The 72,089-nt window shown below is 45.9% G+C and overlaps 1 protein-coding gene across 2 annotated transcripts; it reads right to left on the reverse strand.

Annotated features, from left to right (window-relative positions):
• Window positions 1–11,620: 11,620 nt before the first annotated feature.
• LOC122928560 (solute carrier organic anion transporter family member 1A2-like) lies at window positions 11,621–34,334 on the reverse strand. 2 transcript variants are annotated; one of them, XM_044281527.1, is made up of 15 exons: window positions 34,244–34,334; window positions 33,088–33,178; window positions 32,317–32,458; window positions 26,265–26,397; window positions 25,699–25,805; window positions 20,616–20,765; window positions 18,164–18,262; window positions 17,668–17,895; window positions 16,896–17,060; window positions 16,632–16,827; window positions 15,810–15,972; window positions 15,562–15,731; window positions 15,205–15,269; window positions 12,582–12,699; window positions 11,621–12,084 (listed from the first exon to the last, which is right to left on the reverse strand). In XM_044281527.1, exons 2-15 carry the CDS (start codon window positions 33,172–33,174, stop codon window positions 11,973–11,975), a joined length of 1,935 nt encoding a protein of 644 aa, XP_044137462.1. In that variant the 5' UTR covers window positions 33,175–33,178; window positions 34,244–34,334; the 3' UTR covers window positions 11,621–11,972. The 2 variants fall into 2 exon arrangements, with proteins under 2 accessions (XP_044137462.1, XP_044137463.1); XM_044281528.1 differs by lacking the exon at window positions 34,244–34,334 and adding an exon at window positions 34,096–34,232.
• Window positions 34,335–72,089: the final 37,755 nt, after the last annotated feature.

Consider the following 72,089-nt stretch of genomic DNA (forward strand, 5'->3'; position numbering starts at 1 on the left):
GTGTTCGTCTGGATGTCCGGTACCATGAAAGGTGCCAAGAGAGACTTAGAACCCGCAAGTTTCCTAGGCCAGCTTACCGTTTGGCCCCTAACTTCCAAGCACCACCTCAGCCAGAACCTGAAACCTCTGTTGAACCCCAGACACCTGTGGAACCCATGGAGGTGAGCCGTCTTCACCTAACTGAGTCAGAGAAACAAAGGAGGCGTTCATTGGGCCTGTGCCTGTACTGCGGACTTAAAGGACATTTTGTATCTGTCTGCCCCTCCCGTCCAGTAAAAGGCAGGGTCTAACCAGTGTTGGAGGAGCTGGCTTAGACCTTACAGGTAAATCCTCCAAGACCAAGATTACTGTTCCGGCTACTATCCATTTATCTTCTAAGCTTGTTTTCTGTGAGGCTTTTGTGGATTCCGGAGCGGCGGGTATATTCTTGGACTACACTTTTGCAAGAAAGAACAACATCCCGTTTGTTCCTAAATCTAGACCCCTGAACATTACCACCCTGAATGGACAGCCCTTGGGAGATGGTATTGTGAAATTCGAGACTACGACAATCACCCTGCAGGTAGGCCTCCTCCACAAAGAGGAAGTTGTCTTGTCTCTTATTGATTCTCCGCTTCTGCCTATCATCCTTGGTTACCCATGGTTACAACTTCACAACCCCTCTTTTGATTGGGAAAATGGAGAACTAACCTCCTGGGGATCGTCCTGTCGCCTTCGCTGTTTGTCTCAACCCAAAAGACTTTCTGCTTGCATGTTGGCTCCTGTGACTATCCCACCTACCTTGCCTCGTGAATACCATGACTTTGCAGACGTATTTTGCAAACAAAAGGCAGAGGTGTTACCCCCACATCGTCCTTTTGACTGTACAATTAAATTGATTCCCGGAGCACCTCTTCCCAAAGGAAAGACCTACCCCCTGTCTCTGCCCGAACAAAACTCTATGGAGGAATACGTAAGAGACAACTTGGAAAGAGGTTTTATCCGACCCTCTTCTTCTCCAGTAGGAGCAGGTTTCTTCTTCGTTGAAAAGAAAGATGGGGGCCTTCGACCATGCATAGACTATCGGGGGTTAAATCAAATCACCGTAAAGGACTCCTACCCTTTGCCACTCATTCTTGAACTATTTGATCTACTTAAGGGGGCTGTTATATTCTCCAAGCTAGACCTACGAGGGGCTTATAACCTGATTCGAATTAATGAGGGGGACGAGTGGAAGACAGCATTCAACACTCGTAATGGACACTTTGAATATTTGGTCATGCCATTTGGCTTGTGTAACGCACCTGCTGTCTTTCAACGTTTCATGAATGAAATTTTTCATGATTTCAGCAACCGTTTTGTGATCATCTACTTGGACGACATTTTAATCTTTTCCAAGACTCTTCTAGAGCACATCTCGCATGTGAAACAGGTATTACAACGGCTTAGAGAAAACCATCTTTATGCAAAAATCGAGAAGTGCAGTTTCCATCAAAGCTGTATTCCTTTCCTTGGGTACATCATAAGTGCTGACGGTTTCCAAATGGACCCTCAAAAACTTTCCGCTGTCTTGCAATGGCCCCAACCGACCACTTTAAGAGGACTCCAAAGCTTTTTAGGATTTGCAAATTACTACAGACGCTTTATTAAGAGTTTTGCCTCCATTGCGGCACCCCTTACTGCCATGACCAAGAAGGGTACAAATTGCAAGGCGTGGTCTTCAGAAGCAAAATCAGCTTTCCAGCGATTAAAGGACATGTTCAGTAAAGCTCCAATTCTTCTGCATCCAAATCCTGACCTCCAGTACACTGTTGAGGTTGATGCCTCTGAGGTTGGAGCAGGTGCCGTACTCTCCCAGAGACAGCCAAAGTCTGGTAGAATCCATCCAGTAGCTTTTTTCTCTAGAAAGTTTTCTCCGGCAGAGATGAATTATGATGTTGGGAATCGAGAACTACTGGCCATCAAATTGGCATTGTCTGAATGGCGACATCTTCTGGAAGGGGCTTCCAAACCTTTTACTATCCTCACTGACCATAAAAACCTACTGTATCTTCAGACTGCTAGACGTCTGAACTCACGTCAGGCTCGATGGGCTCTGTTTTTCTCCCGTTTTAATTTTGTCCTTTCTTACGTTCCAGGACATAGAAACAAAAAAGCCGATGCTCTTTCCAGACAGTTCGCTTCCTCTGAAGAAGATCAACCAGCCGAGCAGTATATAATCCCACCTCACAAAATTGTCGCACAGATCTCTACGGCCCTTTCCCAACAACTACAAGAAACCCAGAATCGTGTTCCCCAGGGCTTGAAGATACCACCAGGTCGCCTGTACGTAGCCCCTAGTCTCAGAAAACCTATACTCCTCTGGGCACATGATGGCGTGTTATCCGGTCATCCTGGTGTCACCATCACTCTTAAGACCTTGCAGCGTCATGTCTGGTGGCCTCGTATGAAAAAGGATGTTACTGACTATGTGGCTGCCTGCCCAACTTGTGCTGCTAATAAAGTACCCCGCACATTACCTGCTGGACTGTTACATCCACTTCCGGCACCTCGCCAGCCTTGGACCCATTTGACCATGGACTTCATTGTAGACTTACCCAAGTCCGAGGGCATGACTGCTATATGGGTCACAGTGGATCGCTTTTCCAAAATGTCTCATTTTGTGCCGATTCCGGGATTACCTACAGCGAAAGCACTGTCCACTCTTTTCCTTTCCCATATTGTAAGACATCATGGCATACCTACCAATATCATCTCAGACCGCGGATCCCAGTTCGTTTCCCGATTCTGGAGAGCGTTCTGCAAGAAACTGGGAGTAACACTCTCGCTCTCTACCTCACATCACCCTCAAACTGATGGTCAAACCGAACGCATGAACCAGACCCTAGAAACCTACCTTCGACATTATGTCAATGCCTTACACTCCAACTGGTCTGAGTATTTGCCTTTAGCTGAGTTCGCCCTAAATTCCCGTTGGCACAGTGCTCTTCATACCACACCATTCTACGCAGCCCTAGGCTATCACCCTCAGACTTTTCCCCTACTCCAGCCTTCTTCTGGTGTACCAGCAGCAGATCAGCGGGTGAAAAATATTCTACTACATTGGAAGAAGATTTGTTTATTACTACGGAAGTCAGCAGGCAAGTACAGGTTTTTTTCCAACAGACGAAGACGCCATATACCTCCATATGTGGTGGGGGACAGAGTTTGGCTATCAACCAAGTATGTGAGACTGAAACAACCTTCTACCAAATTGGGCCCTCGATTCATCGGTCCTTACAGGATCATTGCTCGAGTTGGACCAGTTTCCTATCGCTTAAGATTACCTTCTTCTCTCCGGATACATCCCGTCTTCCACGTTTCACTCCTCAAAAAAGCTATTTTCAACCGCTACTCCAGATCACAACAACTACCTCCTCCTGTTCTTGTTGATGGACAAAATGAGTTTGAAGTCTCCAAGATTCTTGATTCCAGAAGACAGGGCCGTGGCCTTCGGTATCTGGTTCATTGGAAGGGGTATCCTGTCACAGACCGCTCCTGGGTTCCAGCCAAAGATCTGCATGCACCTTCTCTTATACGAGACTTCCATACCTCGTTTGCCACTAAGCCCCGCTAGGCCCCCGGAGGGGTCCATTGGGGAGGGGGCCCTGTCATGACCCAGGTTGTATTCGAACCGGGATCTTCCTGGTCTCTTAAACCATAGCCTTACCTGTTGTGCTACAGAAGAGATCTAGACTTTGGGAATGTCCTTACTGTGTTCAACTCATACTCTCTAGCTCCACCTGCTGCCAGCTGTGGACAATTCTCAATCTGGACAGCCTTTAAATAGGAAGTGAGGTCATCACTCAGTGCCCGTTTATTTGGATTTCTTCCCTGGGTGTTTTGACTTCAGTGATCTTCCTTGTATTGAACTCCTGCCTGATATCCCGACTATTCTACAGCCTGCTGATTTTGTACCTTGCCGCCAGATCGTGAATGACCTTAGCCTGCCTGACTCTTCTCTGGATTTTGATTCTGAACTATTCGCCTGACGACGCTTTGCCTGGATCTCAAGCACACTATTTCCACTTCGGACACTACCTTTTACAGGTACCTTACAGGGTTACAGTTTATGAAACCCCAAAGTCATAATTTTGAGGTACCCTTTGCCCAGGGGGTATGGATCAATTAGCTGACTAGAGTGTGACACTTTGAGCCTAGAATATTGAACCTTTTCACAAAATTCTAATTTTAAGCTGCATTAATGCAATTCCTTTTAATTTGCATTACTGAAATAAATGGACTTTTGCATGATATTCTAATTTTTCAAGTTTCGCCTGTACCTATCATCCATGATGTTTCTTTGTACCTTCTTACAGTATATATGTAAGCATCCATGTGGTAAAAGGTTGTAAGGGAGCGTTCCTGTGTATGGTGAATGTGTGTTTAAGAGCGTCCATGTTTGTCTGGAGAGGTCCCACACTTCACATACAGCTTGGGGCCCATGGTACCCTTAATCCACCCCTGAAAGCCATCATCCCCAGTGTAGGGGTGGCAGTAGTAGGGATGGTAAATTACAGAAGAGTCAGAAGACAGGAGTCTATGATTCTCTAATTGTGAAGATCTTCTAATTCTCGTGACATTGCTGAGATAAATCCTCAATGACAGATGGAACTTCTCTGCTCTTCTTTAAATAGCATCTGGCGCAATGCTCTGTCCAAGCGCATTATATGGACATTACCGTCACGCAGGTCCTCTGAGGTCCATTACTGGATGTAACATTATATTAGCTGCACCCCACCCCCATGAGATTTACCAGTGCTAACTGATGTTGGGGTAGGAATGCAAGAATATTCAACTACTGGTTAGATTCCCAGCAGCGCAGAGTATTACAGGAGAAAAGTGTATGGATCTTCTGGGCGGTCACAGACTCAGTTACTTAGTGGAAGGAGCAGGGTCCCCAGCAGCGCAGAGTATTTAACCAGAGCAGTGTACTGATATTGTGAGAGCGGTGTCATACAGACTACTCAACCACTATGAGGCGCGGGAGGTGGCGGGGCCCCGCTCTGAGCTGCCAGTCTGTCGGACAGCTGCCACTACGGGTAACTAAGTGCATAACTGTATAAATCCCTATGCACTTAGTTCCCCCTAGTGGGGGGCACGACAGACAGATTTTAAATATATTATGTGAAAAAAAGCAGTGATTTAGAGCTCTATGGTGGAGAATGAGCGCTATATTTTTGAAGCCCCCTTTCCACTTTTTCAACAGATATAGTGGGTAAGGCTAAGGACGACCCATCGATGCTGCACTAGCAGCCAATGATTACAGTGCAGTTACACCTTCTCTGAATGGAGTCACCTGCACATCACCCGTCCTCTAAGTAGTGGTAGGGGGGGGGGGGGGAGGGAGTATAGCGGAGGTTGAGAGTGGTAGTGGCTCTGGCTGCAACTATTATTTATGTAAATCACAGTGGAAGTCCTCACACCAATGCTTCTTAGGGCTGGGACAGTAACAGGAGGGCAAATCCTGATTTTGAGGCTCCTGCCTGATAGTTGTTAGGGTGCCCTTGGTATTATGGGCCCAGTACAGTGCAAGGCAGGAGGTACAGGTGCTGTGGACGACGATGGAGTCAGTAACCAGGTTAGTTATAGAAAATGGGCAAGTCTCTCTTTACTAAAGTGCAGAACAGGGGTTGTAGTACATCCAAACAATTCACTGTGCAAATCTTTCCTGATGGCAAAGTATGGATATAGGCAACGATGGGAATTGTAGTACTCCTTTCCTCTATCTTTTTCCCCTCTCTCTCTGCAGAATTGAAGGCTGGCAAAAACGTTCTTGCCAACTCATCTGTAATTTCTGTAATCTGGAGTACTGTAAATTAAAGATGGCCTTTCTTGATACAAATATTCTCAGATAGTGATTCTCTGGGACTTAGGCCTAGTCTTCTGAAAAGTGAGCACATGTAGCTCCTCACTTTTACAGCTTACACTAGACTGACCCTAAACTAGGGGTGGACCTAGGTTCATCTTCTAGCCTCCTACAGAGTAGTGCGAGGAATGTTAACCCTTACTTATCCATGCAAAACTATACAGGTAATACAATACATTAAAACATTAAATAAAAAGAAACAATAGTGAAAGTAATCTCTTCTGGGGTACTGCAGACGTCCAGCATCATTAATCTTCCCCTGTCTCCTTCACTCCAGGGTCTCAGATTTACAATACTTTGGAAGCCATACATCAAAGGAAATCAGAAAGGATATCAAACAGTATGATGAGCGGAGCCTGTGGACCCACCTTGCTTGTGGGTTTGACTGCTGTGATTCCTATAGTTATGCCACTGCAAGAAACAGAGCCCAGCAGCACAGAGTATTTGCAGGCAATGGTGTCTAAGCCAAATGTTACATGATGGTTAGGGCCCCATGGAGATACATTGTGTGTGATTTCCACCCTCATGTGATGATAAAAGATGGTTGCACTATATCCGACAATGTCTTTTTATGGAGGCAAAGATATATGGATGAGAATTCGTGGTATCAGTCATTGGGATTATACTGGTTTAATGTAGGACTATAGGAGAATATCCCTATAGGTTCCTGCCTGCTGACAGCCTCCTCTGTCTGCAGCCGCTTCTTACCTTCATTCTTTATATCATTCTCCACATTGTCGTTTCTTCTTGTGTTGCAATGTGGTCATTATCTGTGACATTAATCTGTGTCTCCTGTAATGAATTGCTTCTTACCCCCCAGTCTAGAAGATTTCAGGAGCCGCGATGATATTGGTCTGAGGTGACGCATTTTCACCTCATAATTCAAGCAATGCAGCAGGCAATATCTACAATGAAATCTAAATCAATCATCACAGCAAATTCAAATAAGATCTGGAATCTCATTGTCCATGACCCCCATCATCTGCTGGGGCCAGGGAGTAGACCAGTGGGTGTTGTAGTAGAAGCCTAGAGCCACATTCCAGCAGAAACACATAAAAAGATATGATGTTCTCTCATAAAATGTGTTATTTTCCTGAATAATACTTCCTGCAGATCCGAGGCCTGAAGTCTCTTGTGTTGTATTCAGTCATATGTCCTGCTCCCTCTTGGCCTGTATGAATGTCAGTCTTCACTGCAGTCTAGTATTTTATTCATGAACAGTCCCATATAGAGGAGGGTGCAGAGCAAGGAAATGTGAGATAAGATGAATTCATGATATACAATATAACCCCTTTGATTATCACCAGTAATGCCCCATGGTGTTTTTATATAGATGTCGGATCAGTCGGGGGAATTTATCACACATCACGCCCTGCACTCCAGAATTCTGCCTTCAAAAAGTCGCAAGATAGGGATTTTTTTTTTTTATCCCACTCCAGTTTCTAAAAGCAGATGGAAAAGTGGACATATTTAGATTTATGCCTGGGACTTCCAAATCCCTGGTTACATGATAAAAGTATGTTGCCAGCCGTCACCACTAGAGGGAGCTCATTGCATACTGTTAGGGTTGAGAATGGAACGTACAGTCTTCTAAAATAAATCCTGGAGGTGCGTAACCAGCATTCTCAGAACCACCCCCTAGGGGTGCACATAGCTTTTCTTCTGCCCAGAGTGAATGATTAAATGGCGCCCCCCTGCCCCTGAATCATAGGATCAACGTATGTTTAGAGGAAAGAGGTACATTTATCAAGATGCGCTGGCGTGAGAGGTGCCTAATTAATCCAGCAGCACATGCCTCTTAATAAATTAGAAGCATCTCTGGCCTTAGTTACCCCAGAAAGTGAAATCCATGCCATTTTATGTCCACTCATGCTAAGCCCTGCCACTTTCTAAATTGTACGAGAAGCATAAAAAGTGACAATTATGGTGCAAATATAGCATGTACTATAATTTGCGAATTAACACCAGTTTTGTGTCATTATTACTCGGGGCACTATAGGGGGCATTATTATTACTGGGGGCACTACAGGGACCTTATTGCTACAGGGGACACTGTAGGGAGGCTTTATAAATACTGGAGGCACTATTGGGGGTTATTTTTACTGGAGCCACTCTGGGGGTTGAGGGCATCCTGTTCGCTTCAATTATTTTGTACAGAACTATTATTATTTTTTTTTTCAGGGGACAGTGGCACTATTATTTGTGCAGTGTAGTATTTGAGGGTTTTGGGGAGCACAATGGACCCAGTACTGGGTCTGGCAGCACTATGCGAAATAGTGTAGAGAAGGTTGGTAGGATTGAAAATTAGGGGCAGTTCAGACTATTGTTTTTTGCTGGTATTTTGATGCTTATTATGTATTATTTCAATGGGAGTCAGCAGTTTATTTCTTTTTTACCCTTGTAAAAGAGAATTAGCGTGTAAAAGAGAAGCAGCATACCCCATCTTGGGAAAATCAGCGCAAATTCTGCCCCATTGTAAATAAAGGGAAGCATAAAAATACACATTAAAAAACGCACCTAATTTTGAGGCAGAAAAATCTGCTTGGATTCAGTGCGGATTTTTACATGTGTATTTTAGAATTCAGCCGTGTGAACTGACCCAATTGTTTGCTGGGGCAGTATTTTGTGCTGCACTATGATATTGCAGATGCTGTCTTCTTGTGTTGATCCCACCTACTTGAACATGTAGTGTCCCACTAGGTAAATGTGGGCACTAAACAAGGGTCAATTGGGCCAAGTTGTTCCCCACCTTTTGTGGAACAAGGTCATTGTATTTTATATGGTGTTTTTATGTGTATTTCCTGTTATCTCCTGTACCAGGCCTGTTAGGGGTAGTTCCTCCTCCTAGACAGTAGAGGGAGCTAGGGAACCCCCTAGTATATATTGTCCGGTACAGTTCAGGAGAAGTTAGTGAAGGAGTGTTTTAGTTAGAAGCCAGTGGACACTTTAGCTAGAGTTTAGCTGAAGTGCAGCTTCTAACATGCAGCTAGATAGTCCAGGGTTCTAGTTGCATCCAGGGGAAGAAGTTGCCTCCTGAAGTTCCTTTAAAAGTACAGTGCAGAGCCAAGTTTATTCCAGCCAAACAGAGAGCTGAAGGGCAGAAGTATATTCTACAGCAAGGAGACATATACCAGAGGAAGATTTCCCTACCCAAGGATAAAGCCAGCAATAGGGCATACGGCCTTGGAGAAAGCCAGACAGGACATTAGGAAAATACAGCCTGATCTGTAAGTGTTATTCCCTCTGAGTATCTTGCCAGGACCTTGCCTGCTGTTTATATAAAGCCTACCTGTTACAACCTTTTACATGTGGAACTAACTAAAGACTGTAAATAGTTGAACTGTTCAGTAAAAGGAAGTTCTGGTTCACTGCAACTTGCGCTCCTCAATTATTACTACAATAAATCGGTGTGCCACCGTTACCGGCACTGGCGTCACGAACTAAAAGGGATCTTGCCACAGGCACACTAAACCTGCAACACCCAGGGCACCTCACCTACCACCCGGCCTGGTCCCTTTATACAGAGAGTGCCCCAGAGGATCCATGCGCCAGCCTCTCCATCACTGCTGTACGCCTGCCCAGGGTATATAAAAACTGAGTACCAATAGCAACCCTCGGTCTGTTAACTGCCCCTGTGACCTCACCATCGCTCACCCTGCAGGCTGTGTACTGCAAACAGACCCCACCTTCTGTAAATTTGGAAACACATACAACATGGGGCCATTTTTATGGGTTTTTTTTTCAAGGCCTTCACACCACAATAATACATGTAAACATGGGGACTGCCGCTAGCAGGGGCCACTAGACGAAAGAGACACAACTCGCCTCATGGACAGTGCGTCGCTGCAACCACTCCAACAGATTTAACCCCAAGAATACATACAAGGGACCACACAGAACACTTTCCTATTCACTACTTTTTGCCACCTGTTGACTGATTTTTGCATGACCTCCTCATGTGACCTTGGGAAGTCATACGTCTTGGAAGCCCGTTCAATATAGCCCTTATCATACTGTTTTAGCATGCAGTGAACCCCGCCTAGTGGTGGCTGCAGATGCCTGGCTTTTATCACGTAATTCTACATATATAATTAACTATTTGGGATTATGGGTGCATTCAGGTGACCATATTTCAGCAGCGTTCAGGTGTCCGCCTGCTGAGCGGAGCGGAGGCTGAACGCTGCCAGACTGATGCATTCTGAGCGGATCCGCGTCCACTCAGAATGCATTAGTGCTGGACGGAAGCATTCGGGTCCGCTTGTGAGCCCCTTCAAACGGAGCTCACAAGCGGACACCCGAACGCTAGTGTGAAAGTAGCCTTAGTCGTCTGAATGTAGCCTAACCAGCGCAGCATGTTTGGATCTATGTCAGTTAATATCTTATTATGCAGTATATTGTTACTATTGAGGGATGATGGTGACATCTAGTGGTGACTTGTAGAAATTACACTGGCTCAGTTTTGGTGAACTGAAAGAGCAGTGAGACTATGGAACTCTCTGCCTGAGGAGGTGGTGATGGCGAGTACAATAAAAGAGTTCAAGAGGGGCCTGGATGTATTTCTGGAGGGTAATTTACAGATCCAGGGAGTTATTCAGATTATTAGGTTATTTTTTTGCCTTTCTCTGGCTGAACTGAATAGACAGATGTCTTTTTCCAGCCCTATAAACTACAGGGTGGGCCATTTATATGGATACACCTTAATAAAATAGGAATGGTTGGTGATATTAACTTCCTGTTTGTGGCACATTAGTATATGTGAGGGGGGAAACTTTTCAAGATGAGTGGTGACCCTGGGGGCCATTTTGAATCCAACTTTTGTTTTTTCAATAGTTTGACACATCAAACTTATTGGGAATTTCACAATAAAAACAATGGTGTGCTTGGTTTTAACATAACTTTATTCTTTCATGAGTTATTTACAAGTTTCTGACCACTTATAAAATGTGTTCAATGTGCTGCCCATTGTGTTGGATTGTCAATGCAACCCTCTTCTCCCACTCTTCACACACTGATGATGTGTTTCTCTCTATATGCACTGAAGCTGGCACGTTCCCTGAGTTTCTCCAGCAAGATGGTGCACCACCACATTATGGGTGTCAGGTCCGAGCATTCCTAGATGAACAGTTTCCTGGAAAGTGGATTGGTCGTCGTGGGCCAGTTGAATGCCCCCCAAGGTCTCCCGATCTGACCCCCTTAGACTTTTATCTTTGGGGTCATCTGAAGGCAATTGTCTATGCTGTGAAGATACGAGATGTGCAGCACCTGAAACTACGGATACTAGAAGCCTGTGCTAGCATTTCTCCTGCGGTGTTGCTATCAGTGTGTGAAGAGTGGGAGAAGAGGGTTGCATTGACAATCCAACAAAATGGGCAGCACATTGAACACATTTTATAAGTGGTCAGAAACTTGTAAATAACTCATGAAAGAATAAAGTTACGTTAAAACCAAGCACACCATTGTTTTTCTTGTGAAATTCCCAATAAGTTTGATGTGGTCACATGACCCTCTTCCTATTGAAAAAACAAAAGTTGGATTCAAAATGGCCGACTTCAAAATGTCCACCATGGTCACCACCCATCTTGAAAAGTTTCCCCCCTCACATATACTAATGTGCCACAAACAGGAAGTTAATATCACCAACCATTCCCATTTTATTAAGGTGTATCCATATAAATGGCCCACCCTGTATGTTACTAGGCTCCTAATGTGAGAAGGAAGATACATTGCTGCTGATAACGATGTTGATGACGCCACCAATTGACAATTTATTTGTAGACAAGTCTGAAGGTTGATGTAACTGTGACAGTTGTGGTGGAGGTGTCCTGTCATTGTGTGTTACGTCCTGCTGTTACCCCACACATCTGTCCAACTTCTTTTCATCCCCCCAATATTGGGACTGTGGTCCCCTATCCAGCATCATAACATACTAGTAGAGTCCTCTATCTTCCACATCTTCTGTGACATTCCAGGCTCCAGCAAATTCATTCTCCTGTAGAAATGTATGAAGCAACCATGTGACCTTTGATGAGGACGCAGGGATGGTCTGCGCATCTGTCCTTGTCTATGTACAATGTATCAGGAGTCTCTATTTCCCATCCTGTGTCCGGGTGGACGTGCGTCTGAGGGCGAGGAGGATGAAAATGCAGGGGATGTACGACACAAAGCGCAATACTGTAGGGATCCCTATAAAGAGGTTTCTGAAAGATGGAGGAACACACGTCATCTTTAAGAATTGTAAAAATGGGCTTTAAATTGGAACCCACATCCTCCAGTCACAGCCAGAGCTGCCATCACAATTCTACTGTGATGTGACTGGAGTATGGGGCATGGTGTAACAGCAGAATTATGACTGCAGTTCTGGATGTGACTGGAGGAAGACATGCAGACATAGCAGAATTGTTTGTGCAGCTCTGGATGTGACTGGAGTATAAAGGCTCCCATACACATTCTGTAGTTGCTGGCCAGACACATTAGACTGTTGGCCGAACCCGCTGCTCTCAGTAAGTCTGGATGACAATACACTGTCTGGCTAATACCTGATACAACAGCAGCGATTGTACCTTTGGATATGACTGGAGTGTAGGACATGATATAAGTAAAGATAGAGATGAGCACAATTATATGGAGGTGTATCTTGTTACATCCGACGTGGAGCGGGGATGTCACTGGAGGAGTTGTCACGTTTTGTCATTACCTGTAGGCATCGGTGTCGTACATGCGGCAGGCCCCCGGCTCCTTACAGCTAGTGGTCCCCCACTTTATACAGGTTGTGTCAATTGCTGCTCCATAATAAATGGGGGAGGGAATTCCTCCTGTAATTTAAAAGACTGCCCCAGTTATGGCGACCAAGACATTAGACAGAAGTAGGTTGATGCCTGAACTAATGATTGTCTGATGAAAGATTTACAGACACGCCATATACACGTTAGACCATATTGGATTTACACATATGCCATATACACGTTAGACCATATTGGATTTACACACACGCCATACAAACGTTAGACCATATTGGATTTACAGACACGCCATACACACGTTAGACCATATTGGATTTACAAACACGCCATACACACGTTAGACCATATTGGATTTACACACACGTTAGACCATATTGGATTTACACACATGCCATACACACGTTAGACCATATTGGATTTACACACACACGCCATACACACGTTAGACCATATTGGATTTACAGACACGTCATACACACGTTAGACCATATTGGATTTACAGACACGTCATACACACGTTAGACCATATTAGATTTGGTGACTATTCGCTACTTATTCTGCTGGATCTCTCTGCAGTGTTAAGGACACTGCTCTCTCTTGGTTCTCTTCCTATCTCTCTGGCCGCTCCTTTGGTGTATCATTCATTGGCTCTTCTTCTCCTCTTCCTCTTGATGTCGGTGTTTCTCAGGGCTCAGTACTAGGTCCTCTACTCTTCTCCCTCTATACAGCCCCCATCGGACAGACTATCAGTAGATTTGGCTTTCGATACCATCTCTATGCTGACGACACCCAACTATACACCCAACTATACACTTCATCCCCTGACATCACCCCTGCTTTACTGCTAAACATCAGTAATTGTCTGGCAGCTGTCTCTAACATCATGTCCTCTCTGTATCTAAAACTGAACCTCCCAAAAACAGAACTTCTTGTCTTTCCCCCATCTACTAACTAACCTAAACTTGATATTTCAATTTTGGTCTGCAGCACTATCATAACTCCTGTGCTACATAACTCCCGCTGTCTTGGGGCCACATTTGACTCTGATCTTTCCTTTGTTCCCCATATTCAATGACTTACACGCTCTTGTCGTTTGCACCTCAAGAATATCGCCAGAATCCGCCCTTTTCTTACGGTGGAAACAGCCAAAAACTCTTGTTGTTGCCTTGATTCATTCTCGTCTTGACTACAGCAGCGCATTACTAATCGGTCTCCCTCTCACTAAACTCTCCCCCCTTCAGTCTGTTCTAAATACTGCAGCCAGGCTCATCTATCCATCCAACCGCTACACTGATGCTACTAGTCTGTGCCAGTCACTTCACTGGATGTAATACTACCACTTTACAAAGCGCTGGTGCGGCCTCATCTGGAATACACAGTCCAGTTCTGGGCACCAGTACATAAAAAAAGAATGCACTGCAGCTGGAAAAAGTACAGAGGAGAGCGACTAAACTGATAAGGGGAATGGAGGGTCTTAGTTATGAAGAAAGATTAAAAGAATTGAATTTATTTAGTCTTGAGAAGAGACATCTGAGGGGGGACACTGATTAACCTGTACAAGTATAATGGGCCATACAAAAAATACGGTGAAAAGCTGTTCCATGTAAAATGTGTTCAAAAGACAAGGGGACAGTGCCTCCGACTGGAGAAGAAAAAGTTCAGTCTCCAGAAGCGTCAAAGCTTCTTTACTGTAAGAACTGTGAAACTGTGGAATAGACTTCCTCAGGACATGGTCACAGCAGGAACAGTGGACAGTTTCAAAAAGGGTTTAGACGAATTCTTAAAAGTAAAAAACATAAATGCTTATGAAAACGTGTAGAAATCTGAGTCTCACTTCCTTCTGGGATTCACTTCCCCACCTATCCCTTGGTTGAACTTGATGGACGTTTGTCTTTTTTCAACCGTATTAACTATGTAACTGGTTGCCCATCCACCACAGAATACAGTTCAAACTTCTGACCCTTATCCACAAAGCTCTCCACAGTGCTGCACCTCCATATAGCTCCTCCCTTATCTCCATCTACCACGATACTCGTGCTCTCCGTTCTGTTAGCGACCTAAGATTAATAACCTCCATAATTCGTACCTCTCACTCCTGTCTTCAAGACTTTTCCCGAGCTGCACCTACTCTCTGGAATACTCTGCCCTGGAATACTAGGTCAATCCACAACTTCTCCACCTTCAAACGTGCCTTTAAAAACACATCTTTTCAGGCAGGCTTATCAAGCTACCTATTTTTTTCCAGACTAAACCTCCCCCACCAACTCCGCTGGCCTAAACTCTATCCTCTAGTAGTCCCAAACCCAAAGCAGATCGGCCGGCACCACTCCTGTCTGTTCGATAATGGCTCAAATCCTACTTATCACAATCAACTACCTCATGTGTCACCCCAATTCCTCATAGATTGTAAGCCATACACACGTTAGACCATATTGGATTGTTACTGCTGTTAGGCCATATATGTTCAGAGACACTGGGAGAAGGTTGAGTGATCTCATTTTTGAGAGATGTGTACGGGTACCTTTAATAAGATGTCTCCAGCCAAGAAGCCAGGAGAGAATGCGATAAGACACTTACCAAGCGCTCGAGCTGCCAGGAGATGGAGACCGAGACCAAAAGACTTTTCTTCTGGGGTCAGACTCCTAGAAGATGAAGACACTGAACATCAGTAACAAACCACTAAAAAGTGTCAGTAATGTCACATGTAACAGGGGTTCAGTACAGAGCGTGCCCACCCACACTGAGGACCCCCCCAAATCATGAGACCTGGAGACAAGTGGATGGAAAAGCTAAGACACAACCAGTGTGACTGAGAGGCTTTCACCCAGCTTTCCCGCACTCCTGAGTGACAGATAAGGTGCTGTAGGTTGCATGGTCTGTGTTAGAGCGCTCCTTTTCCTGAAGCAGGAAAAAAGTTCCATCTGGAATTTTCACCTGATGAGCACCATGTATCCAGGCATGGCCCCCAGGGAGTAGATGAAGCAGCAGACAAGATTAAGGATCATGAAATAGAGCAGCATGGTGTCGCACGCCTCCTCCCGTGGACACTGTCCCAGTGTGGCGGAGCCATTGACGGACTGGATGCAGCTGCAGTTGTGGAAAAGCTTGAAAGGAAAGAGAACAGCATTAGGGCAGAAACGGACAAGATTAGGCAATGGTGGACACCTTGCTGGAGATCTTACCACATCCTGCCCACTCCCTGTAGATGATGAGCATCCAGCCAGGCAGGCGGACAGGTAGCCCACCCCATTATCCCCACACACGGGGTCCCACACATCACTGGTGCAACCGCAGTTCACGTTACACCCAGATGTTAGGTTCTCCAGGTAAGAAACTTTCTCAACCCTGGAAATGTAGAGAAATCCCACATTAGCCCACAGCTTGAACTGAGAGCCCGCTGTCACAAGATTCATCAGTGGCACGTTGTGTGATAGATTTGGCACATCTTACTTGAAGTTAGACTTTTCATCTTTTTAAGGCCACATTCACATCACAAGTAACCTGATCTGGCAGGCTGTCCCGGGGGACAGGACAATGACTTATGGGGGACAGGACAATGACTTATGGATACTTGGGGGACAGGACAACTTGTGGTACAGGGTAATGACACACTGTCACTTGGGACAGGACAGTGACCCGCTCACACTTGGGGGACAGAATAATGACACACTGACACTTGGGGGGGACAGGGCAGTAATACACTGACACTTGGGGGACAGGGCAGTGACACACTGAAACATGAGGGACAGAGTAATGACACACACACTTGGGGGACAGAATAATGACACACTGACACTTGGGGGACAGGGCAGTGACACACTGACACTTGGGGGAAAGAGTAATGACACACTGACACTTGGGGGACAGAGTAATGACACACTGACACTTGGGGACAGTACAGTGACATGCTTGCACTTAAGGGACAGGACGATGACACACTGATACTTGAGGGACAGAATAGAGTTATTAAGGTGCCTCAGGCTTTCTTGCCACTGGTCGCTCACCCATCGTAGGTCACAGTCAGCCCGGCCATCGACGCGTTCTTGCACAATAGGATAAATGCCAGCAGGTACAGCAGATATTCTGTGATCGATGTGCCAAGACCCAGCTTTGCCGCCATGAATGTTGACGTTTTGAATTTTTTCATGCCAAATCCCCCCAAGAAGTAGCCAACTCCAATGACGGGGATACTGTACACTCCTGCCAAGAGATGGGGTGTGATGTCACTCATTATCCGCTAGATTAACCCTATTCTAATTTCCACATACCTATGAGAAAGATGGCTTCCGATGCAGATTTTCCATACTGCTGCTCCAGGTATTTGGGCATGAACGACATGAACCCCACAAATCCACTGAACTGAATGACCGTCACCAGCAAAAACAGCATGTAGACCTTATTCTTCAGAAGATTCTTAAGGAATATGAGGAATCCTGTGAGATGAAGAGAGAAGTGTCACAGAGGATATGTCAGCTCAGGTTTATAGGGTCAAACCTACCCCAAACATCCCTCCTAAAGGACCTCTCCTCCATTATCCCTAGTTCTGAAGATCTGGTCATTTGTGAGGAACGCCTCAATGGTGGTCTCTGGGCAGGGTTCTATGTGGACATAGTATGGCAATAGATGGGCAGTGTTTTCTTTATGCAGTAAAGTGCAGCACTATGTGAGCAATATATGGCAAAATACGAAGTTGTGTGTGTGCTGTTTGACCATACTGTGGGGGCACAATATAGCGTTATTTCAGCCCTGTCTGGGGTCTGCGTGGCCAATGTGTTCACTATTTATGTAGTCACTGGATGGCACCATGATGTTCTACTTTTCACTCATAGATTATAAACATTACCAGGGCACACTATGCCAAATTTTACCCCGCTCTTTCCTCACCAAGAACCTAATAGTTGCTTAACTAAAGCAGAAGCAGGATTGTGACTGCAGCTGTGGATGTGACTGGAGTACAGGATGTGATACAAAACCAGAATTGTGTCTGCAGCTCTGGGAAAAAAAGACATGCATTCTGACTACATTGCAGAATATTTGCACCTTGCGCTGTGATTTCTTTTGCCTTGTCACCCTCTGTTCTTTCATCCGTAATTTGGGGCTGAAGCGTCTCCCTCAGTTCAGACTGATCCTTCTGTCCCTCCTTGGGCAAAGTTTTTGGGATGAAGCAGAAAGGGACAGCAGCAAGGAGATTCAAGACCCCACTGACCAGGAATCCCAACCACCAGGCCCCCACCCAGCGGGTGTCTGTTGGACTTATGAAAACCTCATCTGCAAGAAAGAAAACAGATGACATTAGCTTTTCTCACACCTCCATGATGGGAGGGGGTGTATTGCGATGGTGCATACAGGGGTCCCAAGAACAAAAATCACAATGGGTCACACCCTGCCCCACCCTGAACAGGAGGAATTGGTGCAACCGTCATGTGTGGTTAATATCAGCCCCTATGAGAGCTGCGCCCTTATAAAATCTAGATTTTAGGATTACTGGCCCTTTAAGATTGTAACAAAAAAATAAGAAATAAGAAAAGTTAATTACCAAGATTTATGAAACCGATGTCCACAAAGAGCTGTGCACAGAAGGAAGCCATGAGAGAGCCGAGGAGCGGTCCCACAATGGACAGGGTCTGTACGATGCCTGCAGGAGACAAGAAGCCCAGTAACTGGCGCCATAAGACAACTGCCACCATCATCTTCACCACCGTAATCTTCCACATAATTATCATCACCCTCCACATCATCCTTAAGGCTCATGCACACAAACACATTTTCCTTCCGTGTCTTTTCCGTTTTTTTTTTTTTTGTGGACCATATGCGGAACCATTCATTTCAATGGATAGGCAAAAAAACAGAAGTTACTCCGTGTGCATTCCGTTTCCGTATGTCCGTATTTCCGTTCCACAAAAAAAATAGAACATGTCCTATTATTGTCCGCATTACGGAAAAGGATAGGACTGTTCTATTAGGGGCCAGCTGTTCTGTTCCGCAAAATACAGAATGCACTACGGACGTCATCCATATTTTTGTCGGATCCGTTTTTTGCGAACCGCAAAATACATACGGTCGTGTGAATGAGGCCTTAGTAAGGAAGATGATGACTGATTATGATAACGATGATAAGGATTCCTTACCATTGATATTATGATCAGTCATCATCTTTCCCACTGTCATCTTCACTACCACCATCATCATTATCTTCATTATTATCACACTCTGCATCATCACCACCATCATCTTCATCGCCACAATCCTCTCCACCTCAGTGGTGACGGCCAGGTCACTGGAACCCTCATTTGTTACATCCTAACTATTGTCACTCTGTATCATTTTCTCATTTTATTAGCTGCTAAAACGTCTCAATGGGGCAATGTACGTTTTTCACAAGTTTCTGGGATTATCACACTTAAAGCCGATAATCCTCTAGGAAAAGACAAGTCACCTTAAAAATCATCAAAGACGATGGGAGCCAAGCACAGAGCGTCCACCACTCACACTGACACAGCGACAGGGAAGTAACTTACTACTTCACTCTCTTACGCCTCTCCGGACACGTCTGGTTTAGTAACTACTTGCATTCCTTGTGTAATAATAATTCTAGAGCCTCTATTCTTATGACTCTATGGTGTGCTGTTGCTCTATTATTCCTATTAGAAGTGTATGAATTAATTGCAGGCAGTCTGCAACGAAGGTACATCTGGGTGTTACCAGTTGGGTGTGTGTTCTGGCATGATCTGCCACTATCCAATCAGTGCTGCCAGTGTCAGACTGTGCAGGGACACCACTCCTTAAAGGAACTCCTGAAAATGCCTTTGCCCTGCGCGATTTAGATCAGGGCAAAGGAGAGCATCGGAGCATGAACTGCTCCGATGCTCAAGTCAGGGGGGCTGCCTGGGTGAAAATGGAGGTATGCTCTGAACCCGGACAACCCCTTTAACTGGTAATAAGTTAACCATCTGTACCTTTATTGCAAGCTTATTCATAGCTTCTAGCAGGAATAATATAGGGATGGCACAACATAGAGTCATAAGAATAGATTCTTTAGAATTGGTATTACGTGAAGAATGCAAGTAGTTACTAAAACAGGCATGTCAAGAGCGGGGACAGGTCCTCTTTAACGGGGAATGCAACCTTCTTGCCTGGAGTTACTTATAATTGGGGATTCTAGGGAAATTTCATTTTAGATCCACAATGTGTTAAAAGTAAAAAATATTAATAAACCATAGTCACCCTCAACGATCCCCCACCAGTGCAGTTCCTGCTGCTCTTCACTTCCTGGTCCTGGCTCAACCTGCTGGAAGTGCCAGGAAAAGCCTGCTCAACCAATCACTGGCCACAGCAGTCACCCGTCTCAGGCAGTGATTGGCTGAGGGGGCCTTCTTGGCATTTCTGGCATGTTGAGCTGGGACCAGGAAGTGAAGAATAGCAGGGACCGGACCGGTGTCAGAGCGGCAGTGCTGGGGGGATCGGTGAGGGTTACTATGTTTTCTTTTGAATCCTTTGTGGCTCTTTATAAAAATATTTTTACAGAATATGCCGCAGAATCATCAATTGTGTGTGTTATAGGCTGGGGTCCCCTTTAATAGCTGCTGTGACATCCGGTTATGTTCTATGATGTGACCGCTTCTGGTTTCCCTCGAGCTCTGAGTCCAGTTTTCCCGGCTATTCCCTGTGGGTCCAGCGTCTGCTGTTATTAGGAGAGTGATGGAGCATTACGGCAGTATAGTCTAAGAAAGAATACAACTCCCCGAATATGGGAGTCTGCCGTGCAGGGCATTATTGGGTGACAGTCTGCACAATGCTGACTGTTTCCAAGTGGTAACCAGCAGCTCTGGATGTGACTGGAGTATAAGACGTGATGCCTGTATGAGCAGAATTGTGACTGAGGCTCTAGATGGGAGTAGAGTATAAGACATGTTGTGACTCAGATTTAACCCCCTGATAAATGTTTTACACCGATTTTTCTGGGATTTCCTTTGTTACTTATCATTTACCAATATAAAATGGAGAATTCTCTTCTTTGGCGAAGTCATCCACATACGACAGTCCGAGAGGTTCGATAGGAGTTTCTCCCATCCCTTGCAGGATATTTCCAATGAGAACGAAAATCCACATCAGAGACTCGGAGGATCCTGCTTGGCACACTGGTCACAGACAAAGGTGGTTATGCATCCGATACAGGCGGGAGCGTGAGCGTGACCCTACATATAACACTGCAGGAGAAGCTTTGCTTCCTTACCCCAGTCTGATCGTACCATTCCCCCTGCCCATGTGGCACATACACCCAATGTCTAGGAGAGGCTCTAGTCACTGCTACAAGTACAGCCACTTATACTGAATAGCATATCACTAAGGCCTCTTTCACACGGGCGTCATTTTTTTGGCCCGGCTAAGAGCCGGGTGCGTTGCGGGAAAATGCGCGATTTTTTCTGCGCAAGTGCAAAACATTGTCATGCGTTGCACTCGCGTGAGAAAAATCGCGCATGTTTGGTACCCAAACCCGAACTTCTTCATAGAAGTTCGGGCTTGGGATTGATGTTCTGAAGATTGTATTATTTTCCCTTATAACATGGTTATAAGGGAAAATAATAGCATTCTGAATACAGAATGCATAGTAAACCAGCGCTAGAGGGGTTAAAATAAAATAAAAAAATAATTTAACTCACCTTAGTCCACTTGCTCGCGAAGCCGGCATCTCCTTGTGTCTCCGCTGCTGATGAACAGGACCTGGGATGAACTGCTCCATTAAATACCGGTTAAGGACCTTCGATGACGTCACTCCGGTCATCACATGGTACGTCACATGATCTTTTACCATGGTGATTCACCATGGTAAAAGATCATGTGATGACCGGAGTGACGTCATCGAAGGTCCTTAAGCTCTATTTAATGGAGCAGCTCATCCCAGGTCCTGTTCATCAGCAGCGGAGACACAAGGAGATGCCGGCTTCGCGAACAAGTGGACTAAGGTGAGTTAAATTATTTTTTATTTTATTTTATTTTAACCCCTCTAGCGCTGGTTTACTATGCATTCTGTATTCAGAATGCTATTATTTTCCCTTATAACCATGTTATAAGGGAAAATAATAATGATCGGGTCTCCATCCCGATGGTCTCCTAGCAACCATGCGTGCAAATCGCATGGCATCCGTACTTGCTTGCGGATGCCATCCGATTTTCACACACCCCATTCACTTCTATGGGGCCTGCGTCACGTCAAAATCTGACATTATAGAGCATGCTGCGATTTGCACTGAACGTACAAGTGATGCGTTAAAAACAACGCTCATGTGCACAGCCCCATAGAAATGAATGGGTCAGGATTCAGTGCGGGTGCCATACGTTCGCCGCACGGATCGCACCCGCACGGAAAAGTCGCCCGTGTGAAAGGGGCCTAAGAGTACTTTCACACTTGCGGCAGAGGATTCTGGCAGGCAGCTCCGGGCAAACAGATGGCATTTGTCAGACGGATCCGGATGCAGATCCGTCGGACAAATGCATTGAAAATCCCGGATCCGTCTCTCCGGTGTCATCTGGAAAAACGGATCCGGTATGAATTTCTTTTGCATTTTTAAAGGTCTGCGCATGCGCAGACCGGAAATCCGAATCAGTTTTGCTGGAACACTTAATGGTCCGGTATTAACATACTTCAATGTAAATTAATGCCGGATCCGGCATTCCAGCAAGTGTTCAGTATTTTTGGCCGCAGAGAAAACTGCATCATGCTGCGGTATTTTCTCCGTCCAAAAAACGTAAGAGGGACTGAACTGATGCATCCTGAACGGAATGCTCTCTATTCAGAATGCATTAGGTTAAAACTGATACTTTTTTTCAGGTATTGAGCCCCTAGGATGGGACTAGAGGTTGGAAATTACTGCTTTCAATATTAAAGGCTATTTGTGCATGCTGAGGGTTATGGTTATGCGACAGATTGAGAGCCATAGACTGGAAAATACCAAACAGCAATTAAACACACAATCTATTCAGCAAATATGATGTAACAGCAGAATTGTGCATGCAGCTCTTGCTGTGACTGCAGGGTAAACCATGATAAAGACAGCAGAATTGTGACCAGAATACTGAATGTGGCTCTGGATGTGACTGGAGTATAAGGCATGATGTAAAGCAGAACTGTGAGTGTGGCTCTGGATGTGACTGGAGTATAAGGCATGATGTAAAGCAGAACTGTGAGTGTGGCTCTGGATGTATGCACACCCAATCCCACCCAGTCCCCTCAATTCCCCACATAGCAGACATGCATTTTCTAAACACACAAAATATCTGATGGAATAAAAACATTTTTTTTTTCTCAAAGTGGTATAAGGTGCCCCCCCCCCATGTATTGTGTGGCCACTGCAAATCATTTCCTGGGTGACACAAAGGCTATGGGCAGCTTGGCAGTTTTTTTAGCATTGCAGTTTTTTTCATTTTAGGCTAAAAATATCCATTTTTTAAATTGGCCTTTATTAGAAACTTTCACAGTTTTTGTTCTACAGCCCTCATTTTAGTGTATCTGCTGACTGGCCTGCATTCTGTTGTACCTTGAATCCGTCAGAAGGCTAGGACTGGCCCATCAGGGAGCCTGTGGATCCCCCTGGTAGGCCCTAGATTTCACTGACTTGTAAATACTTCTGAGGGGCCCAGCTGCTGCCAGTGTATGTACATAAACAACTGCCAGCTGGTTGGGTGCCGCACTGCTGATGTACTTGCTGGGGCCGTCATTAGTGTTGACAAGGCAGGTTTGTGTGGGACTTGGGGAGGGGGAAAGAGAACAAGTGGCAGATATGATATCTCGCCACTTGCATCCAGTATGGCTGCAGAGCGGGCCCATCCTTTTCCACTGTGGGGCCCAGCTCCTCCACCTGACTTGTGTCTGTGAACGCTGACGCTGCACACAGTGACAGGAGACATCCCTTCTGACCCTCATACTCTGGTCTGTATGAGATAAGAAGGCCGAGGGCCAGTCCCCAAACTAAAATAGCTATTTACTGTGAAAAAATAAGCCCCCTTCCCAGAAAGTTATACATTCTTCTTGTCTTCCCCAACAGAAATTACTACTCCCAGAATGCCCTGTCAGATGCAGACTTTCAGGACCTGCTAGGCATTGTACTTTTCCTTACTTCCAAACAACACTCACCTGCCTGCAGTCGTGCCACTGCTCTGTTCCTGACTGCTTGAAAACACTCACCTGTCTGTAGTCCTGCCGCTGCTCTGTTCCTGACTGCTTGAAAACAACTCACCTGTCTGCAGTCCTGCCATTGCTCTGTTCCTGACTGCTTGAAAACACTCACCTGTCTGCAGTCCTGCCATTGCTCTGTTCCTAACTGCTTGAAAACACTCACCTGTCTGTAGTCCTGCCGCTGCTCTGTTCCTGACTGCTTGAAAACACTCACCTGTCTGCAGTCTTGCCGCTGCTCTGTTCCTGACTGCTTGAAAACAACACTCACCTGTCTGTAGTCCTGCCGCAGCTCTGTTCCTGACTGCTTCAAAACACTCACCTGTCTGCAGTCCTGCCGTTGCTCTGTTGCTGACTGCTTCATAACACTCACCTGTCTGTAGTCCTGCCACTGCTCTGTTCCTGACTGCTTCAAAACACTCACCTGTCTGCAGTCCTGCCATTGCTCTGTTCCTGACTGCTTCAAAACAACACTCACCTGTCTGCAGTCCTGCCACTGCTCTGTTCCTGACTGCTTCAAAACACTCACCTGTCTGCAGTCCTGCCGCTGCTCTGTTCCTGACTGCTTCAAAACAACACTCACCTGTCTGTAGTCCTGCCACTGCTCTGTTCCTGACTGCTTCAAAACACTCACCTGTCTGCAGTCCTGCCACTGCTCTGTTCCTGACTGCTTCAAAACACTCACCTGTCTGCAGTCCTGCCATTGCTCTGTTCCTGACTGCTTCAAAACACTCACTTGTCTGCAGTCCTGCCATTGCTCTGTTCCTGACTGCTTCAAAACACTCACTTGTCTGCAGTCCTGCCATTGCTATGTTCCTGACTGCTTCAAAACACTCACCTGTCTGCAGTCCTGCCACTGCTCTGTTCCTGACTGCTTCAAAACACTCACCTGTCTGCAGTCCTGCCGCTGCTCTGTTCCTGACTGCTTCAAAACACTCACCTGTCTGCAGTCCTGCCACTGCTCTGTTCCTGACTGCTTGAAAACAACACTCACCTGTCTGCAGTCCTGCCACTGCTCTGTTCCTGACTGCTTCAAAACACTCACCTGTCTGCAGTCCTGCCATTGCTCTGTTCCTGATTGCTTCAAAACACTCACTTGTCTGCAGTCCTGCCACTGCTCTGTTCCTGACTGCTTCAAAACACTCACCTGTCTGCAGTCCTGCCATTGCTCTGTTCCTGATTGCTTCAAAACACTCACCTGTCTGCAGTCCTGCCGCTGCTCTGTTCCTGACTGCTTGAAAACACTCACCTGTCTGCAGTCCTGCCGCTGCTCTGTTCCTGACTGCTTGAAAACACTCACCTGTCTGCAGTCCTGCCACTGCTCTGTTCCTGACTGCTTGAAAACACTCACCTGTCTGCAGTCCTGCCACTGCTCTGTTCCAGACTGTTTCAAAACACTCACCTGTCTGCAGTCCTGCCTCTGCTTTGTTCCTGACTGCTTAAAAACAACACTCACCTGTCTTCAGTCCTGCCGCTGCTCTGTTCCTGACCGCTTCATGTGTATGAGGCTCGAAAATGAACAAGTAATATTTCAATGTCTGGTAGCCATAGGGGGAGCCCCCAGAATCAGTTTTACTGGTGGGTCCCAGGCCCCCCAATCCAACCTTATTTTTGAACTCCTGACAGCTAATAGACACCCGATGAAAGGCACATTCTTATCGAACTGATAAGGGTTTAGCTATAATGTGTGTTTATGAGCTGCCAGGAGTTCAGAGATAAGGGCCACATTCTGAGTCTTCGGAGCAGATCTGAAGAGCTTGCCAGTCTGCAGATGCACAGAAACTGGACAGGAAAAGCTGACCCAAAATGAGCAAAATACAATAATTAAAAATGCTATTGAAGTTGTTCATAGCCTTCAATTGAAATGTGCACAAAAAGTCATATAAGAGAAAATAACGCACCTTCAGGAATGTCAGGGGCAGCTGCTTGACTTTGATTCGCCAGGCACAGGTGTACATGAGATGTAGAGTTATCTGATGAGTACGAGTCCAGTCCCTCATACTGATACCTAGGAGTAATCATCATGTCGTTATAAGCCTGCGTCTTCACAGTATGATATATTTTTCTGATTCGGAGCTCCGTATCCCCTGGCCAGAGAGCATTACCCACTTCCACCAGTAGGGGTAGTTCAGGAGCATACTGCATACTGTCTATACATAGGACAATAGGGACAAACGCCCCTGAGCGCCCCATAGTGTTGGCTGCGGGCAGCAGAAAGTTAGCATGTATCTGTATTCTATGCAGGATTTGGTGCTCTTAAGGTACAAGTATACCGAAAAAATATGGAAAACAGGCAGAGTTGCCCATAACAACCAATCAGAGTCCACCTTTCATTTTTCTCCTTTGGTGACTGTTGATCTACTAGTGATCTGATAGGTTGCTCTTAGCCTCTCCTCCACTTTTAATTCAGTGGGCAATCCCACGATGGAGCCGCTATGTTTTATCCAGTCAGCATTCGTGTTCGTACCGTCTCATTATGAAATGCGGCGTTGCGGTCAGGCAGCTTCCCAGGAACATGATCAGACATCCGATAGATATCAATTTAGGACGATGCAGCTTCGCCCCAAAGTAACTGACGACGGTAATGACCAATAAGTTACCTATAATAAGAGAGATGAGGGATCAGAAATGAAGGCTAGGGCTACGTGGCGACATTTGTAACAGAAAAGTTGCCCAACTTTTTTTTTTTTTATGATATTCAATGATGTCGCTCTGCGACATGCTGCGACTTTGACACCACAGTCGCAAAAAATCCATCCAAGTTGACTATCACTATAAAAAAAATGTCACACGACATTGGTGTCGCGTGACACATGTCGCAATGTCGTTGTAGCCTTATTGTCGTGCAAAATATGTCACCGTGTAGCCCTAGCCTAAAGGCTCAATCTTATCACAACGGGACCGGAGTCTTTGAAATGGTTACATGAGGGACGTAAATTAAGCCACATTTCCTCAGCGATGAGATCCTATCAGCAATATTGTAAACATACTCCTAACATCCTTAAAGGGGTCCTCCAGGATTTTTTATACTGATGGCCTATCCTTAGAATAGATCATCAATATCAAATGGGTGGGGGTCTGACTCCTGGCACCCCTGACGATCAGTTGTTCTGTATTAGTTCTGGAACTACACAGCGCCATCCATTGTGTAGTGGATGAAACTAGTTACTGCAGCGATGCTCTCATTCACTTTAATGGGAGCAGCACTGCAGTAACCAACTACACCCTGAAAATGGACAGGGGTCATTCCAGCGCCTATTTCAAACACCAGAGCTGCTATTGATGTCTTCAGTCTAGGCCTCAATATCTAAATCCCAGACAACCACTAGAAAAGGCAGCTCCACTCTTATGTTATATGGACAGAAATGTAGAAACATTTGGGGTCATTTATCAAACTGGTGTAAAGTAGAGGGGGGCAACCCCGTGGCGTTTATGCAAAAATGGTTAATTGAAACGCTTGGATCCGATGGAGATACTCCCGCACTATGTGTGGAGAGAGCCCATAGAATCCCCGCAAAAAAGACGCCGCCGGGTGGCCCCCCCCGAGCCATCCTAATTAGGATACTCTCCTCTAGGGATAGAGACTGGGTGCTTCGATGTAAGAGAGATCTAGCTGACACTACACCCGACGGATATTCGATACAGATATACCCTGACTTTTCCAGGGATACCCAAAGTAAGCGTAGGGAATATTTTGATATTAAGAAAAGACTACGTGAGGGGAATATTAAATATTCAATGCTATACCCCGCTAAGTTAAGAGTGGTGTATAGAGACACTGTAATGTTTTTCCACTCCCCTAGAGAAACCGTAGAATGGCTAGACTCTGTTAGGGTGTAGACGCCGGGCCTCGGTTGATGTGGCAGTAATGCCTCCCAACCTAGGGCTGGGGCAATAGCGGTGGGCGCCCCATGGACGGATGGGCGAAATGTAAGAGGTTGACAACGATGTTTCGCATCAGTGAACCAGTAAGGGGGTTGTTGGGGGGTGGGTGTCAATGGGTGTGGGCGGATAATGGGTGGGGGGGGACCCTGGCTTGGTTGTGGCTGCCTTTGGGGGGTGACGGACGCCTCCTCTACAATTCATGATATGACTAATAATAGAGTCATGATATGGAATGTGCGTGGATTGGCTGATAGAATGAAAAGGGTAGTGGTCTTTGATTTAATCACTCGACATCTCCCTGCAATAGTTGCTTTATTAGAAACGCATGCCACACCGAATATCCCTGAATATTTAATAAAGCGATGGGCAGGACATCAATTTCACTCTGGTCTCTCGGCATATTCCCGAGGGATTAGTGTGTATATACATCATAGCATCGACTTTATCCTGCTAGACCAGTCGATCGATAGAGATGGGAGATATATCTTCCTCTTTGCCCAATGGAATGGCAGTAGGTGCGTCCTTGCTTTCTTGTATATTCCCCCACCGTTTACAATGACAGTTTTAAAGCAGCTGGCGCTTTTTATACATAATAAAGAGCGATCCCCGATATTAATATGCGGTGACTTTAACTGCGTGCTTGACCCGGCGCTGGATAGATTTTCAACCGCCCGGAAAAGTGCGCAGGATAAACACGCTCTATTTCGCGGGTTTTGTGAGGAGGTGGGTTTAACCGATGTTTGGCGATGGCTCTACGGCAACAAACAGGTGTTCTCTTGCTTTAGCAAAGCGTATAGCGCTATGTCTAGGATCGATATGGCCTTGGCCAATGAGCAGATGCTTGAATCTATCTCAAAAATGACGTATGAGATCCATGGCATATCCGATCACTCACCGATCTTACTGGTGATGAAGACCGGACAAAAAACCGGGATTAGCAGATCGTTCAGACTGAACGAACACTGGCTAACCATACTAAATGACTCCGTTGGGATAGATAAAGAACTTTCACAATTTTGGCAAGAGAATATCGGTACAGCTCACATCCATTTTGTTTGGGATGCCATGAAGGCATTTATGCGTGGGCTGTATTTTTCCAGAATAAAAAAGAAAAAAAATGATTTTTTTGCTGAACAAAAAAAGCTGGAGGCAAATATTGCATATCTGGAGGGCTGTATCCGAGTACGGAATGATCTGAATACGCGCACTAAGCTAAAATCTGCCAAAGACCACTATACTACCTTTATGAAGGAAAAAGCACAGAATCAACTATTTTTTATGGGCTATAAAGACTTCTGCGAGGCGGGTACCCCGAGTAAGCTATTGGTTTCTATCATAGCGAATCAAAAACCCCCTCAAAGAATTAGACAAATACTGACGGGGGATGGGCGTAGATTGGAAAGAGGAATGGAGATGGTAGCAGAGTTTTTTAATCACTTTGATAATTTATATCGATCCGGCGTGGTAGATACAGTGACCAGAATAGATGACTTTTTAGAACAAGTCAAGATCCCGGTGCTGTCGGACTCCGATTCCGCTTCCTTGTGCGCCCCCATTTCTTTGGAGGAATTACAAATGGCCCTGCATGGGACCCGGGGCTCTTCGGCGCCGGGATCGGATGGACTCCCATTTGGCATTTATAAGCGCCATGCGGAGATGCTCTTGCCCGGACTGTTGCTGGTCCTAAATGAGTCTAGCAAATGTGGAAAGCTGCCCCCGTCTCTGACCGAAGCAACGGTCACATTGATCCTTAAAAAGGGGAAAAAGGGAAATAAAGTTGAGGACTATCGCCCAATATCACTGCTTAATGCAGACTATAAAATAATCGCAAAAGTCCTTTCCAACCGCCTAAAAAAAGTAATAGCGCGCCTGATACATGTAGACCAGACAGGGTTCATCCCTGGGCGACAGATACAGACCAATATACGGCGGACCTTTCTTAATATTCAGATTGGCGGGGGGGAGGACCGCTCGATCCTATCACTGGACGCCGCTAAGGCGTTCGATCGGGTCGAGTGGCCCTTCCTCTGGCGTGTTATGTACAGGATGAATCTGGGCCAGGAATTTATTGGATGGGTTAAACTGTTATATAGTGAAGCAACTGCTAGAATTAAGGTTAACGAGGTGCTTACCCCTGCCGTCTCCCTAAAGCGGGGAACACGTCAGGGTTGCCCCCTTTCTCCACTCCTCTTTTCAATCTTTATGGAACCCCTTGCCTGCAGGATACGGACTGAACCTGGTATATCCGGTTTCGGGGGGAGAGGGACGGACGATAAGATTTGTTTATATGCAGATGACGTTTTACTCTACCTGAACGATGGTTGGAGAAGCGTCCCCAATGTTATGCGGATAACAGAGGAATTCGGCAGAATTGCTGGGTATGAGATAAACTGGCTTAAGTCTGTACTCTTCCCCCTGAACCGGATGCCCCCCCCTAACGATCTTAGGATCAGAATTATTCCCCCAACAGATCATTTAGATTATCTCGGGATAAAAATCAGCAATAATATCAGGGAATATAATCAGTTAAATATTTCCCCTTTAGTGGGGAGAATAAAAGACAAAATAAGAGTGTGGCAGAAACTCCCACTTTCGCAGATCAATAGGATTGCGCTGATTAAAATGGTTTTGTTACCTTGGATATTGTACACGGTTAGCTCCTGCCCCGCTTGGATTGAGGATAGTGTCTTCAATCTGATTGATCGCCTGATAAATGATTTGATATGGGGCAGAAAAAGGGTCCGCATTAAACTACAATACTTGCGAATGGCCGTAAGTAATGGGGGCCTAGGCCTGCCCCATTTTCAAATCTATTATCTGTGTGCACAATTACAATGGTGCGTCAATGTCGGGGACGGAGTATTAATATCACATATCCTAGGTCAACGCCCACTACACGCAAATAACATTTTTAGTATACTGGAATCTGGGCTGTTTCAGCGTGCAGATTACTCCTGCCCCATCGGAGCCGCGCTACAGAAAGTTTGGAATAAAATCAAGGTACTGATCCATGCCCCTCAAATTTTGGACTTCTCCCCGCTATGGGACAACCCCGCCCTAACTGAATTCTTGACACTTAACGAAAACGAATTCTGGACTCGAAAAGGTATTACATTATTTTCACATATATACACAACAGGGAATAGCAAACCAATACGGGAACTGATACAACAGGCACCAATAACTGCACTAGAGCACTATAGATATTGTCAACTACAACACGCACTAGCATACACTCTCAAAAAAACACCTCTGATAAAAGCTACTCCGGGATTTTTATTATTTTGTTATAACATAGTAGGGAACAAAGTTAAGATTTCACTAATATATAGGAGATTCATCGAGGAAATAAGCACCATCACTAAATTTAAAAGTGTGGATAAATGGAAGACAGATATCGGGGAATGTAACCCCTCACAATGGCAGGAAATATATCAAAATATTAAGAAGGCCTCTCTTTCACGACAACACCGATTGATACAATTTAAAATAATACATCGCCTATACGTTACTCCGAGTCTGTTATCTAAAATGTACATCAATAAGGGTCAAGAATTTAGCTGTCTTAAATGCTCTTGTGTAGCCGCAGGGCTTGTACACATGCTGTGGGACTGCCCTGCTATTAGGACCTTTTGGGGCTGCATATTTCAGACAATGGTGGCAAACAGCAGGAATAGTCCCCCCATGACTATTCAAGTAGTTGTTCTTGGACTGTTCCCTCCTGAGTACAAAAACAAAACCACCAAAAATGAACAGGCATATTGGTTAAAGGGGTTTCTACTGGCCAAAGTGATAATCTTGAGACAGTGGGTGAAAGATAGACCCCCAACAATGAATGATTGGCAAAGTTTAATGACGAGAATAACACACTTTGAGGGCATGAAACGACGCGGATTAAACGATGCCATAGGAATGGGCCTACAGAGAAGGGAAATAGCTAGCAGCAATATTTCTGATCAGAATTGATGATTATTAATTAGTGGAGACTACTGCATAAATATACCCTAACAAACCATTATATATTCCTAAAAGATAAACTCTATCAACACAGCCCACGCTAAAACATGTGTGAAACTGTAAAGGTTCGAATGAAAATTTTTATGAGGGGGGCAAGAATATTCCGCCGCCCCTCGCGGCGGCCACACCAAGCCAGGTGGAAATGGGGGGGGGGGGGGGCCAGGGGGGGGGGGGCTTTGGATTCTATGCCTGTGAACTGTTATTAGAGCTGGACTGTCCTGACTACAGATGTTTTGTTGTTTGTGTCTGCTCTATGGCATGGATATGATACATTGTTCTATATGCGACTATTATATGTGATTAGAAATTTGCTTTTATATTGTTTGTAAAATAAAAATACAAATAAAAAAAAAAAAAAAAAACTGGTGTAAAGTAGAACTGGCTTAGTTGCCCATAGCAACCAATCAGATTCCACCTTTCATTTTCCGAAGAAGCAGTCAAAAATGAAAGGTGGAATCTGATTGGTTGCTATGGACAACACAGCCAGTTCTACTTTACAGCAGTTTGATAAATGACCCCAATTATACTTTGCAGCTGGGGGATGGATCTCGCTGCTGTTTGGAGGAGGAAAGAGACAAATATTAGCCATCCCTCTCCACTCTTCATTATTACGTTACCAATATCAAAGCTTCCATCGATGACTCCAACCAGAGAAGAGGGAATGTTAAACCTTCTTTCAATCTGTGTGATCATACTCCGAGAGTAGACAAGAGCTAGAGACTTAGTGATGTAAGCGAACGAAAGAGCGAAAAGGAACACCTGGAAATAAAGAGGATAAAAGAATTTGAGCAATGAATAGTAAAGAAGAAACTTCACCAAAAACACTGTTAAATTCAGTGATGTCAGTAACAGGGGGCGGGGCTGTGACAACCTCTCAGACATGATTTAGAGGCTGGTTGTCAGCAGTAATAGATGGAATAGCTGTTACTGTAGTATAAGGTGTGTGGATCTCATGTCTGATCACAATGTAATTATATTACTATTATATTTAGTGATGTCAGTAACAGGGGGTGGGGCTGTGACAACCTCTCAGACATGATATAGAGGCTGGTTGTCAGCAGTAATAGATGGAATAGCTGTTACTGTAGTATAAGGTGTGTGGATCTCATGTCTGATCACAGTGTAATTATATTACTATTATACTCAGTGATGTCAGTAACAGGGGGCGGGTCTGTGACAACCTCTCAGACATGATATAGAGGCTGGTTGTCAGCAGTAATAGATGGAATAGCTGTTACGGTAGTATAAGGTGTGTGGATCTCATGTCTGATCACAATGTAATTATATTACTATTCTACTCAGTGATGTCAGTGGAGGCTGTCGTGATGGTTGTGTTGGTTGTCAGCCGAGAGTTGTAGTAACTTCTCGCATACACAAGCGGTTCTCACCTTCAGTGTGGACACACGACGCGTCTTCTGTGCAGTTGGAGTTGCATTTGGTGACATGTTTACTGCTTTGTTTGGACGACTTCTCATTGGTCTAATAAGAAAGAATATGAACTTTGTGTAAGAAAATAGTAAACAGAACAGACCCTTAAAGGGAACCTGTCATGTGGATATTTGACTATAATCGAACTAATTATATACAATAATTAACTACAAAAAAGTACCTTAGATGTATTCACTTACTGGTGTGACGGATGGTTACCTCATAATATACACACAAAGATGCCGCATGCTAATTTGCTGATTTGAGTCCAGCGTGATGTCATTGAGTCCAGCGTATATTTAATTCAGAGCTATAGCCACTCCCCTGCCCACCTGCAGATGATTCATATGGGACAAAACTGTCATTCAGCAGCAGGTGGGCGGGGAGAGTCAGGAGCTCATGAATATACATGACTCATCATTATCAGCTGGAGCTTTTCAATACAAGATGTTGGCAGATTGACTGGGTCAATTAAAGAAAGTGACCCAGCATTTTGCTAAGAGAATCAGTCACTTATTTATGTTGCCCTTAGTTAGGACACCATAAAACTGGTGACAGGTTCCCTTTAATGTAACATTCGGAGAGGTGGTCAGCGGTGTGGACAGGTAAGATAACACTGACCCCGCCGGACATGACGTGATTTGGTCAAACTGCCACGTAGCAATTTGTGTCATTGTGAAATCCAGTTGAAAATAATGTGTGAGCAACACTGCAGTCAAGATAGGGTTAACCCCATACACACTAACATTTCACATACACTTAAATGCAAATCCGAATTTGATTGTGAGCTTTCTGGGTCAAGGATAATGGGAGTGATACGTTGTGCGTGAGACAGAAATTAGATTATGAGCTCCCAGGCTCATGGATGATGGGAGTATTTGTGTGTGTCCATATACAATCTAGTAATAAATGAATGTAATTACACGCTGCAGTCTGCCGGAGCCATCACTATTACACATCAAACTCACGATTATCAGCTGCTCCACAATCCTCCCCATCAGCAATCACTGCCCTCAGCTCCAACCACAATGTCACACCACAGATCCCAGAAATCCACAAGGTCCTCCCCAGTTACCTCTGAGAAATCCTAGAAGAATTAAATACAAATCTACTCACAGCGGAAAGCGGCAAAGCCCTGTGTGACCTGCGAGGCTGGGGATAACATCCGACCTGGACCTTGATCCGGCTTTTTACTGCTTATATAAAGAAAAAGCGAGAACTGGAAGGATGCCACATACCAGAGCGAGTGAGGAGAGAGGAGCAATTACACTACTATTACAGATGTAGTAGAGTTAACACACATGACGTGTAAGGCCTGTTTCACACTTGCATTGTTTTTTTTCCGGGATTGAGATCCGACAGAGGATCTCGCAACCAGAAAAAAAGTTTATCCGTTTATTCCTCATGCATTCTGAATGAAACGAGATTCGTTCAGGATGCATCAGGATGTCTTCCGTTCAGTCAGCATTTTGTTTTGTGACCAGACACAAAACCGCTGCGAGCTGCGGTTTTGTGTCCAGTCATAAAAACGGAAGACAACGAATCTGTCACTGAAATTTTTTTAAGTCAATGGTGACTGATCAGTACAAAAACTGATTGGTCACCCGTTGACTTTCAATGTATTTAGTGATGGATTCTTTTTTTTTCCTTTTTTGATTTCATACAACCGCATCCTAACGGAATGGAACTGGGGTGCATTAATTCTGGGGGGCACAAATGGGGGCATTAGTATTTCTGGGGGCATTAATACAGGGAGTGCAGAATTATTAGGCAAATGAGTATTTTGACCACATCATCCTCTTTATGCATGTTGTCTTACTCCAAGCTGTATAGGCTCGAAAGCCTACTACCAATTAAGCATATTAGGTGATGTGCATCTCTGTAATGAGAAGGGGTGTGGTCTAATGACATCAACACCCTATATCAGGTGTGCATAATTATTAGGCAACTTCCTTTCCTTTGGCAAAATGGGTCAAAAGAAGGACTTGACAGGCTCAGAAAAGTCAAAAATAGTGAGATATCTTGCAGAGGGATGCAGCACTCTTAAAATTGCAAAGCTTCTGAAGCGTGATCATCGAACAATCAAGCGTTTCATTCAAAATAGTCAACAGGGTCGCAAGAAGCGTGTGAAAAAACCAAGGCGCAAAATAACTGCCCATGAACTGAGAAAAGTCAAGCGTGCAGCTGCCAAGATGCCACTTGCCACCAGTTTGGCCATATTTCAGAGCTGCAACATCACTGGAGTGCCCAAAAGCACAAGGTGTGCAATACTCAGAGACATGGCCAAGGTAAGAAAGGCTGAAAGACGACCACCACTGAACAAGACACACAAGCTGAAACGTCAAGACTGGGCCAAGAAATATCTCAAGACTGATTTTTCTAAGGTTTTATGGACTGATGAAATGAGAGTGAGTCTTGATGGGCCAGATGGATGGGCCCGTGGCTGGATTGGTAAAGGGCAGAGAGCTCCAGTCCGACTCAGACGCCAGCAAGGTGGAGGTGGAGTACTGGTTTGGGCTGGTGTCATCAAAGATGAGCTTGTGGGGCCTTTTCGGGTTGAGGATGGAGTCAAGCTCAACTCCCAGTCCTACTGCCAGTTTCTGGAAGACACCTTCTTCAAGCAGTGGTACAGGAAGAAGTCTGCATCCTTCAAGAAAAACATGATTTTCATGCAGGACAATGCTCCATCACACGCGTCCAAGTACTCCACATACCAAGAAAGGGTATAAAAGAAGAAAATCTAATGACATGGCCTCCTTGTTCACCTGATCTGAACCCCATTGAGAACCTGTGGTCCATCATCAAATGTGAGATTTACAAGGAGGGAAAACAGTACATCTCTCTGAACAGTGTCTGGGAGGCTGTGGTTGCTGCTGCACGCAATGTTGATGGTGAACAGATCAAAACACTGACAGAATCCATGGATGGCAGGCTTTTGAGTGTCCTTGCAAAGAAAGGTGGCTATATTGGTCACTGATTTGTTTTTGTTTTGTTTTTGAATGTCAGAAATGTATATTTGTGAATGTTGAGATGTTATATTGGTTTCACTGGTAAAAATAAATAATTGAAATGGGTATATATTTGTTTTTTGTTAAGTTGCCTAATAATTATGCACAGTAATAGTCACCTGCACACACAGATATCCCCCTAAAATAGCTAAAACTAAAAACAAACTAAAAACTACTTCCAAAAATATTCAGCTTTGATATTAATGAGTTTTTTGGGTTCATTGAGAACATGGTTGTTGTTCAATAATAAAATTAATCCTCAAAAATACAACTTGCCTAATAATTCTGCACTCCCTGTATTATTAGGGGGCATTATTAATTCTGGAGGGCACTAATGGGGGCATTACTATTACTGGGAGCACTAATGGGGCATTACTATTACTGGGGCACTAATAGGAACTTTATTAATTCTGGAGGGCACTAATGGAGCAATTACTATTAATGAGGGCAAAGATAATTATGGGGGGTGCTAATGGGTGCATAATTAATACTGGGGGGGACTAATGGGGGCATTATTAATCCTGGAGGGCACTAATAGAGGCATTACTATTATTTGGGGCACTAATGGGGGTAATATTAATGCTGGGCAGCACTAAAGGGGGCATTAATATTACTGGGGGAACTCATGAAGGCATTAATATTACTGGGGGGCATTAATGGAGGCATTAATATTTTTGGGAACCACAGAATGACAGAGTCTCAACACCCTGTGTTAAACCACACCCCCTTTGGGGTGTGGTTTAACTTGGCAGGTATTTTTTGTTGGGAAAGGTGGCAACCCTAGAGGGGTCATCTGAAGTGATCACTGATGCCACGGTAAGTACTAAAGCTATAGGGAAAGACATTTAAGAAGGGATTACAAATCTCTAGATTGCTGGATGAAATTAAAAGACAGACTGATTCTGAGGATGGGTTCACGCTAGCGTTAGGGGTTCCGTTATGGCTTTCCGTTATAACATGGTTATAACGGAAAATAACGGAATGCCCAGACAGTATGCAAAACAGAAGACTTTAAAAGGCATTTCATTTGCTCTCCGTCCTAATAGAAGTCTAAGGGAATCAAAACGGATCCGTCTGGGTCCTGTCAACAGGACTGTTTTCCGTCTTGCATAACGGGACCCAGACAAATCAGTTTTGATTCCCATAGACTTCTATTTGGACGGAGAGCAAACGGAATGCCTCTTAAAGACTTCCGTTTTGCATTCCGTCATAATACAAGTCTATGGGCAGAAGAACAGATCCGTCCTTCCCTCTTATGGATTGCGTTATTTTCCATTATAACAGAAAGCCATAACGGAATGCCTAACGCTAGTGTGAACCCACACTCAACCGATCAAATGTGAGCCTCTGGACAAATATATCCGTGAGCTCGCTGTGATGATACATGTGTGAGAGAGGCGAGTGCACGGCGCAAAGTGTCGAACTGTTCTGAAATAATGAAGAAAACCAAGCTGCAGGGCGTCCAGAAGAGTCCTCATCAGTAATACGAGCACAAACTATGCCTGGGTGTGGGATATTGTGATGCAAGGACAACATCAGCATGGAGTTGTATGTTCTCCTGGTGCTTGCGTGGTTTCTCCGGTTTCTCCGGTTTCCTCCCACACCCCAAAGACATACTGATAGGGAACTTAGATTGTGAGCCCCATTGGGGACAATGTCTTAATGTCTTTAAAGCTCTGCGGAATATGTCAGAGCTATAGAAGTGCGTAAAATAAAATAAAAATAATGGCTTCTTCAATCAGAGAGCTTGTAGTGGAGAGCAGTGTGGTCACTGTGGGGTTCACTGGGCCAGTCACTGCTACATGGCGATTCTGTGGACGTAACCCCATTAATTTATTTTGCTATCACTGTGAAAGTTGGGTGTGACACAACCAAGATTACTGTGTATCCAAATGTTGAAGGTCCATATGGGCATCACTAGAGCTCATCAGCTTCCTGATAACAATGTACCTGAACCCTATGAGCAGCTTCAGACAGATTCCGGTTTGTATAGGCATCTGCAGCTGCGCCATGCCTTCCGAGCTGACCATGACGATGGTGTGATAACCATTCTACATCATAATAAAGTTATTCGATCGGAGGGATTCTCTACTCTATCAGGCTATACTGGACCTGGTTCTGCAGGACTACCCGGTAAGAAGCAGAGGTGGGGCCCTTAGAGGAGAACCAATGGCAGGAGATATTAGAAAGGATCCCGTAACTCTCACTCAGTGAAGCCCATAGGGTGTCCCATTTGTATCCGATTCACCAGGTCTATAAAACCCCTCAATTCTTGTTTTATATTGGACTCCGCTCGGATTCCAAGTGCCCCCGGTGTAGGAGGGAGGGGGCGGGTATGTTACACATGCTATGGTCCTGCTTGGCTCTGGAGGGCTATTGGCGCTCTGTGATATATCTCATTAACTCATTATATGCCTGCTACACTGGATGTGACCCCATTTGTATGTGTATTGGGATACGTGGAGGACCTGCCAATTACTGAGCCTGGTAGGGTGGCGGTGGCCAGAATGTTATATGTGGCTCGCAAACTGATTGCCCAACATTGGCTAGACGAGTGCAGCCTCTGGATTGGCATCCCGGGAGCTTCAGAGATGTTGTCTGGGCCCGGTGTGAGGGGTATTACTGCTGCCACTTTGTATTTGTGCCTGGCTCCGTGATTGGCGGTCTCCTGTGTGGCTCGGGGTATGCATTTTTCCTATTTAATAGAGGAGAGCTGTGCCTAGCCACAACCCAAATTTTGCTGATCACTTCCACTGTTAAATTCAAGCACTGGAGGGAGTCATAGATGGGTGGGGCATGTGTACTTATTGCTGTGACGTCACCAGTTGGGAGTGGGGTGGATGGAGAGCATCTTCAGGACATTTTATGGGGGGGGTGGGGGGGAGGGCTTGGTGTTATGGGTGTTTCTGTATTGTAAACTTAGTAAAATGTTAGTAAAAAAGACTTAAAGGGGTTATCCCATCTTAGACAATGGGGACTTATCGCAAGGATATGCCCCCATTGTCTGATAGGTGCGGGTCCCGCACCTATAAGGAGAACGGAGCAGAGAAAGTGGAGGAGGGTGCACTGCGCATGCGCAGCCGCCCTCCGTTCATTTCTATGGAGCCGCCGAAAATAGCCGAGCGCTGCCTCGGCTATTTCCGTGGGCCCCATAGAAATGAATGGGAGCGTTGGCCGCGCATGTGCGGTGCGCTCCTATTCACTTTAATGGGAGAGGCGGGGAGCTGTGCCTGGTGGTGGTCGGACCCTGGGAAACCCGGGTCCTCCAGCCACAACTCTCCACGACTCCGTTCTCGTTGTAGGTGCGGGTCCCAGAGGTGGGACCCGCACCTATCAGACAATGGGGGCATATCCTTGCGATATGCCGACCATTGTCTAAGATGGGATAACCCCTTTAATTTAAAAAACAAAAAAGGTTCATAGGAATGAACAGGGTCACAGCGCAGTTAGGATGTTGGCTGTGACCAAGGCAGGCGAATCGCAAACAATCCAGCTGTGTTGGACTTTTCGCGATTCGCATTTTGCAGCTGCAGGAAATGTGTGAATCACACTGCGACCCCATTCCTTCCTATGGCAGCCCCGCTACACTGCAATCTTTGGTTGCATGACAGCTGTCGTGGCCAAAATCCCAGTGTAGATGTACCCTAAATCAGAGGCACAGCAAGACCCAGCACAGGGAGGGTTAAATCAGGCTGATGGCAGAAACAACTCACATTTCTGCACGTGATCTGAAACCTGAAGGGGAGGGTCCTGCACACTATTGCACGGCAGGTGATGGATTAGGCAGGGGTCTTTGTGTTTATCAGGGTGCAGGTGAGTTGTGTACAATTAAACTACTCATTGGTCAGCTAAAGAATTAGGGGTAAATTTTCAACAAAAAGTCGCATATTAGATAAAATGTAATATTAACCCCTTCACACATTTGGACACTTAGTGCATTTGGACATACAGTCACTGTCCAAACTGGTTACTGGGGCTGTGACACTATAAAGTGTCCCAGCCCCGGAGTCTCCGCTCTCCCCGAGAGCAGAGACACCGGAGAAGCTGGCAAGGGAGCAATCAGAGAGGTCCCTCCGATTGGTTAGTCTCTGCAGACTAATCACTCCGTATAGTATTGAAACAAAGTTTTATGCAAATCGACTTTGGATGTTTCATCCGAAGTCGATTCGCTCATGCCTAGTTGCGACACATTCTCAATCTCACTGTGTGTGGCCACCAATGATTCCCGGTCCTTCCGGTACTCAATCCGGTTCACGTCATGAACCCAACCGGGCACTCCTTCTTCGGCCTGGTTCACCTTGTATGTCACGTTAACCTTCGTCAACACTGCACATGAGCTCATAATCCATAGAACACTGTGGAAAATGCTTATCTTCATCTGGTTCGTGTGGTACACCTAACACTGACACACTTTCCTGCACATTTACCACAGTGGGTTCCCTCAGCTGTGTGCTACCAACATTATCAATCAGCATTGTCAAATCACATACATTTTTACCAGCAGAGGGAGCTTCTTCTCCGATCACAGCCTGCAAAGGAATCATCATCATCTCATAATATATTTCACATAACTCCACATTTTCATTATGCATCTCATCTGCACCATTGTTTTCAATGGTCATTTCACTTAAACTATTGTGTTCAATGTGCATCTCCCTTACACCTTCATTTAAAGGGACAGGTACAGGTTCTGCAGGAGTTTCGTCACTTTCTGCAGAAGTGTCTCCATTTCCCCACAACTCCCAGAACAAGGGGAAATCACGGCCCAACATTACGTCCTGTATGAGGCTTTTTGCAACACCAATTTCATAAGTCCCAGTACCCACTGGAGTCTCACACTCAGTGAGAGACACAGGATAGACCTTCCTATCCCCATGTATGTCCAGCACACTTAGCTTTTGTCCAACACATAGTCCCCAGCTACCAAGCTGGCATGTACCAGGCTCACCTGGCTCCCTGCGTCCAACAACGCATGGACTGGACTGCCATTTACCATAATGTCACACACCTTTGTCACAGTCTCTAGTCCCGGTGTCTTAACACCTACCGACTTGGCATATAGTATTCCTTGAGGAGTGTCGTTTCCAAAATGGGGTCACTTTTTGGGGTTTTCTTTCTAGGGGTACTTCAAGGCCTCTTCAAATATGACATGGCACCAGAAAACCATTCCAGTAAAATCTGCCCTCCGTTAACAATATGGCGCTCCTTTCCTTCTTCGCCTTGCAGAGTGCCCGTATAGCAGGTTACAAGCACATATGGGGTGTTTCTGTAAACTGCAGGATCAGGGTAATAAACATTGAGGTTTGTTTGCCCTTGCTGCGTTACAGTAAAATTGGATTTAAAGGGAACCTCTCATGGGGATTTTGGGTATAGAGCTGAGGACATGGGTTACTAGATGGCCGCTAGCACATCCGCAACATCTGCTTTTATTGTGTATAAAAACAGATTTGATACATATGCAAATTAACCTGAGATGAGTCAGAGCTTGAAAATACACAAGTTAGGCTACTTTCACACTTGCGCTTGATCGGATCCGTTCTGAACGGATCCGATCATATTAATGCAGACGGAGGCTCCGTTCAGTACGGATCCGTCTGCATTAATAACTTAGAAAAATTTCTAAGTGCGAAAGTAGCCTGAGCGGATCCGTTCAGACTTTCAATGTAAAGTCAATGGGGGACGGATCCGCTTGAAGATTGAGCCATATGGTGTCATCTTCAAGCGGATCCGTTCCCATTGACTTACATTGTAAGTCTGGACGGATCCGCACGCCTCCGCACGGTCAGGCGGACAGCTGAACGCTGTCTTCAAACGGAGCTCACGAGCGGACAGCAGAACGCTAGTGTGAAAGTAGCCTACGATATGACTCTTTTATGTTAATTTGCATATGTATCAAATAGTTTTTTTTACACAATAAAAGCACACAGAGCTATGGGGAATGGGTATTGCGGATGTGCTAGCGGCCATCTAGCAACCCATGTCCTCAGCTCTATACACAAAATCCCGGTGACAGGTTCTCTTTAAAGAGGACCTTTCATCAGAAAATAGTGTGTTAAATTCTTATACGACCTTATGGGGCTGCTCTCAAAGATGTCATGACACTTATATAGTAGACGTTGTTCTCTAAGTTCTGGTGGGCGCGGTTATGCTCTCCCTGGCAGCGGGCGCATCCAATCGCAGCGCCCCACTCTTAGCCAGGGAGAAGAAGCTCAAGTTCTCACGAGATTCGCGAGAACTTGAGCTTCTAGACATCCGGACCTAGCGCCATCTTGGAGTCCCCAGCGCAGAGCATCGATAGCAGCCCCATAAGGTCGTATAAGAATTTAACACACTATTTTCTGATGAAAGGTCCTCTTTAAATGGAAAATCTGCACACAAAAAATTTAATTTTCAAATTTCCCCTTCATTTTGCTTTAATTCTTGTGGAACACCTAAAGGTTTACCAAAGTTTGTAAAATCAGTTTTGAATACCTTGAGGGTCATTTATGGGTGGTTTCCATTATGTAAGTCCCAGAAACTGACTTCATAACTGAACTGGTCCTTAAAAAAGGTTTTAGAAATTTTCTTAAATGTAAAATTTGCTTCTAAGCTTTCTAATGTCCTAAAAAAGTACAATAACATTTGCAAAATGATGCAAACATAAAGTAGACATATGGGGAATGTAAAGTATTAACTATTACATGACGTATCACTATCCATCCTAAAAGCAGGTAAATTCTAATACTGTTATATAATTATCAGTGATGTCAGTAACAGGGGGGCAGAGCTGGCACTCCCTTTCCACTGCTGCTACTTGTGCTGGTTTCCTGCCTGACTACTTTGTGACAATATCATACAGCTAGCACCACGGCACTCGTCAGTTTATATTAAGCAGAGAGTAAATATGTGATTGCCAGAAATCCACAACTCTGCTTGCCTTTTTGCTTAACCCCTTAACGCAGAACGCCGTGCATGTACGGCGGGGGATGCATTGCCAGAATGCATTCCGCCGTGCATGTATGGCAGGATGAACGGGCCTGGTAGCCGGGCCCCTGCTGTATCCGCCGGCATCGCTGTTTACACCGATGCCGGCGGATTCACCCCTTCTATGCCGCGGTCCGCGCTGACCGCGAGATAGAAGTGGTTTGGAGTGGGTGAAGCAGCGCATCGAGTCCCCGCGCTGCTGTGGCGGTGACTTGATGCGTGACAAGGCAGCCCAATGCCGTGCAGAGGCTGCCCAATGCCCTGTACGGCATCGGGACCTGCCTTCTACGGGTGCCGAGGAGATCCAGCCTGAGGCTGAGTCTCTTAGGCAACCTGTTTGTGTACTACTCACTGTAGTACACGAACAGGCAATGGATTACAATACAGTCAGATGTATTGTAATGCATTGCAGAGGGGATCAAACCCCCAAAAGTTGAGGTCCCAGAGTGGGACAGAAATAAAGTTAAAAAAAGAAAAGTAAACAAAAGTGTTTAGAATAAAAGAAATAAAGTTTCAAGTAAGAAAAAAAAAGCCCCTGGTTTTTTGTCACCTAACATCACAAAAAGTGTAATAGCAAGCGATCAAAAAGTCATAAGCACCCCAAAAAAATTGTACCAATCAACCATCATCTTATCCCGCAAAAATGATACCCTAACTAAGAGAATCGCCCAAAAATAAAAAAAAATATGGCTCTCAGACTATGGTGATACTAAAACATGATTTTTTATTTTTTTTTCAAAAATGATATTAGTGTATAAAACTTAAATAAAAAAATTATACATATTAGGTATCGTCGCGTCCGTATCAACCTTCTCTATAAAAATATCACATAATTTAACCCCTCAGGTGAACACCGTAAACAAAAAAACTGTGTAATAAAGCCATTTTGTCACCTTACACCACAAAAAGTGTACACACCCCAAAATTGTACCAATCAAGCTGTCATCTTATCCCAAAAAAATGATACCCTACCTAAAAGAATCACCCAAAAAAATAAAAAAATATGGCTCTCAGACTATGGTGACACTAAAACATGATTTTTTTTTTTTTTAAAAGGATATTAGTGTATAAAACTTTAATAAATAAAAAAAGTATACATATTAGGTATTGCCATGTCCATATCAACCTTCTCTATAAAAATATCACATGATTTAACCCCTCAGGTGAACACTGTAAAAAAAAAAAAAAAAAAATGTGTAAAAAAGCCATTTTGTCCCTGTACATCACAAAAAGTGTAATAGCAAGCGATCAAAAAGTCATATGCACCCTAAATTTGTACCAATCAAACTGTCATCTCATACTGAAAAAAATTCGCCCCTAAAAAATTCGCCCAAAAAATAAAACTAAACAATGGCTTTCAAAATATGGAGACACAATACCTATTTTTTTTCAAAAATGCTTTATTATGTAAAACTGAAACAAACAAACAAAAAAATATACATATTAGTATTGGTATTGTCGCGTCCGTAACAACCTGCTCTATAAAAATACGGTAGCTCATGATCTAACCTGTCAGATGAACGTTGTAAATAACAAAAAATAAAAACAGTGGCAAAACAGTTATTTTTTGTTACCTTGTGTAATAAGTGTAATATAGAGCAACCAAAATTAATCTGTACCTTAAAATAGTACCAACAAAACTGCCAGCTTATCCTGTAGTTACCAAAATGGGTCACTTTTTTGTAGTTTCTACTCTAGGGGTGTATCAGGGGTCTTTAAATGTGACATGGCAAGGTAAAATTATGCCAGTGAAATCTACCCTCCAAAAACCATATGGCGTTCCTTTCCTTCTGCGCGCTGCCATGTGGCTATACAGCAGTTTATGACCACATATGGGGTGTTTCTGTAAACTACAGAATCAGGGCCATAAATATTGAGTTCTGTTTGGGTGTTAACCTTTGCTTTGTTAGCGGAAAAAAATGATTAAAATGGAAAATCTGCCAAAAAAGTGAAATTCTGAAATTTCATCTCCATTTTCCATTAATTCTTGTGGAACACCTAAAGGGTTAACAAAGTTTGTAATATCAGTTTTGAATACCTTGAGGGGTGTAGTTTTTAAAATGGGGTCACTTTTTTGGAGTTTCTACTCTAGGGGTGCATCAGGGTGGCTTCAAATGGGATATGGTGTCAAAAAACCAGTCCATCAAAATCTGCCTTCTAAAAACCATATGGCGTTTCTTTCCTTCTGCGCGCTGCAGTGTGGCCATACAGCAGTTTTTGACCCCATATGGGGTGTTTCTGTAAACTACAGAATCAGGTAAATAAATATTGAGTTTAGTTTGGCTGTTAATCCTTGCTTTGTTAGCGAAAAAAAAATGATTAAAATTTAAAATCTGCCAAAAAAGTGAAATTTTGAAACTACATCTCCATTTCCCATTAATTCTTGTGGAACACCTAAAGGGTTAACAACTTTTGTAAAATCAGTTTTGAATACCTTGAGGGGTGTAGTTTCTAAAATGGGGATCACTTTTTTGGAGTTTCTACTCTAGGGGTGCATCAGGGTGGCTTCAAATGGGACATGGTGTCAGAAAACTGTCCATCAAAATCTGCCTTCTAAAAACCATATGGCATTTCTTTCCTTCTGCGCCCTGCTGTGTGGCCATACAGCAGTTTTTTTTTTTTTTTTTTTTTACCACATATGGGATGTTTCTGTATTTTGGCTGTTAACCCTTGCTTTGTAAATGAAAATCTGCCAAAAAAGTGAAATTCTGAAATTTCATCTCCATTTTCCATTAATTCTTGTGGAAAACCTAAAGGGTTAACAACGTTTGTAAAGTCAGTTTTGAATACCTTGAGGGGTGTAGTTTCTAAAATTGGGTCATTTTTGGGTGGTTTCTATTATGTAAGCCTCACAAAGTGACTTCAGACCTGAACTGGTCATTAAGAAGTGGGTTTTGGATAGTTGCGAATTTTGCAAAATTTTTGGTAAATTTGGTATTTTTTATAAATAAAAATTTAATTATTTGACTTAATTTTATCACTGTCATGAAGTAAAATATGTGACGATAAAACTGTCTCAGAATGTCTTGGATAAGTAAAAGCGTTTTAAAGTTATCACCACATAAACTGACACGTCAGATTTGCAAAAATCAGTCTGGTCTTTAAGGTGAAAAATGGCCCGGTCCTTAAGGGGTTAAAGGCCCATTCACACGACCACATATTTAAGTCCCCATCCGATTTTGCGGAACAGATGTGGACCCGTTAATTTCCATGGGACTGCAAAGTGCGGAACATGCACAACCGGTATCCGTAATTTTGCTGACCGCAGAAACAGATACAGTTTTCTGAATGAGCCCTTAGACTCATTGTGCTTAGGAAGGTCTTACGACCGAAATGTCCAATTTTGATGAATATTTCTTGCAATCACATATTTAGGTTTTCCCAGAAATATTATGGTTAATATAAACTGATGAGTGCGGTGGTACTAGCTGTGTGATATTTTGAACATTGACCTACCACAGGCACCACACTTTCTTAAGGTGTTAATGCTTTACCCTGTGACATGCTTTTGACCCTGGTCCCCTTATCTGAGGGGTGCAGACCACAAGTCCCTTGAGGCGTGATGCAAGGTTTCCCTGGTGAAGTCAAGGGGTTTGTTAAAATTTCTCAGAAATCTGAGAGCACAAACTTCTCGGGACTTTTGCAGCAGCAACCTGAGCAGGACCTTGAAACTCTGCTGATGCTGAGCTTCCTGGCTCGTGAGATAGAAAACTGGAACTACTGTATGATGGAAAGGTGTTGACGAATATGTTTCAACATGTTTTGCTGTGGAGACAGTGTCTTCAGGGGTTAGTAGCAGAGCAACTCGATTGTTCCAATTTTGTGGTTTATATGACAGAGAGCCGAGGTTCAGTGGCACTAATAGTGGCCTGCCTCTGCGGGAAAGCCCCACTCCCAAGGACCTGCAATGATGTCATCAGCATGTGATCAGGGCAGCCATTTCAGTAAAAGTTCGGTGTTTGGCAAGTTAATAGCAGAGCAGCCAATCAACAAGCGATTAACTTGTGTGCCCTTAGAAGCCATGACAGCCATGCCTACTAATGGCATGGCTGTAATTGGTCAGTGCAGCATGTGACCCAGCCTCTATATAAGCTGGAGTCACGTAGCGCTGCACATCACTCTGCTCTGATTAGTGTAGGGATAGGATGCTGCAGTGAAGGGGAGAATAGAACGGAATCTTTAATCTGAAGTGCTTGTTAACTCAGCGATCTACCTAGATTTTGTTTTGTGGGTGCAGTGCACAATTTTTTTTACCCTGCCCTGAGCCCAGAAAAATAACTTTTATCCATCTGTTAGTTAGGTGGGTGTCGGCGGCCATTTTATGCAAGTTCAGTGCACCAGCACAGCATATGTGCATGTCAAATACAAGCTTGAAATACTGCAATTATATTCTGGGTTTAAAAAAATCACCCATTTTTTGCAAGACCCTACATCTGTGGCCTTTGCAGCATTTGTCAGTCTGAAATAGAAGCTTGAAATACTGCAATCATTTTCTGGGTTTTAAAAAACACCCTTTTTGGGCAAAATACTAAATTTGCAGCCTTTGCTGCACCTGTCAGTGTGAAATACATGCGTTAGATACTGCTGTTATATTCTGCTATTAAAAAAACACCCATTTTGGGCAAAATACTAAATTTGCAGACTTTAGTGCATCTGTCAGTGTGAAATACAAGCGCTAGATACTGCTGTTATATTCTGTTATTTAAAAAAACACCCTTTTTGGGCAAAATACAAAATTTTTGGCCTTTGCTGCATCTGTTTGTGTGAAATACACACGTTAAGAAATGGCAAGTTGGGAAACTCACTCCAGACCAAAATTTATCCAGGTATGGGCTCCATGGCTGGAATTTGTTAACAAAAAGGTCTAACCTTATATTTTGATCCTGAAGTGTCCGAGGGTCTAGCGCGTTCCAATACCTTGCTAGCAGGTGACCTGCAACATAAGCTACCCCTATTTTCTGCCCCCCCCTCCTTCCTTATAACCCCTATAGATCTCACTATTTCTACTACTGGGTTATCACTGGAACAATTTGTTTATTGTTCAGTTTTTGTTGCTTTATTTGTTAATTTGTCACTTCATTTCTCATGTACCTTGTGGAGTGGACTAATAGATAACCTTTTTGCTGGATACATAGTCCTGTCTCTCTAAATGTATAGCTGAGGCTACTTTCACACTCTGAAATATAATGCAGACGGATCCGTTCTGAACGGATCCCATCGTCTGCATTATAGGAGCGGATCCGTCTGTGCAGACACCAGACAGATCCGCTCCTATAATGCAGACGATGGGATCCGTTCAGAACGGATCCGTCTGCATTATATTTCAGAAAAAATTCTAAGTGTGAAAGTTAGTCAGACGGATCTGTCCAGACTTTACATTGAAAGTCAATGGGGGACGGATCCGTTTGAAATTGAGGCATATTGTGTCAACCTCAAACGGATCCATCCCCATTGACTTACAAACCTGATTCCCAAAAAGTTGGGACACTATACAAATCGTGAATAAAAACTGAATGCAATGATGTGGAGATGGCAAATGTCAATATTTTATTTGAAATAGAACGTAGATGACAGATCAAGCGTTTAATCTGAGTAAATGTATCATTTTAAAGGAAAAATACGTTGATTTAAAATTTCACGGTGTCAACAAATCCCAAAAAAGTTGGGACAAGTAGGAATAAGAGGCTGGAAAAAGTAAATTTGAGCATAACGAAGAGCTGGAAGACCAACACTAATTGGGTCAATTGGCAACATGATTGGGTATAAAAATAGCTTCTCAGAGTGGCAGTGTCTCTCAGAAGCCAAGGTGGGTAGAGGATCACCAATTCCCACAATGTTGCGCAGAAAGATAGTGGAGCAATATCAGAAAGGTGTTACCCAGCGAAAAAATTGCAAAGAGTTTGCATCTATCATCATCAACTGTGCATAACATCATCCGAAGATTCAGAGAATCTGGAACAATCTCTGTGCGTAAGGGTCAAGGCGTAAAACCATACTGGATGCCCGTGATCTCCGGGCCCTTAAACGACACTGCACCACAAACAGGAATGCTACTGTAAAGGAAATCACAGAATGGGCTCAGGAATACTTCCAGAAACCATTGTCAGTGAACACAATCCACCGTGCCATCCGCCGTTGCCAGCTGAAACTCTACAGTGCAAAGAAGAAGCCATTTCTAAGCAAGATCCACAAGCTCAGGCGTTTTCACTGGGCCAGGGATCATTTCAAATGGAGTGTGGCAAAATGGAAGACTGTTCTGTGGTCAGACGAGTCACGATTCAAAGTTCTTTTTGGAAATCTGGGACGCCATGTCATCCGGACCAAAGAGGACAAGGACAACCCAAGTTGTTATCAACGCTCAGTTCAGAAGCCTGCATCTCTGATGGTATGGGGGTGCATGAGTGCGTGTGGCATGGGCAGCTTGCATGTCTGGAAAGGCACCATCAATGCAGAAAAATATATTCAGGTTCTAGAACAACATATGCTCCCATCCAGACGTCATCTCTTTCAGGGAAGACCCTGCATTTTTCAACAAGATAATGCCAGACCACATTCTGCATCATTCACAACATCATGGCTGCGTAGGAGAAGGATCCGGGTACTGAAATGGCCAGTCTGCAGTCCAGATCTTTCACCTATAGAGAACATTTGGCGCATCATAAAGAGGAAGGTGCAACAAAGAAGGCCCAAGACGATTGAACAGTTAGAGGCCTGTATTAGACAAGAATGGGAGAGCATTCCTATTTCTAAACTTGAGAAACCGGTCTCCTCGGTCCCCAGACGTCTGTTGAGTGTTGTAAGAAGAAGGGGAGATGCCACACAGTGGTGAAAACGGCCTTGTCCCAACTTTTTGGGGATTTGTTGACACCATGAAATTCTGATTCAACATATTTTTCCCTTAAAATGGTACATTTTCTCAGTTTAAACTTTTGTTCCGTGATTTATGTTCTATTCTGAATAAAATATTAGAAGTTGGCATCTCCACATCATTGCATTCAGTATTTATTCACGATTTGTATAGTGTCCCAACTTTTTGGGAATCCGGTTTGTACATTGTAAGTCTGGACGGATCCGTTTGGCTCCGCACGGCCAGGCGGACACCCGAACGCTGCAAGCAGCGTTCGGGTGTCCGCCTGCTGAACGGAGCGGAGGCCAAACGGTGCCAGACTGAGGCATTCTGAGTGGATCCACATCCACTTAGAATGCATTAGGGCCGTACGGATGCGTTCGGGGCTGCTTGTGAGAGCCTTCAAACGGAACTCACAAGCAGAGCCCCGAACGCTAGTGTGAAAGTAGCCTGATTTGTGCCTTACTGTTTACATTATAAATTGTAAGTAACTGCCTTATATATAATCAAGGCTTGTAAGCCAATCTATGTATACATTTTGGATCCTTTTCTTAATGTAAGACCCTCTACAGTTGTATATTTATACTTATTGTCTTCGACTCTGTTGAATATACTTTCAATAAAAACTGATTTTAAACGAAATACACACGTTAGATACTGCTGTTATATTTTGCTATTAAAAAAACACAAATTTTGGTCAAAATACAAAATTTGCGGCGTTTGCTGCATCTGTCATTGTTAAATACAAGCTTGAAATACTGTAAAAGTGTTCTGGGTTTAAAAAAGCACCCATTTTTGGCAATACCTTACACCTGGGGCGTATGCTGCATTTGTCAGTGTGAAATATAAGCTTGAAATACTGCAATAATTTTCTGGGTTTTAAAAAACACCAATTTTGGGCAAAATACTAAATTTGCAGCCTTTGCTGCATCTGTCAGTGTGCAATACACGCGTTAGATACTGCTGTTATATTCTGCTATTAAAAAAACACCCTTTTTGGGAAAAATACGAAATTTGTAGCCTTTACTGCATCTGTCAGTGTGAAATACATGCGTTAGATACTGCTATTATATTCTGGTATTAAAAAAACACCCATTTTCGGCACAATACTAAATTTGCAGCCTTTGCTGCATCTGTCAGTGTGAAATACACACGTTAGATATTGCTGTTATATTCTGTTATATTTTTTTTTTTAAACACCCATTTTGGGCAAGATCCTAAATTTGTGGAGAATGAGGAGAGCGTCTAATAAGGGACGTGGCCCCAGTCGTGGTGCTGCTGGTGGAGCTCCTGTTGCAGGGAGAGGACGTGGTCGATCTGTGCCAGCTACACACACAAGTGAAACACCTTGCTCATGTGCGAGTAGGCGACAGAACCTTCAGCGTTATTTGGTCAGGCGTTATGCGGCTCTACGAATGGTGACCCCAGAACAACCACAGGTGATAGTAGATTGGGTTGCTGACAGTGCCTCCAGTTCCTTCCCATTGTCTCCCACCCAGTCTCCTGCTGAAAGATCAGAGTTAGCACCTGCAGCCGATGTCCATCAGTCTTTCATCTCACCCCCTTGCAAATCAGCCAAGCAGTCTGAGCCCCAAGTCATGCAGCAGTCTCTTCTGCTTTTTGATGACTCTGCTAGCAGGGTTTCCCAGGGCCATTCACATAGCCCTGCCCCAGAAGTGAAAGAGATTGAGTGCACCGATGCCTAACCACTTTTGTTTCAAGATGAGTACATGGGAGGACCATCGCAGCACGTCTCGGATGATGACGAAACACAGGTGCCAACTGCTGTTGCTTTCTGCAGTGTGCAGACCGACAAGGAGGGCAGGGGTGAAGACTGGGTGGAAGATGATGTGGAGAACAATGAGGTCTTCAACCCCACATGGAATCAAGGTCATGCGAGTGACCTGTAGTTCGGAGAAAGAGGCGGTGGTCGCACAGAGCCACCAGCACAGCAGAAGAGGGAGCAAAAGTGGACCGGCCGTCCCCTAGACAATACGCCTGCTACTGCCCAACGCAGCAAGGGACCGAGCACACCAAGCCAGCTCCAAGGAGTTCCCTAGCGTGGCAGTTCTTCAATGTGCTGACGACAAGACATGAGTGGTTTGCACACTGTGCAATCAGAGCCTGAAGCGAGGCATAAACGTTCTCAACCTGAGCACAACCTGCATGACCAGGCATCTAAGTGCAAAGCACAAGCCGCAGTGGAGTAGACACCTCAAAAACAAAGAAAGGTCTCTGCTCCTCCTGCTTTCTCCTCTGCTGCAGTCTCAGCCTCTTCATCCACCTCTGGAGTGACAGTGGCATCTGCCACACCGCAAACAGAGGATCTGCCAGCAACACCACCACCTGGGTCACCAAGCATCTCCACAATGTCCCATGGAAGTGTTCAGCTCTCCATCTCCCAAACACTGGAGCAGAAGAGGAAGTACCCCCCTACACACCCGCGATCCCTGGCCCTGAATGCCAGCATTCCAAAATTACTGGCCTTTGAAATGCTGTCATTCCGTCTGGTGGAGACCTAGAGTTTTAAAAGCCTTATGGCGCTGGCTGTCCCACAGTACGTCGAGCCCAGCCGCCACAACTTTTTCAGGTGAGCCATCCCTTCCCTGCACAACCAAGTGGGGGACAAAATCAGGTGTGCACTGCGCAACACCATCTGTGGCAAGGTCCACCTAACTATGGATACGTGGACCAGTAAGAACGGTCAGAGACGTTATATCTCCCTAACAGCACACTGGGTAAATGCAGTGGCGGCTGGGCCTGAGGCGGATAGCAGTTTGGCGCATGTCCTTCCACCACCGAGGATTGCAGGGCGCTTCAGTTTGCCTCCTGTTGCTTCCTCCTCCTACTCCGCTTCCTCATCCTCTACTGTCTCCTCATCCGGTCAGCGTAACACCTTCACCACCAACTTCAGTACAGCCAGTGGTTAACAACAGCAGGCAGTTTTAAAACGTATCTGTTTGGGGGACAAACCCCACACCGCGCAGGAGCTGTGGACGGGCCTTGAACAACAGACCGATGAGTGGTTGTGCCAGTGAGCCTCAAGCCGGCCTGGTGGTGTGTGATAATGGGCGAAATCTCGTGGCAGCTCTGGGACTAGCCGGTTTGACCCACATCCCTTGCCTGGCTCATGTGCTGAATTTGGTGGTGCAGAGGTTCCTTAAAAATTACCCTGCTATGTCAGGGCTGCTGCAGAAAGTGCGGGCTGTCTGTGCGCGCTTTCGGCGTTCTCACCCTGCTGCTGCTCGCCTATCAACGCTGCAGCGTAACTTCAGCCTTCCCGCTCATCGCCTCATATGTGACGTGCCCACAAGGTGGAACTCCACCTTGCACATGCTGGCCAGACTGTGCGAGCAGCAGCAGGCAATAGTGGACTTTCAGCTGCAGCACGGGAGAGTCGCTCTGCGGAACAGCACCACCTCACTACCAATGACTAGGCCTCCATGCGAGACCTGTACTCCACCAACATGACCAGTGCTGATAACGCCGTTCTCAACTTTACTATCCTACTTCTACGTTACTATCCCACTTCTAAACAACGCTCTTGGCGATGATGGAAGAGGATGTGGCACAGGAGGAGGAAGAAGAGGGATCATTTGATAGGGTTTCAGGCCAGTCATTCACAAGTGGCTCCGAGGGTGGGTTCCTGCACCCACAAACGTCAGGTACACAATTGTCCAGCCAGGACACAGTTCTGGAGGATGACTAGGTGGAGGATGAGGAGATGGAGGAGGAGGAACCCTGTTCACAGCAGGGTGGCACCCAAACCAGCTCATGGCCATCACTGGTGCGTGGCTGGGGGGATACAGAGGACACAGACGATACACCTCCCACAGAGGACAGCTTGTCGTTGCCTCTAAGCAGCTTGGCACACATGAGCGATTACATGCTGCAGTGTCTCCGCAACGACTGCCGAGTTGCCCACATTCTAACTTGTGCTGATTACTGGGTGGCCACGCTGCTGGATCCCCGTTACAAGGACAACGTACTGTCCTTAATTCACTTATGATCACTGGAGCGTGATCATAAGATGCGTGAGTACAAGCACACGCTGGTAGACGCGCTGCTGGTGGCATTCCCACCTGACAGCAGGGGCACAGTGGAAGCACAAGGCGAAGGCAGAGGAGGCGGAAGAGGTCACCAACGCAGCTGGGGCACCACCAGCACCTCAGAAGGCAGGGTTAGCATGGCCGAAATGTGGAAAAGCTTTGTCAGCACGCCACAACAACCAGCACCACTAGCTGATATGGAGCGTCTTAGCAGGAGGCAGCCTTTCAGCAACATGGTGGAGCAGTAAGTCAGGCCGGACTGGAGCGCAGCGATGGGGGAGGACGCGCATGAGGAGGCCTGGCGTGTGAAGGACAGGTGAGGAAGGGGTTAGTTGGTGGTGGGGGCGGGTTAGGAGCGGAGGCGCGAGTTGCCAGGGCGGCGGGGGGGCGTGGCCTGAGCGGAGCTGGAGGAAGGAGGCGGAAGTCGGGGCAGTGCGGCCAGGGGAGCGAAACGTGCAGGACGTGCGTGGAGATGGCGGCGCAAGGACGGTCGGTGGAAGAGCTGTTGGAGAGGCTGAGGCGGGAGGCGGATGTGAGGGGGCCTGGCTGGCTGCAGGAACAGGTGGGCGCCTGTGTTATGTGGACTGATCCGGTGGCTACCCCCGTTACTAGGGCTGCCGGCCGCGGCGGAGTATACCGCCGGCGCGCCTAAGCCCTGACATCACCCCCCGGGCCCGGCGCCGGATAGGGAGCCCCCCTGTGGACCCTCGGCGGCGGAGAGCGGCCGCTCAGCCGTCCGCGAGCCGCTCTCGCCGTGGGAGGAATCCCGTTTCTCGGCGGAGCCCTGAGAGGAGCGGGACGCCCCTTCCCCCGCTCCCTGCGGCTGGTGCCATGGATGCAGGACCAGGTACGGTGGGCCGGCCCAGTCCCCCCCCATGCGGGCGGTCCACTCGGCGGTCGGACAGTATCCAGGTTCCTCGGGCTGCTCTGGTGGGAGAGGAGTGCCTGGGCAGGCCCAGAGAAGATTCTAGCGGTGTGGAGGAGGATTCCTTTTCGTCGGCGGGTGCTGCGGTATCGTCCAGGCGTCCGGCTAGCGTGGTGCAGAGGATCCAGGATGAGCAGCCGTCGACATCCAGGAGCTTTGACGGTGAAGTGTCGTTACGGCGGGAGTCAGGATCGACGGCAGCGGGAGTCACAGCGCCCGCGGTGCCTGGTGAGATTGGTTGGGGATCTGTTTTGGCGCAGGGTTTCCCGGGTGGTGGGGGGGGGAACATGGGGGAGTTTGGTAAGGGTTTGGGTCAGTTGTTGGGGGGTCTGGCAGGTTGGTTGTCGGGTATGGGTGCGGGTGCTGGGTCTCCTTTGCCGGGGTGGGGAGTGGGGACGGGGTTGGGTGTAGGGTCGCCGGTGGTCGCGGCGGGGTCGGTGTCGGTGGAGACGCAAGCGGGGGGGGAAGAGGAGGTGCAGAGGTTGGATGATAGGGCTCGGGGTGAGGTTTATGTGTGCTTTGAGGGGCCGCTGGGGGCGCATTTGAAGCAGGAGGTGAGGGAAAAGATTTGGAAGGGGGAGTATGTGGAGATATTCTCGCTGCTCCCGTTGGAACGGTTCAATTTGGATAAGAGCAAGAAGGATGAGGGGAAGAAGGAGGACGAGGATAAGCGGCGACATCGACTGATCCCGCGTACGTTTGCTAATTGGCTACAAGCATTTGCCATATTGGCGAGTGTCATTGGGGAGCGGGCGCCGGAATGCTGTTCGGTGCTGTTTTGCTACCAGGACGCGATTGGGGAGGCTTATCGGGTGTATGGTGGTGTGGGCTGGCTCCGTTATGACGAGCAGTTCAGGCAGCGTAAGGCGGTGAGGCCTGATATCAGGTGGGATCATAAGGATATCGGGTTGTGGTTGAGGGTGACGGCGCCTCCTAGGGCTGGGCAGTCCTTTCGTGGGGAGTCCGGGGGGTCATCCCCTGGTGCGTTGGCGGCGGCGTCGGCAAAAGGGCTGTGCTTCCTTTTTAACGAAGGGAATTGCAGATTTGGCGCCAAGTGCAAATTTAAACATGAGTGCACAGGGTGTGGGGGAGCGCATGGAGCTAACCGTTGCTTCAAAGGGGGAAGGAACAGGGGGGGTGACGGGGCTGGAAAAGGGACGGACGCCGGTGCGGGTGGAAGAGATGCAGGGGTTCCTCGATAGGTACCCGGATCGGGTGGCGGCCGGATTGTTGGGGGATGGTTTTAGGTTTGGTTTTCGGATTCCCTCAGTGGCTACGGCGGGGCCTACGGTTCTGAGGAATCTTAGGTCCGCGCTTGTTCATGCGGAGGTTGTGGCGGAAAAGTTAAAAAGGAGGTGGAGTTGGGGCGGATGGCGGGACCATTCAAGGTGCCGCCGGTGCAGGGTTTGCGTGTTTCCCCGTTGGGTGTGGTGCCGAAGAAGGAGCCGAACAAGTTTCGGCTCATTCATCATTTATCGTACCCAAAGGGGGCGTCGGTCAATGATGGTATTGACCCTGAACTTTGTTCGGTGGTGTATACCTCATTTGATGCGGCTGTGCAGTGGGTGAGGCGGTTGGGGCAGGGGACGTTGATGGCTAAGGTTGATGTGGAGGCGGCCTTTCGGTTGCTTCCGGTTCACGTGGAGAGCATGGGGTTGTTGGGGTGTTTTTGGGAGGGGGAGTACTTTGTGGATAGGTGTTTGCCGATGGGGTGCTCTCTGTCGTGTGCTTACTTTGAGACCTTTAGTTCTTTCTTGGAATGGGTAGTGGTGGACGTTTCTGGTTGTTCCTCTATTATCCATTATTTGGATGATTTTTTGTGTTTGGGGCCTGCGGATTCGCGGGTGTGTTCGTTGTTGCTGCACACGGTGCAGTCTATTTTTGCACGTTTTGGGGTGCCGTTGGCGCAGGAAAAGACGTTGGGGCCGGTGACAGAGTTGTGTTTTTTGGGGATTGTTATAGATACGGTGCGGATGGAGTGTAGGCTTCCGCAGGATAAGTTGGTGGATTTGCGGTTGGAGATTGGCAGGGCCTTGGTCAAGGAGAAGATTAGGTTGAGGGAGTTGCAGTCCTTGCTGGGCAAGCTGAATTTTGCTTGTCAAATTATGCCTATGGGGAGGATTTTTTGTAGGCGGTTGGCTGCGGCTACGGCGGGGGTGGCGGGTCCGTATCATTTTATCAGGTTACGCAAGGAGTTGAAAGGGGACTTGAAGGTGTGGGCGGAGTTTTTGGGTCATTATAATGGTAGGTCTTTGATGATGGCGGAGTTGTGTGATAGTGTGGAGTTCGAGTTGTATACCGATGCGTCGGGGGGAGTGGGTTTTGGGGCCTATTGCCAGGGTCAGTGGTGTGCGGGAGTATGGCCGGATTCGTGGGTGAGTCGGGGCTGGGTGAGGAACATGGCGTTGTTGGAGCTGTTTCCCATTGTGATGGCGGTTGTGTTGTGGGGGGAGAGATTTGAGAACAGGAAGGTGCGTTTTCATTGTGACAATTTGGGGGTGGTTCAGGCTATCAACAGTTTGTCCGCATCTTCTCCGCCGGTGGTTAGGCTGTTGCAGTTTTTGGTTCTGCGTTGCTTGTCGATTAACATGTGGTTGGTGGCTGAGCATGTGGCTGGAGTGTCTAACTCAGTGGCGGATTCTCTTTCTCGTCTACAGTGGGAGCGGTTTCGGCTTCTTGCGCCAGAAGCGGAGCTGGTGGGTCTGGAGTGTCCGGCGTGGCTGTGGGGGATCCTCGAGGAGCGGTGATGGGTATGCTGAGGGATTCGTTGAGCCCGGGTACTTGGAGGGAGTATGGTAAGGCGTGGGCGACCTGGGAAGACTGGAACGGGGCCTGGGGTGTTGGGGTGGGTGATGAGGATGTGCGGTTGCTGATGTTGTTGGGGCAGTTGAAGGGCGAGGGGTGGTCGGCGTCGAAGGTTAATCATTTTATTGCGGGGGTTGCGTTTGGCTTTAAGTTGCGGGGGTTGCCTGATCGGACTAAGGGGTTTTTGGTGCGGCAAGTGTTAAAAGGGTGGCGCAGGGGCTCGGGCAAGGTGGCGGATTGTCGGAGGCCGGTGTCCTTTGAGCTGCTGCTGAAAATGGGAGATAAGTTGGGGGGGGGTGTGTAGTTCCGGTTGGGAGTTGGTGCTGTTCAGGGCGGCATTTGCTTTGGCGTTTTTCGGTGCTTTTCGCTTGGTGGAGTTGGTGTGTGACAGTGTGAGTAGGGCAGGGGGACTCAGGAGTGAGGATGTCGAGTTGGCAGGGGACAGGTTATACGTACGGATTCGTAGGTCTAAGACTGATCAGGAGGGCAGGGGTCGGCGGTTTACGTTGTTCGCAGTGCCAGGCTGTAGTATGTGTCCGGTGCGGTGTGCAGGTTCTTACGGGGCGGGGTTACCGCGCGATGAGTTTCCTTTCCTTAGGCATGAGGATGGTTCCTTTTTGTCTAGGTTTCAGTTTTTGGCGGTCTTTAGGAAATGTTTGAAGCTCTTGGGTGTGCCGGTGAAGGATTACTCGGGGCATTCATTCAGGATTGGCGCGGCGACTGAGGCGGCGAGGTGGGGCGCCAGTGAGGAGGAGATTAAGAGGATTGGGCGGTGGGAGTCGGTGCGTTTTAAGTCATATGTTAGGCCTGCATTATTGTAGTAGTATGTGGGGTGGTAGGCGGGTTTGTTAATGTTTCCTTTTCTTTTTGTGTTCGCAGGTTTGGCGGCGACGGCTTTGGTTTGGATTCTGGGGCACTCCTATGTATTTTGGGGTGCGGTCAGGGCGGATGTAAGGCCGAATGGGCGTCAGTTGGGTTTTAGTCAGGAGTGTGCTACGGTCCGGTGGTTAGGTGTGAGAGGTATGTTGTGGGGTGGAGTTTTGCGGGAGGTGCATCGCTTTGTGCGATTGGATCGGCCTCCGGACGTGTTAGTCTTGCATGTGGGGGGGAACGATTTGGGCAGGCGCCCTTTTAGGGAGTTGATTCGGGACGTCAAGTTTGATTTGCTCCGGATCTGGGCGTTGTTTCCGGGTGTGGTAACGGTTTGGTCGGACATTGTCCCGCGGAAGGCGTGGAGGGGTGCGAGGTCAGTGGAGAGCCTTAACAAGGTGCGGATTAAGGTGAACAGAGCGGTGGGCCGGTTTATGGCAAGGAATGGCGGTGTGGTGGTGCGGCATGAGGTGTTGGAGAAAGGGGAGGGTGCGTTTTGGAGGGCAGATGGGGTGCACCTGAATGCGGTGGGTACGGATTTGTGGGCTCTGGGGCTCCAGAGTGGTGTGGAGATTGCTTTGCGTATGTGGAGGGACGCGCAGGGTTGAGGTGGTCAAGCTGCGCGTTCGTGGAGGCGGGGTAGGTCCTTGAAGTGGAGGAATATGGTGGTATCTGAGGATGGGAGGGCCCCGCGGGAGGGGCTGGACTCTCATTGAGGAGCTGGTAGGAACTAGTTACGCGTCCATCAGTTGCTGCCTCCGAGCTGGGTTCAACGGCTGGGGGCAAGATGGAGACGCAGGTGTTCCAGCGTGTATGGAGTTATTGGGGCTTCTAGGACCTCCCTCGTCATTGGTTAATTTATTGTTATATATTTTGTATTTATTTAATAAACGGCTGCTGTGGCCGATAAAATCCAAGCAGTGGAGTGGTGTGTTTATTTCCTGGTGAGGGGTAGGGGGGTAAGATGTTGGTTGAGTTAAGGGGACTGAACATATAGCCAGTGCCCTCTTCAAGTCAGGCCGGACTGGAGCGCAGCGATGGGGGAGGACGCGCATGAGGAGGCCTGGCGTGTGAAGGACAGGTGAGGAAGGGGTTAGTTGGTGGTGGGGGCGGGTTAGGAGCGGAGGCGCGAGTTGCCAGGGCGGCGGGGGGGCGTGGCCTGAGCGGAGCTGGAGGAAGGAGGCGGAAGTCGGGGCAGTGCGGCCAGGGGAGCGAAACGCCCACCCACCCGACCCTGTTGGATGTAGGAGTAGGGGAGTGGTGGTGTGTTATGTGTCGCGGCAGTCGTGGAGGCGGGGGAGGTCCTTGAAGTGGAGGAATATGGTGGTATCTGAGGATGGGAGGGCCCCGCGGGAGGGGCTGGACTCTCATTGAGGAGCTGGTAGGAACTAGTTACGCGTCCATCAGTTGCTGCCTCCGAGCTGGGTTCAACGGCTGGGGGCAAGATGGAGACGCAGGTGTTCCAACGTGTATGGAGTTATTGGGGCTTCTAGGACCTCCCTCGTCATTGGTTAATTTATTGTTATATATTTTGTATTTATTTAATAAACGGCTGCTGTGGCCGATAAAATCCAAGCAGTGGTGTGGTGTGTTTATTTCCTGGTGAGGGGTTGGGGGGTAAGATGTTGGTTGAGTTAAGGGGACTGAACATATAGCCGGTGCCCTCTTCATGTGTGCACACGCCTACACGTACTGAATGATGGGTCTGCCCCCTTCAACTTCTGGGTCTCCAAATTGGGCACATGGCCTGAGCTTGCCCTTTACGCCTTGGAGCTGCTGGCCTCCCTGCAGCCAGTGTATTATCTGAACGTGTGTTTAGCACGGCAGGGGGCGTTATCACAGACAAGGGCAGCCGACTGTCCACAGCCAATGTGGACAAGCTCACGTTCGATAAAATGAACCAGGTATGGATCCCACAGGACTTGTCCGTACCTTGTGCAGAATAAACATGTATACCGGCCTTACCCAGCCATTGTTATACTGCAGCGCAATTGCTCATTGTTGTATTTTCTATATTTCCCACTCTTTTGGGGTGTACCCTAATAAATAAAAAAATATGTAAACCAAAAAGCAGTGTTGGCTACCTCGTCCTCCACTGCCGCTTCCATCTACACCGCTACGTCCACCGCCTCCTCAATCTCCTACTCCATATGGACCTCCACCTCATACATCAAGATTATTTTTTTTAATTTGTGCGTATTTTATTTTATGTCATTTCACTAATTTGTCTGTTATATTTTCGGGTGAAATTCACAAATTTTAGGCTGTGATATACCCCTGCTCTACCTAGTAGACAGGTAAACAAATTTCACTAATTTGTCTGTTAAATTTTCAGGTGAAATTCACCAATTTTTGGTGATATACCCCTGCTCTACCTAGTAGACAGGTAAACAAATTTCACAAATTTTTCTGTTACATTTTCGGGTGACATTCACAAATTTTTGGATGTGATATACCCCTGCTCTACCTAGTAGACAAGTTAAAAAATTTCACAAATTTTTCATTGTCGGCTGACATTCACCAATTTTTGGCTGTGATATACCCCTGCTCTACCTAGTAGACAGGTAAACAAATTTCCCTAATTTGTCTGTTAAATTTTCGGGTGAAATTCACCAATTTTTATCTGCGATATAGCCCTGCTCTACCTAGTTGACAGGTTAATAAATTTCACAAATTTTTCTGTTACATAGTTGGGTGACATTCACCAATTTTTGGCTGTGATATACCCCTGCTCTACCTAGTGGACAGGTTAATACATTTCACAGATTTTTCTGTTACATACTTGGGTGGCATTTTACAATTTTTGCCATGAATAAACCCCTGCTCTGCATATGTGACAGGGACCGAAATTTTTAAAAATCATCTGTTCCAATGGTGGGTGACATTAACCCATTTCCGGCAATGAAAAACCCCTGCTCTGCATAGGTGACAGGGAATTAAATTTATAAAATTTGTGTTTAATTGTCCCTTTCATTCGATCCTCCCGCTTTAATAACTTTTCCCACATTTCAGCTCAATCACATTACAGCGATTGACCTCCCTTGGATGTGGTATCTCTTTCTCACGCTCCCTCTGCGGCGTGGAACCCTGATTCGCCGCTAACCGTGATCAACATGGTAGGCGCAGAAAAGAACATTGAAAGTTGATAGAGCAGATATCCAATTGGATCGTGGACATCACGGGGATGTGCGACATGGTGGAGCAGTATGTGTGCACACGCCTACACGTACTGACTGATGGGTCTGTCCCCTTCAACTTCTGGGTCTCCAAATTGGGCATATGGCCTGAGCTTGCCCTTTACGCCTTGGAGGTGCTGGCCTGCCCTGCAGCCAGTGTATTGTCTGAATGTTTATTTAGCACGGCTGGAGGGGGTTATCACAGGTTATATTTCCCAATGTTTTGGGGTGTACCCTAATTTAAACAAAAGTTCAGACATTTTCTACCAGACTCCAATTTACAGTAAGACCATGACCCGGAATCGATTTGAGTCAATTAGTAAATTCCTACACTACAACGACAATTCACAGTGTCCACCCCAAAAGGACCCAACATTTGACCGTCTGTTCAAAGTTAGGCCTGTCATTGACCACTTCAGCACCAAGTTTGCTGAGGTGTACAACCCCGATAAAAATGTATATGTAGATGAGTGCCTATTACTGTTCTAAGGGAGGATTAGATTCGACCAGTTCCTGCCTAGCAAACGGGCCATGTATGGCATAAAAATATACAAACTTTGTGAGAGTAGCTCCGGGTACACCGCGTTTATGAAAGGAGGGATTGTGTGGGAGTTACTGCACCCACTGCTGGATAAGCGTTTCCACCTCTATGTGGATAACTATTATACCAGCATACCCCTATTCATGTTCCAAACTGCCAGAGGTACTGTGGCTTGCGGCACAGTGCGCAAAAATCAGAGAGGCCTCCCTAAATCCCTGGTAGGGCAACAACTGAGAATGGGTGAAAGCAGGGCTCTCCTCCATGATAACATGTTGATGGTTAAGTACAAGGACAAGAGGGACATCCTTGTACTGACCAACATTTACACTAACGCCAGCTCCCCTGCTCCTGTACGTGGTACCACAACCACTACCCCCAAACCAGTTTGCATTCTGGACTACAACAGGCACATGGGAGGGGTGGATCTTGTAGATTAACTTCTGAAGCCCTACAGTGCCACATGAAAAACAAAAGTGTGGTACAAAAAGCTGGCCATACACATTGTACAGATGGCAATGTGCAATGCGTACGTGCCATTTCATTCTGCAGGCCAGAGGTGGTAATCAAGGCCCTAATTTTTCAAACCCAGGCTGGGAAGGGTCCCAGTACCTCAGGAAGTTACGGTGCCCGTGTTGTACCAGGGCAACATTTTCAAGGTCAAGTCCCCCAGACAGCAAGGAAGGGAAGGACCCCAAAAAAATGCAGGGTGTGTTCCAAAAGGGGGATAAGGAAAGACACCATTTACCACTGTGAAATCTGCTCTGAAAAACCTGACTTGTGCATGCAGGATTATTTCAGAATCTACCACACATCCATGGAGTATTAATTAAATTTCATCCTTTATGCTCCCTGTAATATTTCCACTTTATATCTCTGATTTAGTCCACCTCGCTTGCATATCCACTTTTCAACAACCACTACATATTTTTTTCTGTGAGAAAACCGTGCCCTTTTCACCCTTTAACCCCTTAGGGACACAGCATTATTTCACCTTAAGGACCAGGCAATTTTTTGCAAATCTGACCAGTGTCACTTTAAGTGCTGATAACTTTAAAACGCTTTGACTTATCCAGACCATTCTGAGATCGTTTTTTCGTCACATATTGTACTTCATGACACTGGTAAAATGAAGTAAAAAAAACATTTTTATTTATAAAAAAATACCAAATTTGCCAAAAAAATTAAAAAATTGCAAATTTCCAAGTTTCAATTTCACTACTTCTATAATACATAGTAATACCTACAAAAATAGTTATTACTTTACATTCCCCATATGTCTACTTAATGTTTGGATCAATTTGGAAATGATATTTTATTTTTGGGGGATGTAACAAGGCTTAGAAGTTCAGAAGCAAATCTTGAAATTTTCTGAAATTTACAAAAACCCACTTTTTAGAGACCAGTTCAGGTCTGAAGTCACTTTGTGAGACTTACATAATAGAAACCACCCAAAAATGACCTCATTCTAGAAACCACACCCCTCAAGGTATTCAAAACTGATTTTACAAACGTCAATAACCTTTTAGGTGTTCCACAAGAGTTAATGGCAAATGGTGATAAAATTTCAGAATTTTGATTTTTGGCAAATTTTCCATTTTAATCAATTTTTTTCCAGTAACAAAGCAAGGGTTAACAGCCAAACAAAAAGCTATATTTATTGCCCCAATTCTGTAGTATGCAGAAACACCCCATATGTGGCTGTAAACTACTGTACGGGCACACAGTAGGGCGTAGAGGGAAAGATGCGCCGTATGGTTTTTGGAAGGCAGATTTTGCTGGACTGTTTTATTTTACACCATGTCCCATTTGAAGCCCCCCTTATGCACCCCTAGAGTAGAAACTCCATAAAAGTGACCCATCTAAGAAACTACACCCCTCAAGGTATTCAAAACTGATTTTACAAACTTTGTTAACCCTTTAGGTGTTCCACAAGATTTAATGGAAAATACAGATACAATTTTAAAATTTCACTTTTTGGGCAGATTTCCGATTTTAATTATTTTTTTCCCGTTACAAAGCAAGGGTTAACAGCCAAACAAAACTCAATATTTATGGCTCTGATTCTGTAGTTTACAGAAACACCCCATATGTGGTTGTAAACCACTGTACGGGCACACTGCAGGGTGCAGAAGGAAAGGAATGCCATATGGTTTTGGAAGGCAGATTTTGCTGGACCTTTTTTTTTTTACACAATGTCCTATTTGAAGCCCCCTGATGCAACCCTAGAGTAGAAACCCCATTTTAGAAACTACAGGATAGGGTGGCAGTATTGTTGGTACTAGTTTAGGGTACATATGATTTTTGGTTGCTCTATATTACACTTTTTGTGAGGCAAGGTAACAAGAAATAGCTGTTTTGGCACCGTTTTTATTTTTTGTTATTTTCAACATTCATCTGACAGGTTAGATCATGTAATATTTTTATAGAGCAGGTTGTCACAGACGCAGCGATACCTAATATGTATACTATTTTTTTATTTATGTAAGTTTTACAGAATGATTTCATTTTTTAAACAGAAAAAAGTAATGTTTTACTGTCTCCATAGTCTGAGAGCCATAATTTTTTCAGTTTTTGGGCAAATATCTTGGGTAGGGTATGATTTTTGCGGGATGAGATGACGGTTTGATTGGCACTATTTTGGGGTGCGTATGACTTTTTTATCGCTTGCTATTACACTTTTTGTGATGTAAGGTGACAAAAAATAGCTTTTTTTACACAGTTTTTTTTTTACGGTATTCACCTGAGAGGTTAGGTAATGTGATATTTTTATAGAGCAGGTTATTACGGACGCGGCGCTACCTAATATGTATACTTTTTTTATTTATGTAAGTTTTACACAATTATTTAATTTTTGAAGCAAAAACTAAAAAGTTTTAGTGTCTCTATATTCTGAGAGCCATAATTTTTTCAGTTTTTGGGTGATTATCTTAGGTAGGGTCTAATTTTTTGCCAGATGAGGTGACGGTTTGATTGGTACTATTTTGGCGTACATATGACTTTTTTGATCACTTTTATTACCTTTTTTTGGTAAGGTGGGCAAAATTTCAATTTCATCATAGTTTTTTATTTTTTATTTTTATGGCGTTCACCGTTCGGGTAAAGTAACATGACCGTTTTATGGATCAGGTCGTTACGGACGTGGCAATACCTAATATGTGTAGGGAATTTTATTTTTTCATTTTTAATCACTGCTAAATGTGTTTTTTGATTTTGACTTTTTTCACTTTTCTTTACTTTTTTTTACCCAGACACACTTGGTTCTTGAAGATCCAGTGGGTCTGATGTCTGTATAATACAGTACAGTACACTATATAGAGTATTGTACTGTATTTTACTTACAGACGGGGAAGGGGAAGGAAGGGGGCTGTCTGGGGGCTCCCTCCCTCTGTGACCCCATCCTGTCTGAGGGCTGCAAAGGCACAGCAGCCCCCCGATGGGACAGGGAGGGAGCTCCCTGACTGTTATTAACCTTTTCCATACAGCGGTCCATACGGACTGCTGTATGGAAAGAGTTAAACGGCTGACATCGCAGCACAGATGTCAGCCGTTTATACCAGAGTGTCAGCAATGTGCTGATACTCTGGTATAACCACTGCACACCAATGAATATTCAAGAGGAGGCACCGCCCGCACTGCCTGTAACACCCCTTCCTGCACCACCCGCCGCCATAATAATCATTCGTGGTGCATTTTAAAGTTTATGATCCCTGCTGTCAGGGACCGCTGGGATCAGAAACTGCAGAAAGCGCAGCAAACCACAGGTCTGAATTGACCTGCGGTTTGCTGCGATCGCCGACATGGGGGGGGGGGGTCACAGGACTCCCCAGTGCATCTAGCCAAGGTGTCTGCTCAATGATTTGAGCAGGCACCTGGTTCCGATCACCGCCCGCTGGGCGGCAGTGATCAGAGCCATACATGATGTACCGGTACGTCATGTGTCCTTAAGTACCAGGACAACACGACGTACCGGTACGTCATGTGTCCTGAAGAGGTTAAAATGTTCGTAGAGGGTGACTCTCCAAAAAGGGGTCACTTCTTGTTTTTTTTTCGGGGGGAGGGGGGGGGCCTCAGGAATTTTTAAAATGCAACATGTCACCTAAAATCCACGTCTGTTTATGTAGGCCTGCAAAAACCATATTTTGCACTTTGCCTGAAGAGCCCTACTGTGTGCCCATACAGCAGGCTTGGGGTGTTTGCAAAAAGGGGAGAAAATGGGGAACATATACTGGGGTGCATTTTTTCCTTTAATCCCAAATTTTTCATTTTTACAAATGTGTACTTCGAAATCCTTTCTCTAGTATTTCTGCCTTCTGTGAGACACCTGTTTGCTGAAAAGTACCCTTTCCACAATTAAGATGTTCGTATGGGGGTGCTATTTCTGAAATGGTCACTTCTTGGGTTTTTCATTTCTGGGAACCACAGGAAATTTATTTAATGTGACATGGCAGCTAAAATCCTGTAGATAAAAGTCTGTTTATTCAGGCCTGCAAAAAACAGTTTTTGCACTTTGCATCTAGAGACCTGCTATATGCCAATACAGCAGGCTACAAGCACATATGGGGTGTTTGCAAAAAGGGGAGAAAATGGGGAACATATACTGGGGTGCATTTTCTCCTTGCACCGTCCCTGAAGACGATGGAGAGATTAGGTACAGAGATGGGACACTGTCAAGATGCGTCATCTCCTGTTAGAGATACAGCAGAAGCGGAGAGCAGCAGTGGTGTGGACCTGGTTGGTGTGAATGAGAGGGTGGCCCCCCAGCTAGGGTTGCCACCCAGCCGGTAACTCGCCGGCCAAGTCAGCAATTTAGTGCCGGTGCCGGTAATTTTTTTGTAACGGCAGTAATAATTGCCGGTATTCCTATATGGGCTATTTCTAATGAGCGCTTCCATTATTGAGTGCTCATTAGAACAGCCGTTAACTTCCCTCACTTGCCTCAAGAGGAATAAACTCATGTCATACATTTGATGGCGCCGGGATCAGGACCTGCGCTCCAGCGTGATGACGTTTCGCAGTATTGACTGTAAGCAGCAGGTCCTGTCCTGAGCTTCCAGTAACATAGTAACTGTCACGAGGGTGTCAAGAGCCACGTCTGACTCCGTTATACCCGGGGTCAGGAAGTCGCAGCGGGTGGCTGCGCGCTCTGTGTCTAAAGATCACAGTGTTTCTTAGTGTTTGTTTTCTGTGTTTGCCTTGCTATCCTTTTTGTCTCACTCAGGGATCCGTAGCTTCTCCTCCTCAGCTGTTTCTTGTCTGCCACTCCCAAACTCCTTATATTCTCCTCTCACACTTCTCTTGTTGCCAGTTATAGAGCTTCCTGCCTGGACATCTATGCTGACCCACTGGAGCTGAGAATCTGGTTGTTGTTCCAGAGTGCTACCCTCCGGATCCCTTTTGGGCTTTTGTTTCCTGTTGTTGCCCTCCTGGGATTATATGTTTAGTTTGTATTGTCTGTCCTCCCCTTGGTGTTTTCCTTTAGAGCTAGTGGTGCGGACTAGTGTTCCCACCGCCCTGTTCACTATCTAGGGCTCATCCTAGGGAAAGCCAGGGTTTTAGGCACGTGATCGGCGTACGGGTGAGGAACCCGTCTAGGGACGACAGGGCAGCCAGGCGCCAGTCGCAAGGTGAGTCAGGGGTCACCACCTTCCCTCTCACTAGGGCAGGGCCTCCCTCTGTTCCTCCCTCCGTGTCACGTATGTGACATTTACGCCGATCGTGATATTATAACTGGCCCTTATTTTTTTTTTTTGAGAAAAAAATTAAATATATTTATAATTATTTTTTTTTTCTCTCTACTTAGAATCCAATATGGATCCTATTGCTGCTTTGGCAAAACAGCTTCAAGGCCTGTCTTTGGAGGTGGCAGGATTGAAGGCGTCTGTCCTCCAGCAGCAGCAAATGCAGCAGACCGTAAGCCCAGCGGTTGCTATGGGTAACCAGGTTGTTACAGAACCCAAGGTTGTTCTTCCTGACAGATTCTCTGGGGGAAGGGACAAATTTGTGTTGTTCCGTGAGGCCTGCAAATTATATTTTAAGCTGCGCCCTTACTCCTCAGGTAATGAAGAACAGCGGGTGGGGATTGTTATTTCCCTGCTTCAGGGGGACCCGCAATCCTGGGCGTTCTCGTTACCCCCTGGTTCCCAGGCTCTCCGGTCAGTGGAGGGATTTTTTGGGGCTTTGGGTCTCATATATGATGACCCTGACCGTGTCGCCCTGGCTGAGTCGAAGTTACGGAGACTCCTACAGGGAGATCGGCCAGCAGAGGAATATTGCTCAGAGTTCCGCAGGTGGGCTACGGATACTCAGTGGAACGACCCGGCTCTCAGGAGTCAGTTCTGCTCTGGGTTATCTGAAAGGGTTAAGGATGCGCTGGCGCTGTATGAGACCCCCCTTTCCCTTGATGCTGTTATGTCCCTCTCTATCAGGATAGATAGACGTCTTAGGGAGAGATCGAAAATTCCTGAGCAATCGGTAACCTCTCCCAAGCAGCAGTTAGTCTGTACTGACTTGGATGAGCCTATGCAGCTAGGAGGAACTTCTCGTCAGGTCCGTCCTCCTGAGGTTCGCCGTAGGTGGGGGGCTTGTTTTTTCTGTGGGGGGAAGGGTCATTTCATTAATGTCTGTCCCTCCTTTTCCCAAAAACAAAAGACCATTGGAAAACTACTAACCCCAGGCTGTGCGGAGGATGTCAGCCGGGGGGGTATACGTTTCCTCCATACGAACATCTCAATTTGTGTTGCCAGCGGTTATTGTTTTTGGTGTTAAGACGGAGTCTATTTCTTTTTTTCTAGACAGTGGTGCAGGGGTAAATTTGATAGATGCCCATTTTGCCCGCACTATGGGTTTGTCTCTCTGTACGCTGCAGAGACCCATTCCCATATTCGCTATTGACTCTGCTCCTCTGTCTCAGAGAAACCTCACTCACGTTGTCCATAACTTACATCTTTGGGTAGGGGACCACCATAAGGAGCGTCTTTCATGTTAGTGATCTGGTACCTATTTTACAAAGAGGAGTGGTTGTCTCTGCTGTACACTCTGTTCTAGAGGGAAAGGTGTTAGAGGCCCAGGGGGACGCCCCGGCCTCTTGCCCCTCAGAGAAATTGTTTGTACCGTTAAACCTGCGTCTTGAGTTATTGAAGGAACATCATAATTCGGCACTTGCTGGGCACCCGGGTAGTAAAGCAACCTTGGAGCTATTGTCTCGTCGTTTTTGGTGGCCAAGGTTGCGTCAGGATGTAATAGATTTCGTGTCTACTTGTTCTACTTGTGCACGCGCGAAAGTCTCTCATACACGTCCAGCAGGGTCTTTATTGCCACTTTTCATCCCCAATAGACCATGGACACATCTATCAATGGATTTCATCACTGACTTACCTTTGTCTGCGGGTAAAACAGTTATCTTGGTAGTAGTAGACAGGTTTAGCAAAATGGTACACTTTATTGCGCTACCCGCACTTCCTAATGCTAAGACTCTTGCTCAGGTGTTTATCAGTGAAATCGTGAAGCTTCACGGGGTCCCTTCCGATGTGGTTTCGGATCGGGGAACCCAGTTTATTTCTAAGTTTTGGAAAGCTTTTTGTACCCGTTTAGGGGTACACTTATCCTTTTCCTCAGCTTTCCATCCTCAGTCGAATGGACAGACTGAGCGTACCAACCAAAACCTAGAAACATATTTAAGGTGTTTTGCGTCTGAAAACCAAGAGGTGTGGTCATCATATTTACCGTTAGCCGAGTTTGCCATAAATAATCGCCGTCAGGAATCCACTGGCAAGTCACCATTTCTTGGTGCATACGGTTTTCATCCCCAATTTTGTACTTTCAAAGAGGGGGGGTCTTCTGGGGTTCCCGAAGAGGAACGGTTTTCTTCATCTCTTTCATCGGTATGGCAGAAGGTGCAAGCTAACTTGAAAAATATGAGTGGCCGATAAGAAACGGTCGCCAGGTCCGGACCTAGGAGTGAATGACTGTGTGGTTGTCTACTAGGAATATTAAGTTGAAGGTTCCCTCTTGGAAACTGGGTCCTAGGTTCATTGGTCCTTATAAAATTGTAGCCGTCATTAACCCTGTGGCTTTTCGCCTGGAGCTACCTCAGACTTTTAAGATCCATAACGTCTTCCATAAGTCGCTGCTCAAGAAGTATGTTCCACCTCTAGAACCATCACCGCTGCCACCTCCTCCTGTTGTTGTGGATGGTAATCTGGAGTTTCAAATATCCAGAATTGTTGATTCTCGTCGGGTCCGCCGCTCTCTTCAGTATCTGGTGCATTGGAGGGGTTACGGTCCCGAGGAAAGAATGTGGGTTCCAGCGTCAGAGGTAAACGCCAACAGGTTGATTCAGGCTTTCCATGTCTCTCATCCGGAGAGACCTGGTCCTGAGTGTCCGGAGGCCCCTCGTGAAAGGGGGGGTACTGTCACGAGGGTGTCAAGAGCCACGTCTGACTCCGTTATACCCGGGGTCAGGAAGTCGCAGCGGGTGGCTGCGCGCTCTGTGTCTAAAGATCACAGTGTTTCTTAGTGTTTGTTTTCTGTGTTTGCCTTGCTATCCTTTTTGTCTCACTCAGGGATCCGTAGCTTCTCCTCCTCAGCTGTTTCTTGTCTGCCACTCCCAAACTCCTTATATTCTCCTCTCACACTTCTCTTGTTGCCAGTTATAGAGCTTCCTGCCTGGACATCTATGCTGACCCACTGGAGCTGAGAATCTGGTTGTTGTTCCAGAGTGCTACCCTCCGGATCCCTTTTGGGCTTTTGTTGTTTCCTGTTGTTGCCCTCCTGGGATTATATGTTTAGTTTGTATTGTCTGTCCTCCCCTTGGTGTTTTCCTTTAGAGCTAGTGGTGCGGACTAGTGTTCCCACCGCCCTGTTCACTATCTAGGGCTCATCCTAGGGAAAGCCAGGGTTTTAGGCACGTGATCGGCGTACGGGTGAGGAACCCGTCTAGGGACGACAGGGCAGCCAGGCGCCAGTCGCAAGGTGAGTCAGGGGTCACCACCTTCCCTCTCACTAGGGCAGGGCCTCCCTCTGTTCCTCCCTCCGTGTCACGTATGTGACATTTACGCCGATCGTGATAGTAACATAGTATATAAGGCTGAGGAAATACATCTTTCCATCCAGTTCAGCCTGTTATCCTGCAAGTTGATCCAGAGGAAGGCAAAAAAAAAACTTTGAGGTAAAAGCCAATTTTCCCCACTTAAGGGGGAAAAAATTCCTTCCTGTCTCCAATCAGGCAATCAGAATAACTCCCTGGATCAACGACCCCTCTCTAGTAGCTATAGCCTGTAATATTATTTCCCTCCAGAAATACATCCATGCCCCTCTTGAACTCTTTTAGTGAACTCACCTTCACCACCTCCTCAGGCAGAGAGTTCCATAGTCTCACTGCTCTTACCATAAAGAATCCTCTTCTATGTTTGTGCACAAACCTTCTTTCCTCCAGACGCAGAGGATGTCCCCTTGTCACAGTCACAGTCCTGGGGATAAATAGACGATGGGAGAGATCTCTGTACTGCCCCCTGATATATTTATACACAGTAATTAAATCTCCCCTCAGTCTTTTTTCTAAAGTGAATAACCCTAATTTTGATACTCTTTTAGGGTACTGTAGTCCCATTCCAGTTATTACTTTAATTGCCCTCCTCTGAACTCTCTCCAACTCTGCTATGTCTGCCTTGTGCACATGAGCCCAGAACTGTACACAGCACTCCATGTGTGGTCTGACTAGTGATTTGTAAAGTGGTAGGACTATGTTCTCATCATGGGCATCTATGCCCCTTTTGATGCA

The sequence above is a fragment of the Bufo gargarizans genome, chromosome 2, assembly GCF_014858855.1.
Source record: "Bufo gargarizans isolate SCDJY-AF-19 chromosome 2, ASM1485885v1, whole genome shotgun sequence".
Lineage (NCBI taxonomy): Eukaryota > Metazoa > Chordata > Amphibia > Anura > Bufonidae > Bufo > Bufo gargarizans.

Excerpts from the sequence above, each read along its gene's own strand:
- LOC122928560 (XM_044281527.1), bottom strand. The coding sequence starts at position 33,174 with ATGAGAAGTCGTCCAAACAAAGCAGTAAACATGTCACCAAATGCAACT. Across the intron at positions 26,398-32,316 it reads CGATGGAAGCTTTGATATTG|GTAACTTATTGGTCATTACC; the intron begins GTAACGTAATAA and ends CTCTTATTATAG. Across the intron at positions 17,896-18,163 it reads CATCGGTTTCATAAATCTTG|ATGAGGTTTTCATAAGTCCA; the intron begins GTAATTAACTTT and ends TCTTTCTTGCAG.